Source organism: Protobothrops mucrosquamatus, unplaced genomic scaffold (genome assembly GCF_001527695.2).
Source record: "Protobothrops mucrosquamatus isolate PMUCROS unplaced genomic scaffold, P.Mucros_1.0 scaffold3305, whole genome shotgun sequence".
Taxonomy (NCBI): Eukaryota; Metazoa; Chordata; class Lepidosauria; order Squamata; family Viperidae; genus Protobothrops; species Protobothrops mucrosquamatus.
Genome location: NW_015389295.1, coordinates 41499 through 109756, shown reverse-complemented (window position 1 = coordinate 109756; position 68258 = coordinate 41499). Strand labels below are relative to the sequence as shown.

General features: G+C 55.2%; 4 protein-coding genes across 4 annotated transcripts; 2 read left to right on the top strand and 2 right to left on the bottom strand.

Moving 5' to 3' along the window:
• The first annotated feature begins 22620 nt into the window (after positions 1-22620).
• On the top strand, positions 22621-25898 carry MSX1 (msh homeobox 1). Its single transcript, XM_015826796.2, has 2 exons — positions 22621-23029; positions 25465-25898. The coding sequence occupies exons 1-2, from the start codon at positions 22621-22623 to the stop codon at positions 25896-25898; spliced, it is 843 nt and encodes a 280-aa protein (XP_015682282.2).
• Positions 25899-45820: 19922 nt separating this feature from the next.
• On the bottom strand, positions 45821-51217 carry NECAP1 (NECAP endocytosis associated 1). Its single transcript, XM_015826795.1, has 8 exons — positions 51105-51217; positions 50586-50605; positions 49648-49752; positions 48631-48712; positions 47531-47639; positions 47254-47443; positions 46233-46347; positions 45821-45869 (listed from the first exon to the last, which is right to left on the bottom strand). The coding sequence occupies exons 1-8, from the start codon at positions 51215-51217 to the stop codon at positions 45821-45823; spliced, it is 783 nt and encodes a 260-aa protein (XP_015682281.1).
• A 2071-nt stretch (positions 51218-53288) lies between these two features.
• Positions 53289-54647, top strand: C3AR1 (complement C3a receptor 1). The gene has a single exon (XM_015826794.1). The coding sequence runs from the start codon at positions 53289-53291 to the stop codon at positions 54645-54647; it is 1359 nt and encodes a 452-aa protein (XP_015682280.1).
• A 3562-nt stretch (positions 54648-58209) lies between these two features.
• FOXJ2 (forkhead box J2) lies at positions 58210-63878 on the bottom strand. The gene is made up of 10 exons (XM_015826799.1): positions 63546-63878; positions 61901-61975; positions 61438-61506; positions 60806-60946; positions 60467-60662; positions 59913-60194; positions 59545-59646; positions 59195-59398; positions 58551-58652; positions 58210-58289 (listed from the first exon to the last, which is right to left on the bottom strand). The coding sequence occupies exons 1-10, from the start codon at positions 63876-63878 to the stop codon at positions 58210-58212; spliced, it is 1584 nt and encodes a 527-aa protein (XP_015682285.1).
• Positions 63879-68258: the final 4380 nt, after the last annotated feature.

The window sequence follows — 68258 nt, the reverse complement described above, 5'->3', positions numbered from 1 at the left end:
CATACTAACATTAAAGCTGATTGAATAAGATGAGTGCCCACCAAGGGGGAGGGGGGAGTGCTTCTTCAATGCCATACCTAGGAAATAGATGGGGGTGCAAATGGCTGCGGAACTCTGGGAGTTGAAGTCCACACATCTTAAAGTTGGTGAAATTGAGAAGGACTGCTGTAAGGATTAAAGAAGTCTCCTTTCCCACTTATTTTTTTTCCTTATCCAGTTCTCTTCTCTTCTCTTCTTTTCTCCTCTCCTCTCCTCTCCTCTCCTCTCCTCTCCTCTCCTCTCCTCTTCTCTTCTCTTCTCTTCTCTTCTCTCTCCTCCCCTCCTCTCCTCTCCTCTCCCCTCCCATTGCATAATGCAACGTCATAACAATTCCATTTCTGAAGGACACAGCATAGTTCACAGGACTAGCCGGCAGCAGAGATCCGGTCACTGGGAAGAAAGCCGGGAGGCTGTGACGGGAGTGCCAAGGATGCCAGGCAATTCCCACAGAGCATACTGAAGGAAAACCGCCTATGGACCCAGAGGGATGGCCAGTGAAAGGAAGGGGTTAATTCTTACAAAGGCACCTATGGAGATAGCCGAGGAAGAGCTGAGATGGAAGCTCACTGGGATGCTGAGGCTGGCACAGCTGGAGGAGAAAGAGGAGCAGCTGGGCCAGAAGAGTCAGGAGAGCAGCCTGGTCCCTGGTGCAGAAGGTTCCTGCCCGCGAAAGGCCAGGGAAGGCCCCTCACATGGTGGGGAGAGCATTCTGGACCTTGGAGACCAAAGGAGGCTTCTGGTCCTGTGACGCAAGGCGGGCAGCCCCTCTTCTTCCGTCGCTCCTCATCCAGGCCTAGTTTTCTGGGTCCCACCAGTCTCACCTCTGGGAACTACGAGCTCCTTCTCAGAAGCAACGGCCGCCCTTCTCTGCGCCGTCTGTTCAGAGCCCCTGGGCCGATGGGGGCCAGACAGCTGGGCCCTCCTGGCAGAGATGGACCGTGGCACCGGGCCAGCTGCACCCGCCGTGCCACCCAGCAAGACCCAGAGAAAGAGTTAAGTGTCCGTTGCCCCTTTTCCTCCGAGAGCGGAGACAACAATGCCGCCTTAATAGCCCCAGAGAGAGGGAAGGTAACCGAATCCCCTCTGAAATGAAAGAATTCTCCCTTTCCCTTCGCCAAACAAATTATGGATCTTTCAGCAGAGGGACTTTCAAAGACCACTTAAAATAGGCATTCGAATTACTATCAAAGCTACAAGCATCACAGACGTCCCATTTCTGAAATACTGATACGACTAACATTACATTTTTAGAGGAACATTTTTAAGGAATGAGATGCCAGTCTAGACAAAAAGCGATGTGGTTTTCAGAAAAATGATGGGACTTATTCAGCTATAAATTTTGAAAAGTGACACAACTTGGAGAGAATTTTGGGATTAAGAAGTCTTAATCACTAGAAAGGGATCCAAAGTTTGATAGTCACCAATACATAAATATGCTGAAAACGTTAGTGTATTTTTTCTGGAAAGCATTTGATTGGATGGTGTAAATGGAAAAAAGGGAAATACCCATAATAAGAAAAGAATGTTATTTTTCTTTCTTTCTTTTTTTAAAAAAAAATTCAACAAGATGCCCTCAAAGGAAGATCTCAGCTGGGGCACTTATTGGGGGAGGGGGGGAGTTTTCAAAAAAAAAAATCAAGATTGTGATGCCAACACAATCAGACCTCCCCCTCATCCAGGAACAAGCAGCCCAGAGAACAAACCAGAAATCTGGGTGTTCTTTGAAAATTCTAGTTTCTGCCAGGAACCTAGAAATGGGGGGCTCCTGGGGGCTCCCCTGAGCCTGCTGGTTCCCTTGCAGACGTTTCATGACCCAAACTAGATGACACCAACAGGTCTAGCTATGTTACCTAGGCATGTTACACTCGCCCTGATGAGGATGTCACCTAGTTTGGGTCATGAAACATCTGCAAGGGAACCAGCAGGCTCAGGGGAGCCCCCAGGAGCCCCTCATGTCAACCCTGAGCTACAGATATTCCCCTGTATTGTACCCTAAAAATCATCCACGTAGTAAATCCTGAGTTGTAACATGTGCCCCGAAAAGGTTCATGGTTTGTTTTGGTCATTCCACAGTTGATATTGGCAAATTATTTCATTCTTGTAAAAATTTCTTTAATATATTTGCCTCATACGCCAATAACTGTTGGGACAATTTTGCAGTATATTTTCATTTTATCGACTAGCAATTGATTTTCTCTTCCTCATGAATTTCACAACTTATCTTTTTTTTCTTCAGGCAGATACAAGGAAACATGTAACGCAAAATGACATTTGCTAGTTTACCAAGTACTTGGTATTTTCAACACTATTAGCAAGCTAGTAATTGTTTCCAATCGCAATTATACTTTTGTATCTGCCTTTTATTATTAAGGATATTCTACTAGTCACCATTTATCCTTCAGTTTTTTCAGTTTAATATTTCTTTGCATTAAGTCACCAATTCTTGGATTTCACTTTTTCATGATTATTTCAGTTCTTTCTTTTTTACCTTTTTTTCAAGTAACATCAGATAATTACAGTAACATAAATTCAGGAAACATAAAGAAAGAAAAAACATAAAAAATACAAATTACATCTACAACAATGTGAACAGATAGGTACTACACATGTAAAAAATTGCTATATATAAGGAATAAATCAAACTATAATCTGTTAATATAAAAGTAAACAATAAACTTCAGCAAACTTAGATAAAATTGTGGTTCCTGCCTCTGAAGTCTCATTATTTTAACTGTGAATTTTTCTAATGTGGAAATGAAGGGGCTGGCCCAAAACTCAATTGTTATGTTGTCTAGAATTGTCCAATGTTGCACAACTGGCTGCTAAAATTAAATAGATATCCAGCCCTTGCCCACTGCTTTCTTTTTGCCGAAAGCATAATCCATTCCGATTCTTAACTTTTTTTGACTTTTAAAAAAAATCATGTCTGATGTTATGACCAGATCATCTGTTTTGACTGAGCCATTTTGCATCTTTATTTTCTTTTGTTTGGTTTTTGAATTACTGTATCTCAGATGTCAGTTCAAAATTTTAATGTTTTATCTTTATCAAGGCAAGTTTTGTGTTGTTCTTGCAGGCATTTTTTGTATTTCCCAACAATGCTTTTATAAAACAAATTCTGATTTGTTCAAAACTGCTAATTTTATTGAAACTTATTTATTCCACTTTCATATTATTCAATTTTACTTGAAATAGCCATGACTTTGTTCATTTAATTCAGTTGTTTTAGTGTGAAGAAAATATCTCTCCTGTGAACTTTCTTTGATGTAACTATATTTCAATTTTCTTTCCTTCAAATTCTTCAGATTGCTGATATCAGCTTATAATTTATTGATCATTCTTTCCAATCAAATTTTCCATTTTGGTGATTGATTTCGTTGCTTGCGTTTTTACAGTCTTGTGTCCCAAGTCTGATGCTATCACTGCTGCTGTGCTATAAATTAGAGGAGGGGCTTCAAAAAAGGATTCAGTGTTTCCTAGTGCCCGATTTCTGCCTTTCAGAACTTTTGATAGTTCTTTTCCATTTGTCTTTTTCAACGGCAAATGTCTTTCCTGCCATTCAAATTCATAGTTTTCCTTTTCAGTTCTCTCAGAGAGCTGATCTTCAGCTCTGCTTTGCTCAATTTCCATGCCTTTCAGCGATTATGTCTGTCTTGGAAGTTAATAAAGTTTGAGGCTGCTGTTCAAAAATTTTAATCATTTGATGATTTTCAGGGTTTTTTTCCCTACAGTTCTGGTTAATATTATTCACATATTTCAGCAATTTTTTCTAATTCTTGAAATTTAATATCTGTAAAAGCTTTTGTTCTAAAAATAAATGATATTGATCCAGTCATCATCTCTGTTCCGGAGTCTGGATATTAGTGTTTCCAAATATTAAACATTCTTTTCTGAAATCCCCTCGTTTTAGGGGTTGATTCCCAATATCAGTTTGTGACTGCTGAATTTTCCCCGTCTCTTTCCCTTTGCCGGGTGGGGTCCCAGGGGCTCTGCTGGGGGTGGGCCGGGGTGCTGTCCTCGCAGGCTGGGCCGAGCCTTGCAGTTCATGAGCCACCCCCTTGCTGACCACTCCAAGGTGGAGTTTTATCTTCCACGTATTCGGCATTGGAAATGGGACTGGGTCAGGCTGGGCTTGGGCCTTCTGCTAGGGGACTGCTCACTAGGAGAACTGCTGCCCGTGAGTCTTGCCATGCGTCGGTACAGTTTATCTACTTGAACTAGTCCCGGAGAAGATGCCACCGTCTGTTCTCTGGCAGGATCCTTACAGGAACGTTTGCCTCTTGCCTCCACAAACTGTGGGCAGACTTATGTCCCACCGAGAATCAATCTGCTCATTTCCGTTGCAAGTCTCGTCTCTTTGGGGCGCGGAGTGGATTCCAATAAAGATGGTGCAAGGAATCAGTGTTGCCTCCTACCAGGGTTCCAGCCTCTGCAAACAGGTCCCAGGCACTGGGATGAGCAATAATTTGGAACATAGCAAGCATAATAACACAACGTCACTTACATTAATAACCCATTGCAATGAGGACCACGTGGCATAGCAGATTCCAAAGGACAGCTGTAGGCCAATGGCAAATCAGTCAGGTCCAGTCCCAACCCTTTATACCCTTTCTCGTTCTAAGACTGTAGTCAGATGGTCCGCTGACTTTTGCTGACCTCCTGCTGACCTTCTGCCGAACATAACTTTCCACATATACCCATGTACATTGGAACCCACATCCATCAGCTACTTTTAGTTCTCTATTTCTTACTGTTACAATACTCATGTTCCAAATATACACAGAACTACCTACTTTGCAATTTCATATTGCACAAAGCTCAGCAGATTACAAATAATACGTCCGTATTGTGAAACAGTATAGAGTTCGTTTTAAATCACTCCTGTGGGGCCTATCTCAGAGGTTTGCTCCAGCCTCGTTATATGAGGAGGGGGCTATATTTTCATCTCCCACAGTTCTTACAGAGTTAAGGTAGAAGAGAGAACTTTTCTCTGAGTGTGGACAGATCAGACTTTCTCAGACGACCGAGGGAAGTAGAATCCTGGAAAACTGGAAAATGCTGGAAAACTGCAATCCTGGACAGCAATTCTCAGAGCAAAACTATATGGAGAAAGTGTTGCGCCATGAACCAACAAAACGTAGAAGACATTCATGAAGGGCAAATTTCTTGCCCAAGTGATTTTTATTAGGCAAAAATAATCAAACACGCAGAAACATTCCATTTGCATTTGTTAAAGAGAACCAGCCAAGGACGGGAGAGAGCAAAATGGACAAAACTCCATTTGGAGGAAGGCGAGGTCTAAGCCATGTTTTGTACTCTTGGGCTTTTGGGAAATCCGTCCAACGTGAGAAGCTCTGGAGCAGCAGCCTCAGAGGCCTTTCAGCTGGATCCTTCCGGGATTCTCTGCCATGAAGCCGAAGTCTCTGAAGTTAGTTGAGATGGGCAGTGACACGTGTAAAGCAGTGAACTCCGGTGCCCACCCCATTATCTGAGAATTCGCTTGTTTTGACTCCCAGGGAAAAAGACGTAATGCCCTTAAATTAGAAAAGGGTAGATTGGGGGAAAGTGAAGAGGAATAGTAAATATAACCCCAGTAATTGCACTGCAGGCTAGGATTTATCATTACTAAATGTGTGATAACTGCTTCCTAAATGCCCCTGCTCTTTAAACAACCTAATTTATAATTTAAGAAGCTGACAATCCTTAAAGTGTTTTATTTTATCTTGTCTGGAATAATGGAAGAGTAAGTTATTGAAAACCTTTATTTTTCATTAGCCTTAAATTCTGTGACAATTAATGTGCCCAATTTGATTATAAACTGCACAAATTAAACAATAAAGACCTGTCTAATGAGAAATTAATTATGAGGAACAGAAGAGGAGCCCGGCTGGATAAAAGTCATAAGTTATGGCCGATGGCAGATGTGTCAGCTTTTAAAAGAGACAAAGGGCTCTTTCCTCAATGTGCACTGGTGCTGATATGCCTCATCACAGATCAGTAGATCCAGAAGCCGTAACAGCACTGTAATTGAAACTGCCAAAATCAATAGCACTGACAACCTTAATTAAATTAAATATGTCTCTGATGAGCTGCAACAGCATAGCAGTAGCGGACCACTTGACCCGGCCTCCCAACCGGCTTGATGGGATTCCGTGCTCCACCGCATGATGGATTCCACCCAGGAGGAGGAGGAGGAGGAGGAGGAGGAGGAGGAGACGAGAAGGAGCATCCAGCCACTCTTGAAAGGGCTCCAGGAGCAATGACCTACAGCAGGCCAGGCAAGGGAGAGCCAAGGGCCTGAGAGTGGGAGGGAAGCCCTGTGGCAGTGGGGGTCCTTCTCCTCGCTTAACTTCTGGACCCTGTGAAACCCTCCTTCTCTCTCCTGGTGGAGGCATTCAGCTGGATTTGGGCAGGGAGACACCATGGTGCCCAGCCATGGGGGGGGGACCCTCTGGGCTACGCCTTCCCTGGCAATCCCCTCTGCTTAACAGTCTGTGGGGCTCAGGCTGGAAGAGAGGGGGCTTAAAACAATGTGGAATTAAATATGCAATTCAATCACCTTGCCTATACAGCTTGATCTGGGACGAGCCTTGGAGACTATCCCAAAGGGTCCCTATCAGGAGGACAAGGGAAAACATCTCCATCCCATCCCCCGTTTCTTACATTGGATTCTGTGCTGCAGGAAACTAAGACAATTAATAGCATGTTTAATTAATTTAAGGTAATTAAATTTATTGGATTTTTAAGACTGCCTGACTTTCAGAAAGAGTTTTAATCTGGCAACTTAATGAAGATAGGAATGGACGCCCATTAGGGGAGATCTCCCCCTAATCTCATAGGTGAGATTAAACAAAAGGATCCACTCCCATAGCCCATTTTTTAAGGCACTCTCTTTTGTGCACAAGAGGTGGACAATCTCTGTTCAAAGCAGCTTGGAACATTCCGGTCCCTGCCAAAGTGAAAAGTGAAAATTATATCCCAAACGATGTCTCTGAATCATTTCCCACATCCGTCATTTTGGCACAGTTGACTGCACTGCTAATTTAAATTTAATTCTACGTCGGCCCCACTCTTTTGCAGCAATCTCTTTATAAGCTTACAAATTTCATTCGGCACCTAAATAACAGTTAGGTGGGGATTATACCTTAAGAAATTCAGATTCTGAGACAAATTGTTTATCTCCTTTTGTTTTTAGGAATATAGAATAAAATTCCGGATGTTTTGCTTCTTTGTGCCCATTTCTCAGCTGTTCTTCTCTCTATCCTATTCATCTCTATCCTGGCATGCGGCTTCCTGTGACCTCGGCCCAATCTTTGAGTACATTTTCCCCTTGATTGTTCATACTTACAATTTCTGTCTGTGGGTAGAGTTGGGAGGTAAATTCAGTCAGTTTTCCTTTAAAAGCTGCATTTTGTAACCCCAATCTCCAACTTAAAACATTTATACCACATATAAAAGATGTACAGATTATCCGTGCACAAAAATTCTGAATGTTAAGAAGATTGCTTGGGGAAAAAATGAGTAATAGGCAGCAGTGCATACAGCAAGATCTACGCTGAGACCAAAGTCACTGGGAAAGCGATGACAACTGGAGGGGCCAGATTTGTTGACCCTCTGAGAAACGCCTCTGGTCAAGGGGAGGCCCCGTGCTCAGCAGAGGGAGAGTTCGGTCACCCCTTCGGTCCTTCCCTGCTCCCTTCTCGTCTGGAAACCTGCTTTTCTCCTGCGCAGAGGCCTCTTGACTTGGCCAAAGGCTTCCCTACTCTCTGGACCTTCCACCTGTGGGCCACTCCTGGAGCAGTGGGGCACGTGGGGTCCCTCCTGGCGCTGAGACGCTGAGCCCGCTGGCCTCCAGCTCCTTTGCTGCATCTCCAGCCACCCACTCAGCGCCCTGCCCATTTCCTGCTGCCAGCTATGGGGAACCAAAGTCCCCTGGCTCTCCCGCTGCCACTTCTCCAGCCCCACAGAGCAACCTCTCTCTACACCCCCCCCCAAAGGCTCTTAGCAAGTTAGGCAGGCAAAACAGGGGAGAGGAAATGAAAAGGGCCTTCCCAGCAGCCTCTGGGGTAAGGGGGGGGGCAGAGGAGGTCAAGATTTGTGCGTGGTGGGCATGGCAGCAGGAGGAAAGCCCCATCCCGTTGGCCGGTGTCCATAGGGGCAGAGGGTGTCAGATCTTCCCTCCCTTTGGCACGGCTCTTCAGCTGACACCCCCCTCAGTTAAACTTGCCACCCCCTCCCCAATAAAGTGCTTCTGGGCCCAATCTGCAGCAGTGGGGGTGGGGAGGATGCTGACCACTGCCCTGTCGAAGATTGCCGGACGTGTGGAAAGCATGACTGAAGCGGTGTCCATAAGCACCGGGTGGGCTTCAACTGAGCTCTCGCAGCTGCCATTTTGACTTTTTCGACCGTACCTGCAGGTGCCCCCGGCCACCCATTTGATCCAGAGAGACTACTTTTTAAGGACATTTGTTCACTGTGAAATTTCAGTTTCCACAGGTACTCCAGAGTCAGGGATGAGCTATTCCCAGTCGACAGGCAGGCTGGCTGGCTGCCCTCCAGGGGAGGCTCTGTGCAGGCCCCTCTGGCTGCTGGAGGGCACCCCCTCCCCCCCTCCCCCAAGATGCTCCTTTCCAAGCCAGGGGACGATTACAGCCTGGCTGAGATGCTGGCGTAACAGAAACCACTGCGGGCTCTTAAACCGAGGGTGGATAAGCAGGAGCAGCTCTTCCCGCTTCTGAGAAATGGGTCGGAAGCACCTGAGGCCTCTGGAGACCCGGTTAGAGAAGGACCTGAATGTCTGCTTTGGAAGAGAAGCACCATGTCCATCCAGATTGGGGCGTTCACGGCTACATCCTCCCGCGAAGAGCTTCCCTCCAACGGAGCAACATCTAATCCAGGTGTCTGGTAAGTCTGCAAAGGCTCTGAGCATCCCTTCCAGCCGTGAAGCGCCAGGAGTCAGATGAGGAAGGGGGAAGGGGCACGAGCCCCCCCCCCAGGAGAGGCGATGGTGCAAAGGGAGCCTCTCTTCCCAGGGCAGACAGAATCCCAACCCCCACCCCCCCCCCCCGCTTGCCCTGAGCCTAAGCTCAAGAAGAGGCCAGCCCAGTGTCCGAGGAGGCCTCTGGCTTTCCTGCCTGCACACCTCTGGCAGGTGCTCAGCCTCTGGGTGCCACGATCACCGTTGGCCTCCCCCCCTCCTCTGAGCTCTTCCCTCTGCTCCCTCCGTCCACCGGTTCATCAGTAGTTCACGGCATCCTTTGATTTGGGGGCAACAGAGAAATATTCTGAAACCAGCCAGCCGCCATCCAGGCTCTGATCAGAGCCAACGCAGCCTCAACTGGTTAGTCACACGGCTGCGTCTCTCCCTGCCCCCCCCTCCGGGACCGATCCTGGCCAGGAACGCCGTGCCCCCATTGTGGGCAGGAGGAGAGGCTGGCAGAGGGCGACGGGCCAGGTTCCCTCCCTCTCCGGGCCAGAACTGCTTTGCCTCAGAAACCTCCTGGCTGCTGGGGCAGAATCAGAAGCAGCTGCCTGAAACCAGCCTCCCTTTTTTCCTCCTGCCCGCGGCCATCTTCAGGCCAGGCGGGGGAGAAGCCGGAGAGGCCGGGGCCTAGTCTGTCCTACAGGCCTCCCACTCTTTGCGCTTCCTTCTCCGTTTTAGTTCTGAACCGCTTTTTGGGGAGGAAGACCTACGGAGCTCCAGCACAGAGCCTGCGGGCAGCCTTGGTGGTCAGCTTTGCAACTGGGAGGAGAGCAGCGGTGGGATTTGAATCGGGGAATCACTGGTTCTCTGCGTGGATGCCGCCTCCGGAAGTCCATTCTGGGCCTGGGCAACAAAAAATTAGCTATTTGGTTCTGCCGAAGTGGTGGGAACCGGCTGAATCCCACCCCTGGACGGGCGCCATGACCCGGAGTGGGGGGGGGAGGAACAGTCCTTTGGATCTCCCTCCTCATTCAGCGGCCACAGAGTTCTTGCTCTTAATGCTGCTTAATGTTGGTTTCACGAAGGCTCCGCCGGGTCGTTTTTTGCTAACAGTAAAAGGTTAATTCTCCTGGGGCTTCTTCCTCCTTCCCAGACAGCCATGGGATTAGGTGGTGGTCACTCATCCAAGGACTAACACAATTGACCCTGCTTAGCTTTTTGAGATTGGTCAATATTAATTGCAATTAGTTATAGAAAGCGGGGAGGGGGGGAAATCCACCCTTCCATCAAATTTAAAATTATAACACACGGACAAATTTTGGGAAGGGTCAAGACTTTGTGGACACAGACCAGATGAGGCTTCAGAGAGTCCACCTCTGCTCTCTGATCCAACAGGTGGATCCGATGCCTTTTGGTCCTTGTGGCTGTTATGCCACAGAGGCACAACGTCACCATGGAGGACAGAGATAAGGGGAGGACTGCTAGTGTGTGGGTCTTGTGGAGGGCGGGGTGGGAATGTGAAGTCTGAAAAGCCTCTCCCACGTCCAGAGACCAGTCAGTGTGGGGAGGGAGAATGAGACCTACCCCCCCAGGCTGAGAAAAATCCCACTTCCATCTGCTGTGGCCCTACAGAAGCCTCTTCCTAGTTTTCTCCACTCGGGTGCAAGTTGGTCAACTAGGAGCAACCATCTTTGGCCAGGTGGTGACAAGGCCACGCTGCCATTCGGGGGTAAGGCTGTGAATTTATTTGTTGGGACTAAGGTGACATTTGACCCGGAAGAGAAGGTCTTTATATCCAGGTACATGACACTTTCCCTTCTTTGCTGTCCCAAGCACGTTTCCAAGTCTCCGTGGCTGGTCCACGCCCAAGAGTTTCTTCCAAAATGTCCCAGCAACTTTTCCCAAGAGAGCACAATAACCTGGTTACAGAATGGCCTGTCCCAGACTGGATCCAAAAAGCTGGCCAGGTAGTCCCTCCCTCTCTCAACTATTATTGAATTTTCTTGGCACGTAAAATATCTGCGATGGGTTGATGAAGTGCCACGAAGCCATTTTTGACTCCTACTAACCACATACTGTAGGTAGATTTTCTCCATCTTTTTAATCTATCTGTGATGTGTACAAAACGATGTCTGGAATTAAATGTATTTTTCAACCATTTGGATTTAGAGACTCTTTTTTTTTTCTTCTGCAGCTTCACTCAGCATGGTACAAAAATGGTCCATTCTGATGGAATCAACAAGATCTGCCCATCAGTCTGTCTCCTGTGGGAGCCGCCCAGCTGATCCCATCTGGCAGGATCAGTGTACTCCGATTCCTGCCATTAAACAATGTCGTTTTTTCAGGACTCCCGAAGAAAGGAATGGGGTCCCCTGCATACAAGTCTGAAGAGCCCCCACCTGCTGGTCCTTCAAAGGGTCTTAAAGGCTTGGCTGCTGGCCCAGGTCCTCCTCGGGGAGTGGGCTGGAGCCCCCCTTTCCCCCCTCCTCTCTCTTCCCATTCAGGTTCATCCTTGCTGCCATGTTTGACTTCTGTGTGTGTGTGTTGCATTGTCTTCTTGCTTTAATTATTTTTCTTAACAATTTGTAAATAAATAGTTCTTTCTTGGAGAAAGTCTTCCACACATGGTTAATTCTGACCTAGCGAGCGTGTTGGGTCCCTGCCAGAACCACAGTCAGGAGATGTAACTGAGTTAGTGGCACCATATTCTGGGAAGGCGGCCACAATCCCAGGCTAGCCCCATCAGGGGCTGATGGGGTGGAAACACAAACTTGATGCTCGTTTTAGTAAATGTGCTCCATCCTGTTCTCTGTTTCCTCATTTTCAATAAGAGTCGTATAGAAATTGGCAGAGTATCAAGTTGGCAACGTGCTTGTCGTGGATGCTGTTTTTGTTTTCTCCAAGAATTCACAAAACGCCAGAATTTTCAGACGTGACTCCCCCTCCCCAGCTTGTTTTGTTGAACTAAATTCCAAGGGGTTTATTTCTGAGCAAACAAAATCTGTTGTTCTTAATTTGTATTATTCAGATTGTCAACAAATGGCATAACAGTTTGCTGTACATAAAACAATTACAAGAACTGGTAGCATTAAGTTCAGCGCTAACATCTTAGCAAGAAAAGAAAATATGCTTGGATTAAGTTCCAGTAATGTTGACAATAAGTTTACAAATGTATTAATTGTCTTTTAAATAACGAGAGACAAGAAGAGCTGAATGTAAGCAACATTCATCCTCACTCCAGCCCCCCCCGCCCCCCCCACCGGTTGCCTTTCATCTATTTCCAAGCCCTGGAAATGCCTTTGGTGGTTTTTTTTACTGTGACCAGTGGCTGAAAGTGCCAGGCTGAAAAGTGACTTCACGAGGCGGCTCCATTTAGAGCCACTTCAATATCTGCAATTCTTAAAAAGGAAGAGGAGGTTTTCAAAAGCTCAGCTCAAGGTACCTGCAGAAGATTTTCAGGAGGGCCCAGCTGCAGGACCGATGTGGCTGGACGTCTTCCCAAGGGAGGCTCTCCGCAAGGGTTGGGGGGCTTCCCGAGGCTTGGGCAGAGAAGGCTTGTCGTGTGGCTGAGTTAGCGTCCAGTGGCCAGTCAGTGGCCGGCAAGAAACCCACCCCGATGGCTGAAGCCTCTCTGGCCTCAGGACCCAGGGGGCAGCCACGTAGGCCTTACAGCTTTGAGGGGATCCCAGGGACTTTCTACTTGGGGGTTGTTTTGAAGGACAGCTTTAGCCATCTGTCCAGCTGCCCCACCCAAAACATCCTAGGCAGGGAGGGCCATCCGATGCTCCTCCCTGCTCAGCTGAGGGCCCTCCCCTCACTGCGAAGGCAGCCAAATCTTTGCATTTTCCTTTTTCCTTCCGGAGTCAGAATTGGTGCGTTTCCGTACAACAAGAATGGAACAATATTGCCTACTGTTGAACAAGAGCCTAAACTACAAGTTTTCCAGCAATTCTTCCACGATAAAAAAAACCCCCGCTTACTTTATTGCTCTTAGTGGTACATGCAGGCCAAGCTTTAGGCAAATTAATCTGAATTCTTTCATCATACAGAAATATTATCACTCTTCTGAAATGGAAAAGATCGTCTGCAGTCATAGTTGCCATCAAAACAAACTCCTCCTACTGACAGAGCTCTTTTAACTGTGCAGTTTGAGGAGGGCTGAAAGAAATAGGAGAAACCTCTGCTCCCATGTTTGGGAGGCTCCTGCATGGGAGGCTCCTGCATGGCTTCTGAGCCGTCCTCGAATCCTCTTTTCTGTGATTCTAAGTGATGGTGAAGGATTTACTTTAAGTGTGTCTGAGGCTTCAAAGAGGATAGCAATAACTGATCAAAACAAACTACTAAACTGACTGATGCAGTCTGAATGGAGTTGGGACAAGAGGCAGATGGGTCCCAGGAAGGGAGCAAGCCCAGGTTTTAATGCTCCCCCCTCCCATTTCTTAGGCCCTCCGAGGTAGCCTGGAGAATATCCCTTAGACCAGATGCCAAGACATGCAGGCGATCCCTGGAGGATCTATTGCTTTCTCTGCCATATTGACCTAAAGCAGGGGTCTTCAAACTTGGCCCTTTCATGACTTGTGGACTTCAACTCCAAGAATTCCTCAGCCACATGCCTGGCTGAGGAATTCTTGGAGTTGAAGTCCACAAGTCATCAAAGGGCCAAGTTTGAAGACCCCTGACCTAAAGCAACATTCAGTTGGTAAATGCTGAAACAAGGGCCAGGTGAATTTTTATCCAATAACTTACAGGAGGTTGTTAATCAGGCTCCCTTAATATTACACAATAGTTATAGACTTTCCTTCCATGACTTAAGGCACTAATGGGGGATCCCATTGGAATTCATTGCTCTGTCTCGGGGAGGGGGAGGGGGGGAGAAACTGGCCTTGTGCCTGGACCCCAATCTTTCTCCTAGCCCAGCCCTCCACATTGTTGCCTTAGGAATCCAGGAAAGCACAGTTGGGTTTGAAATCAACAACTGACCAAGTTGTCTAGATATTTAAAGTCACCAGAATTATTAAATAGTTATATGCAGCCCTCATCTATATGAGATTATTTTCTTGATTTAATTAGCGGCAAGCCTTGGTTTTGAATATGTCGGTACATTGTAGGAATTGTAATGATGATAAAAAAAGTAGAAAGGCATTGTCCTGAGATAGTCCTGCACTTTTAAATTAACATCTGGAAGAGACAAGCTGCTTAGACAAGCTTAACTTCCTATTTACTCTTACGAGCTGCAGGATAACAAATTTTCTGCTCTAACTGCAATTAGATCATCATCATTCCGCTCCTTTTTCTTAGCCAAGCACACAAAACCCAGCAGACAGTTAATCCTAATAGGTAAACTTCTCTTACTCCGGAGTAGAGGGAGAGAGAAGCTGAAGAGCTATAGAAGGTTCCCAACAAAAAGCAGCCCCAGCAGAAGAAAATGTTGCAGCTCAGGGCTGATCCGTGGGACGCTTGGTGCTCTCTGAGCTGGGTGGTTTTCTTGCAGGCCTTTTATGGCCCAACTAGGTATCCTCTTCATCCCTAGAAGCAGCCCCTTTGTGAGTCAGATTCTCAGACCATCCTCACCAGTTGGGCTTCCCATGGTGCTGTGAGTATATCCAGGGACAATGTTTTACTCAGCTTTCTTAAAAGTTCGTTGCCAGCCTAATAGTTCTTGTTCTGTATCCATCCTGCAAATTCTGAAGTAAATTTCGATGCACAAATTAGCAGCAGCCAGCATGCTGAGGAGTTGTGTAAAATGTGTATGAAGATGCTCCTATATCCTGCCTGCTGAAAAGCAGGAACATTGTGCAAAAATGCTCTGCCTCTTTACATCTGTCATTTATCTCATTAGCACAGAACACCTGGTGGGAGGGGCTAGCTTCTTAGTCATCTTGAATGCCAAAATTGCTTTTTCAACTTTCCAAAGTTGCTTCAATTTTAGACTGTTATAATTTTATAATTGTAATACCGGTTATCTGCATCTGCTTTGAATTCTCCAAGAGAAAAGATGAATGGATCTCCAAAACCCACTGCTACATGCCTCCCTCAGACATGCGTGCCAATACATTCCCTTTGGACCCCTACACAGAGGAAGGTCTGGTCTTCTGGAAAGCTTTAATGTGCAACTATTCCTTCAATGAAAGGAAAAATAATGTATATTTGGAAAGTTCAGTAAGAATAGTGCATACAAGCAGTGGGATTACGCAAGAGGACGATGATGGCGCCTCCCATTCTGTGGATTGCTGACCCTGTGCCTGTGGTTAAAAGACACACTGTTACTTCACCATACAATAAAAGCAGTTGGGTTAACCACAAGCACCCCACCAAGTGTCCAATTAGGTTGAACACATTTGTCTGGAATTGTGTGCTGTAGCAGGAAACCAGGCTGACATTAAGGGGTTTTTTTTCCCTTTTTCTGACTGGGCTCTTTCCAGATTCGATTCAGGGGAGGCTTACACTCTTTTGGGGGGGGGGGAAATCCTCCCATGGGCAATAACAGCAGGCACTTCCTGACTTGTCACAGCTAAGCCCCCCCCACACACACAGCCAAGTTAGTTCTAGCCCTCCCCCCTAGAATGCTCTGCTCAGAATCACAGCCCCAGAAACTCAGAAACGTCCTGAACTGGATCCTCCATGGAAGGAAAGGAGAACCACTAAAACCAGGGTAGAAAAGCCTTAAGCTGATCAGATTTTAGCCAAGCTGTATTTCCCAGGGAAAGGGGGAGGGAATGGGAGGCAGGTTCTTCACAGCAAGCTATAGGAACTGAGCGAACCCAATCCACATTCCCCACTGTGTCTTCTGAATGGTGGAAGGGGAGGCGGGGAGATCGCCCGAAGGAGAAGGGGGTGCAGCAGGTCTGCCTCGTATTATATACTCACTGCTGTTGCAATCGTATTTCGCCCAGCCAGTTGTCTCAGGAATGGATCGTAGGTACTGGTAAAATTTACCGCAAATGACCAAATCCTTCCTTCCTTCCTTCCTTCCTTCCTTCCTTCCTTCCTTCCTTCCTTCCTTCCTTCCTCCCTTTTCCATCTTCTGTCCCTTTTGTTGGCTGACCAACTCTCAGTTGATCCTCCCTTTTCTGATCTTCCTGGACAGTGGGCCTCTTCTCGATCTGCCTGGCTTTCCATCATCCTTCCTAAATATTATGACGAAATCATCTTAATGGGTTTTTTATTTACTTTTTTTGCTCTTACTTAGTGGGCCCCTTGGGCGGCCTTCTATCTGGAGAGCCACAGAGCTCAGGAGCTTCTCCATCGAGCCTCCCCCCCCCCATTTTGCCAAACTGCAGGCCAGGGAAATGCTCTTGCAGGGCCAGCCCCCCCCCAAGAACCAGGCTGACCCAAAAGAAGGCCGGGCGGTCAAGGGCCCCAGACGCTGAAGGGAGGGAGGGGCTGTCATGTTTTTCGTGAGATGGGCAAACATGCAAACATGATACATAAATAATGAAACAAGTAAATCCCTCAACTTCAGAAAAGAAAAGATGAGCGGTGCGAGTCTTTTGCTCTAATTCACCCTTTCAGTTGCACAACCTTAAATTTTAATTTGCATTTAATGAGATGTGGTGTAACTGCACTAATTGGACGGCCCGTTGTCTGAAATGGCCTAGAGCTGCCTGCTTGAGCAGGGGGTTGGACTAGAAGACCTCCAGGGTCCCTTCCAACTATGTTACTAAAGGAAGGAGGAGGACGGATGAAGGGGAATCTCCACATCTGGCTCCCCAGCTGCTGACTTTCATTCCAACTCACCCAGTGGGTCCAGCTCCCCAGTGGCGTCTGAAACTCCTTTCCAGCTGAGACAAAATTAGATGCTACCTGCAGGGTCACCTGTCCTTTCCTGAAAACAAACCATGCCGAATTCAGACGGGGAGGCGTAGGTGTGCATGTGTCTGTGTGAGCGCAAAGGAAATTTTTGCAGATTTGCAGGAAAAGAAAAAAAAAGCACCTGTTGTACCTGTTTTTAGGTAGAAAAGGCTGAGAAAAGCCACCAGCCCTGAAGAGCAGGGTGCCTGCCAACAGGTGGGTCCGGGCAGCCGGGTGAAAGGCTCACCTGGGGGAAGCAGGTCACCTGGGAAGGCCAAGAACCAGGCCAACCGCCCACCGGCCAGGCTCTCTCATCTGGCATCTCCAGGAGGGGCCACTGGGCAGACGTTTCAGCCCGGCCCAGGCGGGCCCAGAGGCTCCACCTCCCGGGAAAGACTTCTGAAGAGAGAACGAACAAGTGGCTTGACTGCAACTTTACCTTTGAGACGCTGCATGATTTTTTAGAAAATACATTCAGAAGGAAAGTGCTGCCCGAGGGAAACAGGTGCTGTGGCCTCTCGCCTTCCTTCGTCCCCCTGGGGCCCAGGACGCTCTTGGCTTTTGCACCTCAGGCCCAGCACAAGGCTCTGTCCCACCACCAGGCCAGCACAAAAGCCGGCAGCACGACCGACTCTGCCAGGGAGGCTCGCCCAGGCGCCGACGACTTCAGCCGAGACGCAGCAGTCTCGGCAGGCCGCGTCCTCCTCCCGCGGCGTCTCCCGCTGGCCGCCCCGATCCGCTCCACCCCCACCCCCCCGCCCCGAAGAGCGGAGAGGCCGACGTCTCCGGCCTTGGGACGGTCGCGGGGCCCGCCTGAGCTTCGGCCTTTGAGAAGACGCCCGACGGCCTGGCCCGGCTCACCCCAAAGGCGGCCCGGCCGAGCCCCACAGGGCCAGGCGCTTCCCTGACCCAAGCGCGGGACTCGGCCTCTCGAAGCCGGGCCCGCCCGCCGCCAGCCGGACCCCCGTTCCTCTAGAGCGGGGCTCAGGGCCGCGGAGCAGAGGCCGGCTGGCAGGAGCCTCGGAGCGCCGCCCGGCCTCGACGGTCGGGGCTGCGCTTCCCCGCAGGGAGGCTCGGGGCTGGGCGGCCGCAACAAGCCAGGCACCCTGGCAGCGGTCTCGGGGCCAACCGGGCCTCGACTCGTGCGGCTCTGCCCCTGGCTGCTCGGACCCGCCCATCAGGCGCTGGCACCGGTCGGACTTGCCTGCAGCCCCCCGAATTGGCCCGGGCGTCTCCACAGCAGCGTCCTCCGCCGTCGGCGCTAGTCCAGGCGCTTCAGTCCGAAGGCAGAGGGCGCGAGGTCCGAGGGCGTCCGAACTGCAAACCAAGAAGTCTCCAATGCCTCCCCCTCCTCTCCCCCCTCTCCCCGCCCCCGCCCCCGCAATCGGACAGCCCTGTTTTCAAAGGGCCCAGAAGGGGCGCAAAGCGGAGACTGGATCCCATTCAATCGAAGCAGAATTCCGAGCCCACGAATGACGGCGACCCAACCCGGGAGGGAACATCCCGGTGAAACGGAGAAGACGCCGACGAAAGAGCCGCGGGAAAGGAGGGGCTGGCTTCGCGGGGGGAGCGGCCCAAAGGCCGCGGGAGGAGGGCGCCGCGCCAGATCCAAGGGGGCCGCCCGATCCCCCTGGCGCTTGGCGGAGCGGCCTGGCTTCCTCGGCCGAGGGCGCCGCTGTCCGGGCCCACCTCCGTCTGGCAGGGCTTAAGGGCAGAGGCGTCCGGCCGGGCAGAGGGAGAGCCTGAAGGGCCCCAGCTTCGGCGCCTCCAATCGTCCCCCGGCGAGGACAGCGGGCGAAGCTGTTCTTAACTTTTCCCCACCGTCCTCTGCAGCGGCGCTGGCCCGATTTCTCCAGGCCCGAAATCGAGACTCCATCGGCGGAGGGCCAGCTGGAGTGGAAGAGGCCTGCTGGGAGGGCGGGGCGGGCAACGTAGGAGCCCCCGGGGCCTGCCGACGAACCGGAGAGGCCCGGGGCAGCTCCAGGACCGGCCCCTTCGCCCCACCCCTCTTGAAGGCAGAGCCGGCGCGTGGCCGAAGTTCCGCCCAGCTCCGGGGGCCGGTGGGGCGTCAAGGAATCTCCTCGGGGTCCAAAGGGACAAAGTCCCTCCCCGCTGCCCCTCTGGCTACTCTGCAGGAGCCCACCCACCCCCGGGGAAGGGGGTCCAGGGCCGTGGGAGAACTTTCCCATTACTAAGTGGGGTGCAGGCGAGCCCTGCCAAGCCGAGGCCTCGGGCGCTCCCAAGTGAGCAGAGGCGCTGGTGGAATCCAGCCAAAGTTTCTCCCCGCGGGAGGCCCGAGGCTGGGCCGGAGAGGGCAAAGCCTGCGGGGGGGGGCGAGGGGTCTCCCCAGGGCTGAAGGCCTCCCGGCAGGCTGCAGATTTAGAGAGCTACTGGCTCACAGGGCGGGGGGGGCGATTTTGGCTTGATAAACGGGGAACGGGCAGGGCAAAAGGATCAACTGTGGTAGAGTAATAATAATAATATTCTTAATAAGAATAAAAATAAATAATTTAGGCCGGACTTTTTCCCAGGTTCTCCCTATAAATAACGTGGGGAAACGGCCGCAGGCAGCGCGGGCGAGGAAGAAGTCCCCCCCGCCCCGCTCATCCTTGAGCCGCCCAGTCCAACCGGCTGCTACCAGAGCCCCCACCTCAGCCCGGGGCGGCGGGACCCTCTTCGCTCCAGGCAGGGGAGCCGGAGCCTCCCCGGAGAGCCTCTCGGTTCGGGAGGCCCCTGCTTGCCCGGGCCGGGCCTCCCGCCGCTCCCAGGCCGACAGAAACGGGCGCGCGGAAAGAGACGCCCCGGCAGCGGCCTTCTTGCCTCGAAGGGCTTCCCGGGGGAGCCCGTTGTTCGAGGGAAAAGCTGAGCTGGCCTGGGGCAGAGGTCTCTGGGGATCTGTGCTCTCCCTTCAAGGAAGCCAGTGGGATCCGATGCCAGAGTTCTCCGTGTCTGAAAGAGCCGGAACTGTCCAGCGTGACACACACGCGCGCGCACACACCCCCCCCCCCCGCAAAGCCGCCTGCAACCAACGGTCCCTGGAGCTTCTGCCCCGATCCCGTGTGAGGGTTGCCGGTTCCCCGCTCTGTCCAAATTCCAGGCGTCTCAGAGGGGAAGCAGGAAAGGCGGGCGCTGCGCAGAGGTGGTCGAACAGCGAGCGAGGGTCGGACCCCGAGGTTTAGGATCCCCCCCGCCCCTCTGAGAGCCTCCCGGACATCCTCGGCCAGGAGGGGGATCGTGGCCCCCACGACGGCCGGGGTCGCTGAAGGCGCTCCACGAGCCCCGAGTAGAGAGGGAGCCTTCTGCTGCGCCGGAGCCGCGCCCGCTTCGCCTCCGGCGTTTTCTCTTCCCGCCGCTCCAAGTCTGAGGAGTCGCCCGTGGGAGGCCGCTTTTCTGCTCCTCCGGGTGGCCAGCAGCCCCGGCCCCGCACAGGGAAGCGGCCCGGAAGAGAGGCCCGGCCAGGAGGCGCCGCAGGTGGGAACCCACGGGTGGGTGAGCGGGCGGGCGGAGGCACGGAAGCCTCCCGGGACCTCCGAGGACGCCTGGCTCGGAAGGGGAGGCCTCCTGCTACAGAAGACCCCGGGGCGGCAGGTGAGATGGCGGCGATGGCCCAGCCCCTCCGCGTTGCCTCTAGGGCCGCTCTCTTCGCTCACAAGGCTGAGCCGGCCTGGGGGGGGGGAGAAGGGTCGTTAGCCTCTGACCCACCAGCGACCGTCCCTCTCCCGTCCCGGAGAGCCCGAGGAGCGCTTGGTGACCTGGAGCCTTCGAGGTAGAGGCTCCTGGATTCGGAACGACGCCGATTCTGTCATCTGAAAAGTCCAGGCGCTTCATTCGGCAGCGGAGAGTTCCAGAGTCCCCAGAGGCGCCCCTTTGCCGGGAGGTCGTCGAGGCGCGGGCTGCTGCAAGCCCACACGGGGCTACTGTAGCAAGGCCAAATGTGCAGAGTCACACACACACCCCTTCACCGATCTGGGGGCGAAGACCTGGTCGTTGGAAACACGGCGGGGGGGGGCGCGGGTTGTCTTCTGACTCTCCTTCGAAGTCTTTGGCTAGTTGCGATGCTGGCGGATCCGGAGGCTGGGAGGGCTGCGTAGGCGTCCCGGCCCCACCTCGCGCAAAGAGCCCCCCTCCGCAGAGGGGCAGCGGGCCTGATCCTCCGAGGAGAGGCGGAGATCTCGCGGGCGGCCAAGTTGGGTCCGCACCGCCCGGGAGGGCGACCGAGCGCCGGGGTCGAACCCAGGGCGGCATTCCAAATTCCTCCGTGGGAAACGGGCGGGGAGCGCCGTCCCTCGCAGCCAGCCCAGGTCGGCCTTGCCTTGGGCCGCTCCCCGGAAAGGACTGGCGGCGTTCGCCGGCGTTGCTCCTCGGAGGAAAGGCGGCCCAGCGAGCGGCCACGGGGGACACGGCGGCCGAGTCCTCTCGCGCTGCGCTCTCGGAGGCCGGACGGCGGCTCGAGCAGGCGCTTGCCCGGGCCGGCGGGGAGGGGCGGGGAGGGCAGGCCGGCGGGGGCGGGTGTTTCTCAAGGCGCACCTTCTGGCCCTGGCGCGGCCCCGCCCCTCCTCGCCCCCTTTTCCAGGGGAGTCTGCCGCCAAAACCTGTTTTCAAAATCCCTTTTTGGACCCTCGACATCAAAGAACAGCAAAATGGCTGCACGGATCGCGCTTTCTCTGCCCGACGTAATGCAGATGCGGTCGCCCCCCGACGGCTACTAAACTCCCGAGGACGCTGGAGGTGGTTGCTGGCCAAGGTGCCAGAAATGCCTCAACAAATCTTGGGACAAAGTTCACGGCCAGACCTTCGGTTTCCGAAAGGGAGCGCGGATAAGCCTCGCCTCTCCTCCCTTCCCGAGAAGGACGGGGGGGAGGTCCTCACATACTCGAGGGCTGGAGGGGCAGAGCCGGACTCAGGCGGCCAGGCAGCTAGAAGGCTTCGGCTGGGGGCCTTCCGGGGACCCCGCCTGGAGGCGCCGGGGAGAGCGGGTGGGGTGGGGTGGGGCCCCGCGAGGACCAGTTCCCTTCCCCGAGCAGCCGCCTGCAAGACGGCGGGCCCGCCCGCCGGGGTAAGGGGCCGAACAAGCTCGGCTCCAGTAGTTCCGTGGTCCCGCCGGCTCCCTCGAGATGTAGGCGCTTTTGAACCGGCTTCCCGGCAGGGCGCCTTGGGAGAGGGCCGGGGTTGCCCGGCCCAAAGGAGGGTCGCTGGGCGGGGAGGAGGGCTGGCCCCGGAGGCGTTCCGCTGCTGCCGCAAGCCGGGGTGGCGTCCCGGGCCGCCGACGGACTCCACCGCTCAGGGCGGACCGGCGGCATTTGGCAACTCAGCGAGCGGACTTGCCTGGGAGGGGACCCCGGACCCCGGGACCCCGCCGCGGGGCCTTTGCTCGGGAAACGCTTGGAAGGATCGGGACTTTATTCGGGGCGACGATGCGCGCAGCTCCTCCCCATTCACCTCCGCTGGAATCCAAGCGAAGCGGCCGCCGCCGCCGCCGCTTCCCTCCGGGGCAGCAACAGCCACCGGGGGCGGCAGGTCCCGTCCGGCGAGGCGGCAACCACCCTTCGGGGCAGCGGCAGGCGGGGAACGTCCCGCAAGGGCTCCTCCGAAGCGCCGCGCCCGCCCCAGCCGACCTCTCGGCCCCGGCGCCTCTTCCCGGCCGAAGGCCCGCCGCCCGCCCGCCCCGCCCGGGACCCTCGCCGCGCGCCGCGTCCAATGGGAAGGCAGAAGCCCACCCCTCGGCGCGCGGATTGGCCGGCGGGACAGGCGCCTCGCTTTATTAGCCGCGCCGCGGAAAGTGTCCCGGAGTGCAGCCGCGCGCGGTCCCGGCCCCGCCGTCGCCCTGGCNGCGCCCCCCGCGCCGCCGCCGCCGCCGCCGCTGCTGCATGGCCCCCGGGCCCGCCATGACTTCGGTGCAGTGCGCAGCCCGAGCCGAGGAGCCGCCGGCCCAGCCCCGCAGCAAGGCGGCCCCCGCGGGCGCCATGCGGGCCGAGGAGGAGGAGGAGGAGGAGGAGGAAGAGGAGGGCGAGAAGCCCCGCCCGGCTCTGCTGCCCTTCAGCGTGGAGGCGCTCATGGCCGAGCCCCGCAAGCCTGGGAGCGGGACCCGCGAGGGAGGGCACGCGGCTCGCCCGCCGGCAGCCCCCAGTCCCCGGCCGAGGAGGGCTTCCGCCTCGCCGCCGGCCCTGCCCGGCCCGTTCGGCGCCGGAGCCTTCGTGAAAGTTCCCGAGGAAGCGCCGGTCAAGGCCGAAAGCCCGCCCTGGAGGCCCGCCCGCCGCTTCTCCCCGTCGCCGCCAAGTAAGTGGCCCCGCCGCCGCCGCCGCCGCCCCTGCCCGCCCCTCGCCCCGCCGCCGCCGCCGCCGCCGCCGGGAAGAGGCCGAAGGCCGAAGCCGCTGGGCAGAAGCCCCCGGACGCCGCGGCTACGGAGGGGACTCCTTTAGCGGGCTCCCCGCTCTTCCAGCTCGGCTGAAGGGTGCTCTCCGCGCGCCCGGGGAGACTCGGCGCGGACCTTTCCCGGCGCGGTTCCCAGTCGGGTTCCAGGTGCCTCGGCTCGTCGTTTCGCCTGCCGAGGAAGAGCCGCCCAAGCGGGCTGCCCTGGGAGCTCCCCTGCGGGAAGGCCCGGGGTCCTGGCCATCGGCTGCAAGGCCGGCCCTCCCAGGCCTCGCTCCCCAGAACCGGTGACTGACCCAAGGCCCGACCTCCTCTCGGGCTTCGAGGACCCTCCGGCTTCCCGAAGCTTGGCTCGACCTTTGCCGCCTGCCTGCCTGCCTCTTCCCAGCCCGGAATTCCTCCCAAGCGCCCTTCGGCAAGGTGCTTGCTTTGACCCCCCAGACCCACCCCGAAGACTCTTCCCAGATTGCGGCCGGCCCGTGATAGGTTCTGCTGGAGAGAATGCCCCCCCCTGCCTCAGAGCTGTGCAGCCCCACGGGAATCGGCCCAGCCCCTTCCCATTTGGATGCCAGCCCAGCAGCGCTTCTAGCCCCCCCCCCCGCCGTGAGCTGGAGCTGCTTTTCCCCAGGGAAAGTGGGTCCTTGAGACCCCCAGTCAGGGGTGCTGCCGGGGGAAGCCCAGCCACCACCTCTTGCCTCCTCCTGGGTCTGGCTGCTGATATGGTGTGTGTGAACCCCTGCCTGTGTTGCGTCTACACACCCTGAATCCCCAGCCAGCCGGTGCCTTGGAGTTAGCGTGAAAACTGCGGTGTCCAAATGATCTGCCCTGAAGGGTCCTGGGAACCATTCCATGCAGCCTTCCAGGTGTTTTCTGCTCCTGAGTCAGGTGTGAGTTTCTGCCCTGCTCTGGATAGAATGAAAGGGCGGGGAAGGAAGCCTGGCATACATCAGTGGAGAACAAGCAGTTGGAAAACACAAGCAGTAGAATAGAAACAAGAGTATTATCAGTATTATCCTTGTGGCCCAAAATAGGGAGGGGGGGCGTCAAAACAAAACAGAATAGGGGGCATTAAGCAGAATCGGCTCCTCCTGGAAGGACAGGGCTGCCTTACCCAGAAGGAGCTTGACAGCCCCCTTTCCAGCCAAGGTTTTATGAAAAACATCGTTGGGGCTTTTTTTGAAAAAAATGCTTTTCTGCTCCCTTAGGCTCAGATGGCTCACTTTCACAGGGAGTGTGCAAAGGGCACAAGGGCATGCCAGCCCTCTTCTCCCTCTCCATGTCAGCGGAGTGGGCCTCTCCCTGGCTCAGTGGGAAGATCCAGAATGAATCTGATTCATTTGTCCCTTATTCACAGCATTCCTTGGAATCAGAAGGAAGATGGTTAAGAAAGATCCCATCTGCCTTCAAGGCACAGTTTCTGGAGGGGAAATCTCCAAGACCCCCTCCTGGGCACCCCCCCCAAAGTGTTTGAGCAGGAGGGAGGGAGGGGCACCACCAGCCCTTCATCTCTGCAATGGGGGGGGGCAAGCTGCATTTCCTTCCCCCCCCCAGGAGATGTGGGGAAGGCGGGAGAGGGGCTCTCTTTCCAGGTCTCCTCCCACCTCCCACCTTCCTCCCCACACGAGAGCACCAGGGCTTTAGATGCTGAGGCCGGGCACTTTCAGCCCCAACACTCTTGGGGTACCCCCCCCCCCTTCTCTGACCGATGGCGGAGAGGAAAGCAAACCCTGCCCTGTTTAGCCTGGACTTCCTTTCCAAGAGTCTGGGGCCTGGGGGGGTGGGGGGGTCCTGTGACTTTCTTCATCTAGGAATGAGGCAAAAAGCCCTCCTACTGCTGGGGGGGGGAGAGAGCTGAAGCAGGCCCCTTCCTCTATCTTTTTCTCTCTGGGAATTTCCGGAGGGGAAAAAGGAGCCCTCCCTCCTTTTAACGAACGCCCCAGACCTCAGACCCTCACCTACTGGCCCAGAAGCTCCCGGCCTCCATCCCGGGATAGAAGACTCTGGCCTCCCATCTCTGGGCAATTTCACTTGGATCCTGAGCCAGGCCAAAGGCTGCAGAAGGAGGGATGGAAGCTGCAAGCGGAGGTCCCGGGACATTCGGCGGCCCTCGGAGCCTTTCCGACCCAGGCGCACTTTGCAGATGAACCAAAACGGACCCGAGCCTGGCGGGCGGGGGAGGGGAGGGCTGTCCGCTGGTCCGAGCGGTAGAGACGGGCTGGGGCGCGGGAGGGGGGAGCGGAGGAGGCAATGGGCCTTGGGACGGGACGGGACGGGACAGACTCCCTTCTAAAGGACCGCTCTTTCTCTCCCCTTTTCTCCCTCCCTCCCTCCCTCCCTCGCAGGGCGCTCCAGCCCGCCGGCCTGCACGCTCCGCAAGCACAAGACCAACCGCAAGCCCCGCACGCCCTTCACCACGGCGCAACTCCTGGCGCTGGAGCGCAAGTTCCGCCAGAAGCAGTACCTCTCCATCGCCGAGCGCGCCGAGTTCTCCAGCTCGCTCAGCCTCACCGAGACGCAGGTGAAGATCTGGTTCCAGAACCGGCGCGCCAAGGCCAAGCGGCTGCAGGAGGCCGAGCTGGAGAAGCTGAAGATGGCCGCCAAGCCGCTCCTGCCGCCCGCCGCCTTCGGCCTCTCCTTCCCGCTGGGCAGCCCGGCCGTGGCCGGCGCCTCCCTCTACGCCTCCGGAGGCCCCTTCCAGCGCGCCGCCATGCCCGTGACGCCCGTCGGGCTCTACGCGGCGGCGCACGTCGGCTACAGCATGTACCACCTGGCCTAGGCCGAGCGCGGGAGCGGCCCGGACCCTCCGCTGCCCCGGCGGGGCCGCCCTGGACGGACTGCCCGTCGGAGGCGCCGCGGCTCTCGGCGGCCTCCCCGCGAGGGAGGAGCGCGGCGCCCCGTGTACCATACTGTACAGTCGAAAAAGTTATTATCGTTTATATTAATAGCTATATTTGATAAATAAATTAATTTTAAACGACCGCGGGGTGAGCGGGTTGGGTTGGGCGCCGCCTTCCTCCCCGCCGGCCCGCGAGATCGGCGCGTCCCTCTCTGCTCCGCGGCGGCTCGGCTGCCGGCCTGCCTTGCGCTCTGGGCGAAGACCCGGCCCGCTTCCCCCGGCCGCTTCAGCCGCCCGGCCCGGGGCTGCGTCACCCCCGCCGAGAGGGACCTTTCGTTCACGCGCGAGCGGATCCACACGCGCCGAATTTCCTCTGCGGGACGCCTCCGAGCCTTTCTGTGCGGGGGGGGGGGGGAAGGATTCGCAGCTCCGTCGGAAAGCGGCTTCCGCAGCGTCCTTCTCCCTTCCTCCGCTTTCCCTCGGATCTGGCGGCGTTGATCAAAACCAGGCGGCCCTTTGCGAATTAGAGGTGCACGAAGCCCCGCTCTGCCTTGCAGAATGTATACTGTACCCCCAATTAAGCAAAAATTCATCGTTTCGGGTGCCAGTTTACTTGGAAGCAAATTCAAAAAGGCCCCCTCCTCCCAGGTGAATGTTTCACTTCCAGGGGAGCCTCCGCTAAAGGCAACGGACGGGGCTTCCATTTTGAGCGAGGTGTCGAGGGAACGAACCCCTCAGTGGGCCTAAAAGGAACGGTCTCCCGGCTATTGTCGCCCGGCGACCGGCGGGGCTTCTGGCTGCCGAGCGGCCCACCTGGCCCAGGTAGAGCCGCTTTGGCCCCTGCGGGGGAAAGGCTGTAAGCGGGGAGGGGAGAAAAGCCGGGATGGGAAGACCCGGGAAGGCCAGCGCAGGGCTGCCGGCTCTTTCCGCCTCCTTCTCTCGCGCCCAACCGGCCTCTGCGGCGCTCCGGCTCGGCCGAGGCGTGCAGCCCTTCGAGCGCGCGACTGGCGGAGAGGAGGGCGACGGGCGACTCTGGCCCCGCCTGGAGAAGGAAGAGTCGGCCGCAGCCTCGGGCTCGGCTTCTCCGGGGGCGCCGCCGCCGCGATTCCTCCGGGGGCAGGGGGCGAAGGCTCGGCGGGGCGGATGGGTGCCGTTGTAGCGCCCGGGGAAGCGTCGCCTGCTTGACCCACGGCCGGCGTGGGAGACCGGTGCCGGGATTCGCCGGGGAGCCTCCGCCGTGGGGAGGCGCTGCCCCTCCCTTTCTCTCCCCGCCGGCCCGTCCACGGCTGCGGAGGCTTCCCGGGAGCGACGTCGAGAGCCGGAAAGCAGGAGCGGCCGCCGGACAGACAGGTCGCGGTGGAGGGCCGACTTTGCGGTCGACGCCGCCACTAGTTGTTCCTTCGGCTGCGCCGTGGAAGCGCCTCCCGAGAGTCTTTCCGGTGGCGGATCCGGGCCCGCCACCGGCGCTGAGCTTGAAGAGAGGCCGGGCCTCCTGCTGCGTCAACCGAGAAGTGGAGCTGCCGGTCCTCGGCCTTTCTGGAAGCAGCGGGTGCAGATCTGCCGCTGAAATGTTCAAAATCCAACTTTTCTGCTTTTTGAAACGCTACAACTTTGGTATATAGATATACTGTATAGATATACCGGCCGCTCCGTCCAGAAGGCCAGATTTGGAGCTTAAATCCTTGCAGTCCGGAGCAAGAGAGAGAGCCGCGACCTCCTCCTGCGGGAGATTCTCTGCCGGCTCCGAAGAGCTCGACCACCGATCAGTCACCTGGTCCTCGCCCTCTTCGGAGACCCTCTTTCAGTCCCGGGTCCTCCTCGTTGTTACCCGCGCTCTCCGGGTCCTCCTTCAAGGGCAGAGCCGAGACTCGGCCTTGGCGCTCAGGTTGGGGTCGGAAGGAAGCAGGATAACGCGGAGCGATTTGGGAAGGGCGCTTCTGTTCATGCCGCCGGCGCTCAGGCCTCTCCCGCTGTTGTCAAGCCGGCTCCGAGGGAGCCACCGCGCTTCCAAAGCGTTTCTGCACGAGCCCAGCCCCTCCCTGCTCAACCCTTCGGGCGAGGCATCGCCCACCCGGCACCCAGCCTGGGACCCGGTCTGGTCGGTTCCTGCCTGCACCTCCCTCTGGAGGACGGTTGTTGGAGACCTCTGAATAATCCTGCTGTGGACACACACACACAAGGCCCTTGACTAGACACACACACACACACCCGCCCTGGCGCTACCCAGGTCCCAGGAGATAGAAGCACCAAGGGACCCACCCAGTTTGTCCATGAGAAAAGTCAAGGTGGCAATTTCATTTTATTCACTTTAGGGCTGAGCTTGAATCCTGTGGCCCTGGCTGCCATCTTGACATTTTTTTTGATGTGCCCACCCACAGACACTCTGCTGTTTAATCCAAGCTCAGTTATTTCCACTGTAGTTTGTTTCATTGATTAATGTCAGGGAGAAAAGACCAGGTCCACATTAAGAGCCAATTAAACTGATTTATTGCTAAAAAGCTTTTGCACAGGAATCTTGTCAGCTAATGGTTAGCACCAGCTAGGAGTTAGATAAGGGTCCACGGAATTCAAGGTGCAAGGGGGGGGGGGTTGGACTTAACTTGTGACTACATAGGGATTCAAGGCTGATCCCTCTTTTAACTCCAACCCAGGTTCTGCCACTCCTTTTCCTACAATCCTTATTTGCCAAGATTTTATGCCTCAAAAGAGAATCCCAAAGGTGCTTTTTTTCACAAGGCAAGTGGATTTTCTTGGTTTTTCTTTGAAGACCGTTTTCCTTCTCATCCAAGATGGTTGGATATATACTCCTGGCAGTCAGCTGGTCTTTTGCATTCTTTTAGTGAGTTGTTGAAGGCCCTGGAGGCAAATGACCAGCTGTCTGCAAGGAGTATAAATCCTTCCATTTCCCACCATCCAGTCAGAGCTGAAGAAGCTTCTGGGATGAGAAGCGAAAAGTCTTCAAAGGAAAAACTCTAAGAAAGTCCAGTTGCCTCGTGAAAAAGCACCTGGAAAAAAATGACCTGGATGGCTGAGAATCTCCACAGACACTTAGAAGACCATATACTTCAGCTGGAAACCACCAAGCCCCTCCTCTCCACATGTTAGGCAGCCTGGAGAGGTATCAGTAGGTAGAGAAAAACGGCATTGCAGCCCTCTGAATGCCTGCTAGAATCACCAGCCCTCTCAGAAACGAGGCCCCGGGCCCTGTGGCCTGTGCAGTGTGGCTGCCAGACCTGGCCTCACTTGGTTCCCAGGTTTCAGTCTGGCCTTTGCACAGACCTTTGTGCATTTTTATGTTCAGGGGTGTCACAATTTCACTTGTTCTTTATGATGGTGCATCCAACCAGTTTCCCTGATGTGGACATTAAATTGCTGCTCTGACGTTTTAATTCTCCCTGAAGAGATTTAATATGTGTTGAGAACATCTGCAGCTCTGAGACTATCTGAGATTCTCAAGGCTCCCTTCCTTCCTTCCTTCCTTCCTTCCTTCCTTCCTTCCTTCCTTCCTTCCTTCCTTCCTTCCTTCCCTCCCAATCTTTTTGCTCTCTATTTGGGGAACAGTCACTTTGAGAGTCAGGTGGGTGTGGTCATGGATTATCTATTTGACAAATGTGACAGATGAACACGTTGTATTTTAACCCCTAGTCGGCTGCCGCCCTCAGCACAAGACCTCCTCGGTCCCTCTGCGGGGCTGCCCGGCTGTTCTCCCGGCGGTGAGCAGGCGGGTGCGGAGGCGCCGCAGTCCCTTCCGGACCGTCTCCCTTCACTCCCCTTGGGTTCAAGGGAAAGCGGCCTCTCACCGCCCCCGTTGCCCCTGCAGGAACCGCCGCCTCTGCTGCAGCAGCGGAATCGCCTTGGCCTGGAAGCCGGGGCGGAAGGAGGGAGCGAGGGGGGCTTCCAGAGAGGGCTCGGCAGGACCGGCTCCGGGGGCTCGGAGGAGGAGGAGGAGGAGGAGGAGGAGGAGGAAGAGGGTCAGCTGAGCTTCCCTCCAGCACCACCGGGGGCCGCGTGGGAGGCTCTGACGGGACGAGGCTGCATTTCAAGGGGAAGCGGACTGGCCTCGGGCCGCCGAGCGAGAGAGATTAAATTAAACTGGGACGCGGTTTCATTTAAATCGTAGGCAGAGATGAGCGAAGAGCGAGGGAAGAGGGGAAGGCCGCAGTTCTCCGGGTCTGAGCTGCCGAAGAGACCAGCCGAGAGAGGGAAACTGAAAGAGAGAGACTGCGGAAGGGAAGGCGGAAGAAGGAAAGGGAAGGGGGAAGGGAAGAGGGAAGAGGGAAAATGGGGCAATCGGGCAAAAACAGGATCGGGAAGCCAGCTTCCCAGAGAGCCCCTGAGAGGAAAAAAGAAACTTCAGCTTGGAGTCCCCAACTGGGGCTGGGGGTGGGGGTGGGGGTGTTCTTCTTTTAAAATGCAGGCATGCACATCCCACCCCCTTGAAGGTTCTGGGGCAGGGATTTTCCCTCTGCTGCTCCCTCTTCCTGTCCTGATCTTCGTAAATTGGCTACCTGGGGGACATCAAGGAGGCCAGATCCAAGCTCTCCCCCCCTTTTTGGGGGTTGCTGCATGCAAATGAAGAACAGAGGCTCCTTTGGACGGCGGGTTTCGCTTCCTCCTTGGGGAGAGAAAAGTCGAGGAGACCCAGGAAGGCGAGAGTCCTCTCCCCCCCCCCTGGCCTTATCGGGGGGGGGGGGGGTGCCAGGAGGCCTCAAGCCTGGGCTTTGCTTGGTGATTTATACCTAGGGCTCTTTCCACACCATTGGGCAATCTTCTTCCAGCTGCTTTTCTGAGGAAATAAATGGCTTTTCTGCTTCCTTTGAAACGAGGCCCTTGTGGTCTCCTGGCTGGCTGGCGGGCTGGCTGGCTGGGTCTTCCGCATCTTTCTCAAGCTACGCTGCACCCCGTGAACCCGTGCAGGAGGCCTGCGTGGTTTCCGTGGCCACGGCGGGGGGGGGGACACCCACAAGGGCTGCCAAGACGGACACCCAAATATCTCAGGGTCCTCAGCTGCCCCTATAGCTCGGCTCTCCCTTCCCCTTCGGGGCCGGCTCTGCCTCTCTGCGAACGGAGCTCCTTCCGTGGCTGGATTCAGAGAAGGGCAACGACTCGGTCTCGGAGCTGGCTTAGATTCCAAAAGAGCCGCTCAGCAAGGCGGACACGGCGGGGGGAGGGGGGAGGGAGGGGTGTCCGCTTTTGGAGGAGACCCCCGATGGGCTGATCAGCGCCCCCTCCGCCTGTCCAGGAAAGGGGGGGATCCCGGGTGGCAAAGGGCGCGGGCGCTGGGCCGCTACCCCAGAGCGGGCTGAGGGGCCGGGTGTTTCTCGGCCATGGCTGACCCAGTTTGGATCCTGCCTTTTCCCCCAAAATGGTGATCTGCATTCCGTCTAGCTGCCAGAGAGCTTCTCTGTAATCCAAAGTCAGCCAAACTTAATTTGTTTATCTTCCTTTACTCTGTGCCTAGTCTCAGGAACTGGTTAAGGACTTCAGAAGCTTTCCTGAATTTTAGGTGGAAATGTCCCACCCGGAACCTAGAGTTACCCCTGAAAAAGGAGGAGAAACGGGGCGTGGGTTTGAAAGGTTGCCTGGCTCCGAAATACCCCAAACAGTCCCAGCCTTGAGAGCGGAGAGACCGAGCCGAGCCCGGGCTGTCTGAGAAGAGATCAAATGATCTGCTCTGCTTCAAGTGGTTCAGTTGCCAGAATGACTCAACATGTCATTCCAGTTTATATTTTTATAATATTTAGAATTAGAAATTGAATTTGTATAAAATGTTACATCTGTTCTATTTCCCTGCATTAGAGCTTTCAGGCTCTGGACGTGGATTATTTTTTTCCAGTGAGTGAAGACGGGGAACTCTCCTCACTTGTTCTTGGCCTTATTAGTGCAATAGTAGCAGGGGACCTTAGAAGGAAAAAAAACCCCCACAAGGTTCAAAGTCTTCATATAAAAAGAGTCTGGCTTTTAATAATGGATTTACAAATAATTCTCTGGGCCTCTCTGTGTGTGCATTGTGTGTAAATGTGCACACCGGTGTCTTCTGTGCGTTTTTTTCTTTTCTTTTGCTTCAAAAGCTCCTGGTCTGCACCCAGTCTGCACCCAGTGGAAGAATCCTTAAAGAGGCTCAACCCCCAGAGTCCTCCAACTAGACCAGTGAAGAGGGAGGTGGGTCAGAGGAGGGGTCTGCTGGAATCATTTGTTACCAGAGATCCACAACCGCTGGTCACAAAAGAGCGGTCCACACCTCCCTGTCCCGGCCTCTTTTTTCCCTGGCAAGTTAGCCAGCCTTTAACAAATAGCTGGAGCAATTGCCCTTTAGGTGAGGAGGTGACTCAGGTTAGTGAAATTCAAACAACACTCAGTGGAAACAAACTGAGCTGGTCCAGCATCCTCCATCTCATAGGAAAATGTGATTCGTCCCTGGTTCTTGAGCCTTCCTGTAGCTTACAAATCCATATCTAGAAGAGACCTTAAAAACATGGAAAATGTGGGAGCAACAGCTGACCGATTCTCCTATCTTCTAGGGAACCCAGAGAGCTGAGAGGCTTAAAGTTTTGCTGTGCCCAGCGAGGGGCAGGCCCGGCACATGCAGCTGTAGCCAGTCCCTGCTCATGAGAATTAAGGATGCTGGACATATGTGTAGTCTGCACCATGTATTATTACACGGTTCTTCGTACGCAATGTAAAAAAGAAATCCCTTTCACCAGAACAGAATTTACAGGAAATTGAAATTGCTATTAAAAAGTGCACCAAACTGAAACAAATGTCAAGCAAGAGACTTCCAAACCATGTTCCTTCAAATTCTGAATTTATAAAGCAAAAAAAAAAATGTCCACAAACTACTTCTGAGAGAAAACATAGTGAAGTCTGTGTTGGGGGCATTTGGCAGGGATTTCTGTAACAAATTGCAAGCAGAAGGGCCCTCTCAGCAAGGGAGGCGGGTGGCAAGGAATAATGGCGCCCCTTCATAGTGGGACTGGGGTGGACTGCCAGGGGGGAGGACGGGGAGGGGAGCCAAAGAGATTAACTCCTTCCTTCCCGCCTTGAAGAAAACACGGCCCAAAAGCCAACCAGACACCCTGGCCCTGAGCCTGGAAGGTGAGAACAGGGCTACCGAGCGAGGGACTCCCTCTCTCCAGTTGCCCCACTGTCCCCTCCAAGACCATGATCATTTCCACCTCTCAGTGGGTCCCAAGCCCCCCAATAGCAGCATTCCCTCCATCTCTCTCCCGTCAAAGGCAGCCGACAAAATAGCCAGTGTACTCACCCCCCAGGCCTGAATATGACAAAGGAAAAGCGATTGTCCACTCATCCAGCAAGAGAAGTTTGGACACTGGTCAGCTGGTCTGGTCTTTCGGAAAGCTGCCGCAGTTTAGGTGTTCTCGTGAGGGCCCTACGCAGGGCTAACTTGGGTGTCCACCACCCAAGCCCTACCCTCTGCCCTGGAATCCAAAGGGCCCCTCCAGGCCTCCTGGTCAACAGCCCAAACCAGCTAGAAGTGCCATAGGCCACTTCCCTGTCCCACTCCATCTGAGGAAGCATCTGCCTGAACTGGTCACCCACAAACTAAAAAAAAGAGCTTTCCAGTACATCAGCAACGCTTTGGGTACCTGGTTGGGCTACATCCAGAAGATGCACCTGTGAGTTACGGCGATCTGTGACTGATTATCGTTCTTCTTTCCTTACTGAGAATTCTTTCTTTGCCATTATGGTAGAAATAATGTGCAAAGCCCAGCAGAATTTCACAGATTAGAGGAATAGCGGAATAAGTGATTCAGCAACTGGAACATCGTCTAGCATAAATATGTCTCCTTCGGCACAATTAGAAAAGGAACCCATTTTTCAGAAGCAGGGAAAGCAGAATGGAAAAAATATATATGGTTGCATAACCGTTGCGGATCCGAGGATTAAGCTATTTGGGGGACTGAAAGTTGATAGCCGGCTAGCAAAATTGAGAAGAGCTAAATAGTGGGAAAGATCTCCTGATTTGATTTTGCTGAATGCTCTGATAAGTTATGGATCTACTTGCTGAAATAGAATTTAAATGTTTGGCTTTATTAGCTGGTTAATTATGAAGACCAACATAAGGCATATAATCCTACCTGAAACCTCTCATTATCAGGAAAAGCACACAAAAAAATGGCAACTAATAGATGTATTAATGAAAAGTAGATGTTTACAAAATGTTGCAATTACACATTTTTATGGTTTATTTTTACATTCTGGATTTGGATACTGTTTGTAAAACTGTAATATGAGAGGGATGCTGTCTGAGGATATCCAACCACTAGGTAATACCACTCAAATTGCATTCTACTGAAATAACAGCAGCCAAAAGTATTATCCGGCGTAATTCTAATATCTGTTTATTGCCTTCTTTAGAACTGAGAGAGCATCCAGATAAGACGGCATGTTATGTTTTCAAAAATAGATCAACCACGACACCACATTTGTTAGGCTGAAGCAGATCCCTTGGGATCTAGGAGAGCCTCACCCACCTGACCTTTCCTCCAGGATGGAGACTTTGTGTGACATCAAAGTAAATCATGGTTCCTTCTCTTTTCCCTTACCGGCTTTTGGATGGGTAGACTGGGGAGCCTTCCCAGAATACCCCTGTGCTCTGACCAAGTCAGGGCTGGGCCAGGGACCCCCTTTCTGGCCCAGGTGGGCCTCCTCTTTTCTTGTGCTGGCCCTCCCTGCGATCCCCAGGTGGAGGCGCTCAGCGCTTGTCAGGATGAGGGACCAAGCCCGGCGGCGACTGCCTCTCCCCAGTGGCAGAGCAGGCCTTGGGCGGCCGCTGCGAAGGAGAGGGCCTCTCTTTCAAGGCAGGAGAGAGCCTGCCAAACCCCTCTCCGTCCCCTCCCAACAAAGCCATCCCTCCTTCCTCCTCTCCTGCTCTTCTTTGAACATACAACTTGAGGAGGAATGCATAATTTACCGATAAAACCTTCATTATGTGGCAATCTTTCCAACAAATGCAGCAGTATTGCATATTTTCATACATTAATGCCAGGCCCATCAGCATAATCCATAAATAGCTTCCACATGTTTTTGAAGAAATCTCTCCCGTTCTGTATTTTATTAATCACTCTCCCAAGAGGTGAAATTTGAGTAAATTTCCTGCCTCTGCTGAGGGTGCCCGGTCTTCCCGGGCTCTGAAAATGCCCCTTTCGTCCCTCCGCCAGATCTGCCTCTCAGCTGCCTCCCTTGAAGAGCGGACCCACCCTCACAGCAGAGCCTGAAGTCGGCACTCCTGGGCCGCCATTTCAGAGCCAGGCAGGCCCAACTGCGCCCGGCTCCCCACCCTGCGTGGGCTGCTTCCAGGCCCGACCCATGAATTTTTACACAGAACTCAACAGGGGCTGTGTAAAACATGAAAACCTGCATTAAGAGGAAACTGGAACGTTTCTCATGGACTCTCAAGGTAATTCCCTCCTCCCGGTTTGCAATTCCCCTGTGGCTGTGAAGTGTGAAAGGCACTAGTATGGACATTCATAAAAAGAACTTTATTTAGGCAAGGTGTGTGTTTGATTTTTCCCACCAGCAACAGGAAAAGAGAAACTCAGAATCCAGCACCAGGGATAGACAGCTCAGGTGTTTCCATCTTGACATCATAGAGGATCGATGGCTGATCTGGGAGAGCTGCCTCTTCCTCCTCCTGGATCCCGGGGATCCCCCTGGGAAGCAGCAGCAGCAGGCAATTTAAGTGGGGAGGGGGGAGCCCAGCCCCTCTCTCCTTGAGGGTCTCAGCCTTACTCTGGCTGGGGGAGGGGGCCTGGCACAGCTGCTTTCATGTAGAGGGGGCCCTCCATCGTGGATCCCACCTCTCTGATGGGAGAGGGAGAGAAGAGTGCAGTGTGGACCGAGAAGACCATCCTTGTTTAGAGTAGGACAGAACAGAACAGAATAAAAAATAGAACAGAACAAACTTTACTTGGCCAAGCGTGATTGGACACGAGGAATTTGTCTCCAGTGCATAAGCTCTCAGTGTACATGCAAGCAACAAGGTGATAGGTCACAGACCATCCATCATAGCTGCAACCATTAATCATAAGATACAACAAGTGATCAATCGTAGATACCAATAGGAGAAGGTAGTAGGAAAGATGAGGAAGATGAGAAGGATAACACCAACGCAGCCCTACTAGAGGGGAAACGCCTGCAGGGCTCAGGGAGGGCTGAGGGAAACAGGTGTTCGGCAGAGAGACGGCACAGGTGGGGTAAAAAACCTGTGTTTGTGCGTCATTGTTTTGAGCACAAACCGTCTGATGGGGAGGGCCTTTCTCTAGCTGGTGGCAAATGTTTGGCCCCTCTGCTCTGAGCAGGATCTGGTCTGAAGCGGATGCTGAAACTTTCTAAAGATCTCTGAATGTGTGGATATGTTCAAGCCCAGCAAAGCCCAGCAGCATCTCGGGGCCGTTTGAGAAGTTTCCTTGGGAAGCCCTCAAACAAATCTGGATGGACCGGATGCCGCTTGCAGGCCCTCTGCCCCCTCCCGAGCCCTGGGCCTCCAATGGGGGCGGGGCGCGGCTGCTGCTACTGGGGCCGGTTCCACCCAGAGCCCCTGGCTCAGAGTTATGGGTCAAAGAGGGAGCTGAGCCACGATGACGGCTCCCCCCCCCAGCAGCCGTTTGGCAGCCACCCTGTGGCACAGCCGTGGCCATGGAGCTGGCGGTGTCGGTGAGACCTGCGGGCACTGGAAAAGTGGGTGGTTTTTCGTGACCCTTAAAATGAATACATTACCTAAGACACGCACACAAACACACAGACACAACACAAACCCAGACATCAAAAAGTGCCAATTTCAATCCCAGAATTAAAATCGCAAGACTGACAAAGAATAGGTAATGCATTTATTTGGAAAAGGAAAAAAAAAACCTGAAAGTAAAAAATAAATAAATTAAAAATGACACAATTCAAAAGATAGAGGTAGATTTGCTTTTCCAAAATGTGAATTATTTCACCATGCAAATTGTTCATTTGGAATGAAGATAAAATTCCTGAACAACAGAGTGCCAGCATTAGAAGAGGTCAGCCTGGCTAATGGACTTCACAGATATTAATGCAGATAGAAAAGAAGCCAAAACTTAAAAGGATGTATTATGAGGCAGAGGTGGACAAAAACAGGGACTACCATAAAAAAAAACCCAACCTGTAATAAGTGCAGCAATTTCCTTTAGTGGGGCTGCTTTTGAGATTGCCCTGAAATGCTTTTTGTCATAGAAAAAAATTATTGCAAGAAAAGTGTAATTCTGTGTATTATGTGGACCTGGAGCACCCAGGCACCAGAAAGCGATTGAAGGGGCAAAGAGATTGATCTGGTGAAGGCCCAAATCCACCATGGCTGATGGATTAAGCAAACTGAAGAAAGGAAGAGTGTTTTTAAGATAAAACGGGGCCTGGGAACACTTCCACTGGACCAAAATAATTCAGTAAGACGTATTTATCAACACAGAGTTACAACAAGGAAACATATCACGATAAAGTGGATGTAACATTTTAAAGAAATAATTACAATGTAACACTGGGGAGAACATAGGAAAAAAATCAGTAAAATTTCCCCATGCTACAATTTAAGAAAAAAAATCATGTAACAAGAAATACTAGAAATGTTGCAACACCGAAGGAAGATTTAATCATAGGGGCTGGTCTTGTAAAAATTACTTGTAAGTACTGAAGGAGAAGGCACAATTTATTTAAAAAGTTGGAAAAAAAATAACTTTGAATTGAAATCTTGGGGGTTTCCCTCTACTAGGAAATGTTCCAGAACAATTCCACTAGGCAGAAATGAACCAATGCAAATTTCCATAATAAGATCCATGCCGAGAGCTGCAGGAGAAAAATTTGCCTCCCTGTGGGAAGAGGGACCTTCACAGGCTGAAACGTCCATAGATCCACCAGGCAGGATCTTTGATTTATAATTCCCAGGATTGCACTGGAAAACCCAATCGCAGCCGTGACAAAGCCTGAGCAGAGATTCCGAGCAGAGGCTTGGCCCAAATTTGAGCGGGAGTGTCCTCCCTCCCTCCTTCCCTCCCCCCCCCATGCATTTCATGTGTCGTAAAACAAAAAAACGAGGGAAACTCCGGAATAGGATTTTTAAGAGGGAAATAACCGAGGTGAAGAAAGTAATTAGAAACCGTTTCAAGGTTTATCAGCGTGTCAGTGTAATCATCAGTTGGGCACAATGGGAGGGGATTTAAAACTAGGCAGTTTCCTAATATTATTCTTCCTCTTGTTCACTTCATCCTTTTTCCTCGGGGGGGGGGGGGGGCTGGCAGCAGCTCCCTGGGGATGGGCCAGAAAGAGGCTCCTCCCATGGGGGGGGGAGACTTCCGCTTCATGACCCCCGGCCAGCAGGGGGCATCAGAGAGCTGCTGCAGCTGCTGGGCCCATCCAGCCCCCCCCCAGGCTGGGGGGAAAGAGTGTCCCCAAAGAGGGCAAAGACTTTCCCCTCTCTGCCCCTGCCACGCCTTGGCAGCGGGGTGGCAGCCCTTCCTGGGGACAGAGGCTTCTTTCAAAAACATGGCCTTGCTGCCCCCCCCACCCCGGGACTGTCTGTTCCTTTTGCAGGAAGAGACCAAGGGCTTTTCTTTGGGGGGGGGCTGGTGGAGGGAACTGCCAGGTGTTGCACTGCAAGCAAATTGGGCTTCTCTCCTCCCCCGCCCAACTTTGAAGTGGCCCCCACGGTGCGTGGGAGGGATGGGGGGGGGAGGGATGCCACGGCCCCTTTGACCCCCCATCTCTAGCAATTCCTTTGAACTGCTATGCAAATCAGGAGGAAACAGCATACCAAGAGGGGAACTCTCTCTGTGGGTGAGACAAGAGTTTAAAAAAAGTGTAAAAACACCCTGCCAGACTGGAATACTGAGCTGGTAGTGTAGATGTTAAAATAAAACCATCCCCGAGTAAGAATCGTAATTGCTCCCCTTGAATGATACAGTGAAAAGTGGAAATATAAATGTTTGTTCAATAAATTAGTAAGATTCTACCTTAACACACCTGCTGCAGCCATCTCTCATCATTGTCCTCTCATGTGGGGAGGGGGAGAGAGAAAGAGATGGAAAGAGAGAAAAGAGGGAAAGAGGCAAAGAGACAGAGGGAGGGAGGGAGGGAGGGAGGCATCCTTGTGTAAGACCATCCTTGTGTAAGAGGAGTTGGGAGAAATCTGCAGACCAAAAAAGTACTTAGCAGGCACAAAAATTCCCCTGAGCTGGAAATGCTGGCCTGATCCTGATTGCTCTCTTTTAAAATCTTTTCATTGCTCCTCAGCTGCAGTTTTCACAACTGCAGCAGCCACTGACATTGTAATTCGGAGCAGCAGCATTTTCAGCTTCAAAAACACCTGGATTATTATAATGCATCATTAAATTTTATGAGAGGAAAAAGCCCACGATCCTATCTGTTATCAATAAATCAATTTAATAGGCAAATTTTAAAGAATGAATGGAATAATAAGAAGTTGAGGGTTCCTCTTTTGTCTAAACAACGGGAAACTGTTTTGCCTCAGTGTCAAAAATGTCAGTAGATCTTAGATTAGGATTTATTCAACCAAAAATAATATTTCAAACTCATTGAACTCATTGTGTTTGAATAGAAAATAAATGGGTGACTCACCATTTTTTTTGAAGATGCAATTAAAACACCATTTTGTTGGAGATTCATTAAAACATATCATAAAGTTATTATGCTCTGGGGAAAGGTAATTAAATGTATTAATCTAACTCTAAGGTATGATTTAATATTTTTGGACGTCCATATTCTTTTGAACCACATACCGATTTCGTGGAAATTGATGGCTGGACAACAGAAGGGATCCTCTGTGCCCCCCGCCTTGCAAAAGGGGAGTCCCTGAATGGGGGAAAGATAAATGTGTGGCTCCAGTTGCTCAGTGGGTGGAAGCCTGGATGCCAGTTGCTCACAGACGTAGGTTACACATGGAGGATCCCAAGGAAATACGCTCCTCTTTCCTCGAGACTGTTGCATGAAACTTCCTAGGTCCATGCATGTCTATGAGAAGTCTTCTGCTCCCTTTTCCTCTTGTTTTATTTTTTTCCTCTGTGTTCTGTTTTATTAAGTAAACAAAGCAAAAAATTAGAAAGCACGGGGTTCGTCTTTTTACAGACTGGTTTGACTCTTCATAGCTTAAAGTCAGGTGGGAGCGTTCTGCTCTCTGTTCCGGCATCACCCATCGCTCTCCCTGCAGGCCTCCCTCCCTCCCTGGGTGGCTAAGCCCTCTCCTGGGGGGGGAGGCTTAAGAATGGTGGGGGGAGCCTGAGAAATCCTTGGGACCCACTGCAGACCAGATAACAGGGAGCGGGAACAACATAAATGCATAAAATAAGGGGAAGTGATTTTGATTTATTTAACCAAGTTAAAATGGATACTTTTTAATATTTAAAATAAACATGCTTGGTTGAATGAAGAGGGTAAAATATGATTATTTGCAATATCTGGGGTTGGATAATGATGGCAAGAATAGATGGAGACATTTCCGCCCTCTGATGCTTCCTTGCCTTTCAGAGCCCCCTCCGCAGCTTCAAAAGCTCTTCTTAGAACAGGTAGAGGGGTGATATCCCCCCACCCCGGTAGGAATGTGAGAGCCCCCGTTTAGGCCCCAGAGCACGTGGAGACCCTCCAAGCATTTTCCAAATGCTTTGGCTGAGCCCTCTGCAGCTTCTGGACACGGTGGGCTTCCAGTCCGGGTGCAGGTGTGACCCAGACCTGGGAGGGGGCCGCCTTGGGGTGGGGGCTGCATCTGTAGGAGATTAGAGCAGGAGAAGGAGGACCTGTGAGGGCTAATGAAAGGTCTGTTTCCAAGAAGCCAAAAGCAGCCCTGGATGGACCAGGACACCGCAGGGAGCAGGCAATCTGGTTTTGTTTAAAGCCGGTTCTAAGCCGGGGCGGCTGGGAGACAATGCAAGCCATGGTCTGGCATGGTCTGCCCTCAGTTGCCCCTAAGAAGCAGCTAACTACCCATCTCTCCCGCCCCCTCACCCGCCTGTCCCCCGAGGGGCATCACTAAGCAGCACTGCACACACGGAGGCCTGGGCCCTAGAACCTTGTGGGTGTGTAATATGGGAAACTGTACCACAATTAAGTAGACATCCTCTTTCTGTTTTCTTTCGTAACAGAACTTCAAATGAAAGAGAGGAGGCGTCAGGGAAGGCGAGGCAGGAACAACTGGAACTTGAGCCAGTGTGGGAAGAAAGTGGGACCGCTGAAGAAACGAGTTCAAAGCCAGCCAAAATCTGAAGAGCGGAAATCCTTCCAAATCCTGGTGGGCTGGAGAACAGAACCAAAGGGGATGAAGGACCCCCCCCATTCCATCCCTCAAGAGCCTTCCGGAAGGAGCATTTCATCAATCAGAATAGAACTTGTAGGGACCTTGGAGGTCTTCTAGTCCAGCCCTCTGCTCAAGTAGGAGTTCTTACACCATTCCAGACAAATGGCCGTCCCGTCTCTTCTTAAAAACCTCCAGTGATGGAGCATCCAAAACTTCTGAAGGCAACTTCTGTTCCACTGGTTGATTGTTCTCCCTGTCAGGAAGTTTCCCCTTAATTCCAGGTTGCTTCTCTCCTTGATTAGTGTCCATCCGTTGCTTCTTGTCCTGCCTTCAGGGGCTTTGGAGAAGAGGTTGATCCCCCCCTCTTCTTTATGGCAGCCCCTCAAATACTGGAAGGCTGCTATCCTGTCCTCCCTCGTCCTTCTTTTCTCTAGACTGGCCATTCCCAATTCCTGCAGCCGTTCTTTGTACGTTTCAGTCTCCAGGCCTTTAATCATCTTAGTTGCTCTTCTCTGCACTTTCCTCCAAAGTCTCAGCATCTTTTTTGTAATGGGGTGACCAAAACTGGATGCGGCCTATTCCAGGTGTGGCCTTACTCAGGCTTTTTATAAAGCAGTCCTAAGACTTCAGGTGATTTTTATTTCACGCCTCCGTTTATGCAGCCCAGGATTGCGTTGGCCCTTTTGCCTCCGTGCGAAGCAGCCCTTGCAAAGATGGGCCTCGCCCGACGCCCCCCTTCCAGGTCTCTGCAGATCTTCAAGCGCCCTCCCGGCTGAGGAGTAGGCTGACTCGGCCGGGGAGTAACAACTCTCGCCACCCAGCAACAGCGTCTCTTTTTCCCCGGACAAAGCCTCCGTTTCCCCCTGCAGCAGATGCGCCCACCGGGCCTTCCTCGGTTTCCTGAGGATCGCCGCACCGAAGCGCCCGAAAACCCAGGTCCGTCTCCCCCCCCTTTCCCCCCCCTCCCAACCTTTCCCGCGCTTGCTTCCTAAGGCCTGCTGCTGAACTGTCCGTCCACCAGGGGGCGCCGGAGGCCCTTTTCCAAAGTGCAGCCGTTCATTTTCCTGATTCCAGGCAAAGAGCCCTGAGACCCATTTCTTCCTTTTTTTCTCTCTCTCTCTCTCTCTCTCCCGCCCCCCCCCCCCCGCTCTCGAAAGCTTCAGGCGCGGGACTCCCCACGCGGCCCAACGCGCTCCGGGCCCTTTTCAGGTCTCGGCAGGGCCCGCTGGGCCGGCTACCCAAAGCGCCGGGTTAGAGGGGGGGGGGTTGCAAGGGCAGTTCACCCCTCCAGAGCCCCGGTGCGCCTTCTGCGCGGGCAAACGAGGAGGGGGCGCATCACAAGACGCGGAAGGATGAAGAAGAAGCGGAAGAATGAAGTCTCCGGCTCCGGCGGGCCCCGAAGGAAGGAAGGAAGGACGGCCCCTCCCTCCCTGCCCGACGGGGGTCGGAGGCGGTCGGTGCAACCGGCCCCGAGCAATTGCAGAACAGCCGCCGCGGGGACCCCCGGAGGTTCTGCCCCGGACAGAGGGCGGCCTTGGGGCGGCGCTCCCTGCTTCCCGGCCGCCGCATCGCCCGCTGGCCCCGCGCTTGGAAGGCGTCCTGGCAGGGCAGGGCGGGGCTCCTTCCCGGGTCAGGCGGGGCCTCCGGCTTCCTTCCCAGCCCGGTCCCTCCTCCGGGCTCTTGAGCGGGCAGCCGCCGCCCGGGCTCAGGGGCTGCCGGCCCCGCGTCCTGGGGTGGCCGAAGGGCGGGCGCAGAGCGGGGCTCCGGAGAAGGTCAGGGCGCAGCCGGGCACCGGGCGACGTTGGGCCCCCGCGCAAGGACGGCTTTTGGGCGGAAGAGCCGCGCCCTCCGTCCCTCGGCTCCAAGGCCGCGGCTCCTGGGCTTTCTGGCCGGCCAGGAGAAGCGGGGCTCGCCGCTCTCCCGCCCAGCCCCCGGCTCCCCGTCCCCCGGCTCCTCCGCCCGGCGCAGCTCTTCCCGAGGGCAGCCAAGGCCGCCTTCCCGGCCCCAAAGCAGGCCGAAACGGGTCGACAAGAAGCCGCCTCTCTCTCTCTCTCTCTCTCTGCCGCCAGGAGGGCCCTGGGAGCCCCCGCCAGCCCCGGAGCCTGGCCACGCGCCACGGACTCTGGACGGAAGCCCCTGCTGCAATTCCTGGGTGGTGGCGAGTCACCAAACCCATGACGCTCTTCCTTGTGGCTCCATAGAGCACAGCCGCCCCCCCCCCTCTGCCCCGGAGAGGACCTTGCCTTGCCCCGCCCCAGCCCACCTGCAAGGGCCACAAAACTGCCGGGTTTTGCAGAACTGTCTGGGCTCTGCTCTCCTTCCCCTCCTCGCTCCTTCCTTCCTCTTTCTTTCTTCGGAAAGTTGCTTCGGTTCCGTTTCTTCTTCCAGCCCGCCCGCCTTCTCTCTTCGAAGGGAAGCCTCTCTCCTCCCAGATTGACTTACGCGCAGCCCCTGAACGCCGCCTCTGAAAAAGTGTCCAAGGCTGGAGCTTCAGGGGCGGCCAAGACAAGCAACGCAACCGCCGGAGCGCTTCAATCGCAGCTCCTCCTCTTCGGACACGCGTGGATTTTGCCCGGGTTCAGAGGCTCCATTCGTGACGGTCCCCCTGCAGAGGCCAGCGTGCTGCATGTCCAGTTTCTGGCCAGCCCGGAGCAGCGGGGGGGGGCACCTTTAAAGACCTGAGCTGCCCTTTAATGAACAGCTTCTCCCAGGTTTAATTCTCATTTTATTTGCTATTATTGAACCAGCAGTACATCTTATACTTTATATACATACAGATGAATATTACTTCTGTTTGTGACAATACATAATATATTATTTAGGTAATACTAGCCGTAAGAAAACACGCACACAGAGGGACAGCCTCCCCATTAGTCAACTTAGGAAGCCACGTAATTGTGTTGAGGTATGGCCGTGAGGCTGTGGAAATGGCGAGGGGCCTCTCCCTGCCAGGGAAGGAGAGGAGCCAGCTGGACCCAGAACCTCCAGGAAGGGCATTGCAGGGCGAGAGGGAGGGGTGGGACCGGCCAAGCCCAACCGGGCACCTTCCGGCTGTGCTGGGCTACGGCTCCCACTTTCCACAGGAAGTGGGTCCTTCCGGGAGCTGCAGCCCAGCAGAGAGAAAGAGAGAGAAAACTTCAGGAGTTAAGTGGGGAGGGGGCTCTTTACGGGTAGCCTCGCTAAGGAGGCACCCATTTTTATTTTCAGAAAGTGCATTTCATTCCTTGCGGTCTTTGTCGTGATACTAGCGGAGCAGGTCCCCTGCGAAGGAGATCCAGAGGTGGCCGGGAGTGGAGAGGAGACAGAACAGGGAGAGGCTACCTGGAGGTGCCTTGCTCACTTAAAACTACCCACAGGAGAAGCACCAAACCACGGGGGTCACCCAGGACATGCACAGGCGAGAGCCAAGGTTACAGCAGCGTAATTGTCATCGCCCAGGGGGGTCACGAGCCTGCCGGGAAAAACGGCTATCTAGAGCGCAACAAGAAAACGGCCTCCGGACGCGAGGGCCAAGCGAAGCAGGCGTTCCAGAGCCATTCTAGGTCGCCAACGGCAAGAGGAGGGAAGGGGAGGCCTGCGCAGATCCCGAAAAGACGCGGGGCGGGCAGGCGGAGGGAAGAGACGCTGCCAGAAACTCCTTCATGATTAGGTAATTTTTTTTGCCAGCAAAGGCTATCCAACTACAAAGCACACTGGCCAGAAAGCTGCCTCCAGGAAGCCCAACCCTCCCTGGCAGGGGCAGACTCACACGCCACCCTGCTCCTCCTCGGATTAAGGAGAGGGCCGCGCTCCGTCAGGCGGGGACAAGCCCCCTGCCACGTGCATGCCAGGCAGCCCGTCTCAAGGGCACAACAAACTGGGCTCAGAAGGGAGCCCTCTGGTGGGAGCAGGAGGGTCTCTTGGGTGTTACCACTGCACCCAGCTTTGGAAGGGATCTCCTTACCAGAACTGAGCGGGGAGAAGGGAGCCGGGGAAATTGCAGCCCCCCCCCCCCCAAATACAAAGCAGAAAAAGGATCCAGTGGGCCCCGACTACGATGTGAGGAGGAGGAGTGGGGGGACTGCCACAGAGGTATCCAACCGGTTCCTCCCCCTCCCCCCCCCAGCAGAGATCTACAGCAGCAGCTCTGGCCTTCCGCCCGCAGGTGAGCCTCAGGCACAGCGCTGGCATGGAGGCCGGCCGTGGCTGCTCGCTGAGGCCCACAGGGAGAAAGGAGACAAAGCCTGGGTGGAGATCCCAAACAAAGAGCCGCGTCTGGTCAGCCTCCGGGGCCTCAGGGGACTGACCAGAAGCAGGAACCGGGGTTTCAGCCATCCTTCCTCGCTCTCCCCGAGCTCCGGGTGGGGCAAATTCTGAAGCAGCCCCCGGGAGGCTTTTGCGATTCTGCTGGAGGAGGGCAAATGCAAAGGGCGTCAATGGAACGGGGACATCGAGAAAAACAGGGGAGGATTGTCTGGAAATTAGGATTCGACTGAAGAGCCAAAGAGGTCAGGAAACTCCCGTCCCAGGTGGGTCCGTCTGCCTCGGTCGGCCGTTGGTCCGTCTCCGTTTCCTCCGTTCTGCTGCTGCTGCTGCTGCTTCAGAACTGAACCCAGCTGGATGGCTGAGCGGGCTGGCTGGGAACTGCGCTGGGGGGGGGAATGGGGGAGGAAAAGGATCAGGAGAGAGAGGGAAGTGGCCGGGGCCCCCCAAGGACTGGCCCACCCCAGAGGAGCCCTTCCCATCTTTCCAGCAAGATCTTCAGGCAGAGGTCCCAGGGGTGAAACCGGCCGTTCCGGGGCTGTGGGGAGGGCTGAGCAGAGGCCGGACAGACAGAGAACGGAAGGACAGCCCCTCTGCCTGGACACAGGAGAGAGGTAACTCAAGAGGCAGGCAGACCGAGATGGAAGAGCCAGGACTCTGGTCACCCCCCCCCTTTTGACCTATTCACACATTACCTGTCCGTATGTTGCCCTAGTAGAATCTCTGAGGTCTAAGAACCGGCGCTTTACCTGGGCGCAGTGTTGAAGTCTCCCCACAGGTCTGCAGCAGGTGGGACGGCAGCAGGCGCCACTGCGGGAGCCTTGGAGGTGGGGGGTGCCAAATCATCCAGGTCTAGGAGGACATCTGTGAGGGGGGGAGGGGTCAAAGGAGGCGGTTTTGGGTTAGGAGGACCGAGGGCGGTTCTCCTCCGGCGCTCGCTCAGGACACCAGGCGGGAGCTGCGCCCGGCTTGGCTTTCTCGGCACCCGGAGTGCCAGGAGCGGGTCGACTGCGCCTGGCGGAGGCTCTGCTCCCGGCCCCCCTTTCCTTCTCGCCAGGAGAGGCAGGGATGGGCCCTCTGGGCTGCCCGGCCCCACCAAACCTTGCCGGGAGCCCGAGAACCTCCCAAATGTGCCAGCACAGTGCAGACAGGCAGTCCTCAGCTTACGACCACAACTGAGCCCAAAGTGAGACATTCGTTCAGTGAGTTTTGCCCCACTTTATGACCTTTCCTGCCACAGTTGTTAAGTGAATCCCTGCAGTGAAGTTAGTAACACGGTCATAAAGCGAGTGGGGCTTCCCCCACTGGCTTTGCTTGCCAGGAGGTCGCAAAACTGGATCATGTGACCCCAGGACACGGCGATTGTCATAAAACTGACCCAGTTGCCAAGCCTTTGGATTTTGATCACGTGACCACGGGGGAAGGCCGCAAGCCATTCTTTTCTGCGCCGTTGTAACTTTGAACGGTTACTAAGTGAACTGTCGTAAGTTGAGGACTATCTGTACTTTGCTTGGGTTGTTGCCTCCAGCACGAAAGGGAAGTCACGGGGGGGGGCAGGGGGAACTGCCCCCCTCCCTGGCCCACCTGAAGCCCCAGCCTTTCCTCGGTCCTGCTGCCCGGCAAGACGGGAGGAGGACGGGGGCTGCCTCCCTCCCTCTCCTCTGGCCGGCCTGGGATTCCTGCCCAGCGACCGTCAGGGTCCCTGCTGCCCCCCCTTCTCAGCCCCTGGCAAGCTGGGTCACCCCACGGACACCCCAGAACGACCGTTACCTGCGTGGCCAGCACCGCTGGACTTCAGCACGGGGGGCGGAGTTACGTGGTTGGAAATGGCCGTTGAAGAAAGAGGGGGGACGGGGGGAGGAGGGGCCACTTTGCCCCCCGGGGGTGGGGGGAGGAGGCTGAGTCCCGCTGAGCCAGCCGGCCGGGGCTTCGCTGACCCACTTTTCTTGGTGGGCATGTTCTGCAAAGAGAGAAGGACGGCATTAAGAGGGGGTCTCTCAGAATCACCCCCCCTTCCCCCCCTGAAAGATGTGCAGGGGAGCCTCACCCCGATGTTCAGTTTGATGGTCTGGCCTTCCTTGAAGCCCAGGTCGAGCTTGGGCCGGCTGTCCAGCTCCTGGGACTCCCTGGAGATGTCCGTCTCCTGTTTCACCCACCTGCGGGCGAGAGGCAGCGGAGAAGGCGGTGGGAGGTGGCGACAGGGAAGGGCGGCAACCAGGCAGGAGAGAGGCAAGAACTGGGACCGGAATGCCTGTCACTAAGCAACACGGTCATAAAGCGTGAGGGCGCCGCTTAGTGGCGGCAATCCCGGCTGCTGCTGTTCACTGAACCCCGGATTTGTTGTTGGGGAGGCAACTGCCTGCGGCTTCCCACAACTGAAGTCGGAAGGAAAGCCGGCAGGAAGTTGCAAGTCCCAGGCCCGGAGGGGGAGGGGGAGTGAGAGTGCGCAAGCGGTTGGCGCTGAGCAAGTGCAAGGGTGCTGGGGGGGGGAGTAAGCTTACCTGAGTGAATTGCGGGTTTTCCTGTCAGCTTCCCCACTGACTTTCTGGGGAAGCCTGCAGGAAATGTTGCCAATGGCAATCATGCGATCCTGGGGCCCTGAAGCTGGTCATAAGTCCAAGCTGGTTGCTAAGCACCCAGATCGTGATCGGGTGACCGTGAGGATGCTGCAACTCTGAGGATCTGTCCTAGCCACCATCAGTTCAGCACTGCCGTTAAGTCTGAATGGTTGAAGGTCAAGGTCTGCCTGTGCCGCCTATTCTCTGGCCGGTGAGCTTGCCCAAGGGAACGGCTCAAAAGCCTCCTCCCTCCCTCCCTGGGCTCTGGAGGGGAGACTCACCAGGAGACGCTGGAACACCTTTCAATGCAACCAGGCCCACCCTTTGGCCTTGGCCTTTAAGAAGGCCTGATGCCTTGAGACTGGAACAATGACACACACACACACACATGCACACAGTCTGAACTGAGCTGAACCGAACACCCATTTCAGACAAAGGCAGCTCCATTTCTGCAGAGCTGGGAAGGAAGGTTCCTCCCCCCCCACCACCCCCTCAGGCCGGCCCTGGGTGCAGCCCCTCCCCCCAGCAGACTCCTTTCGCCCAACCCCCTCCCCACCCATCAAGAGCCAGAGCAGCAAGGCAGACTCACTTGAAATGGTCCTGCAGGGCCACGTTGAAGTCAAAGGCGTCGCCTCGGTCGCCAAAGCCGATGCCGATGAAGGCGCTGCGTCCTGACCAAGAAAAGCCAGCAGTGGTTAGAGCAGCCGCCGGCCGGTGGAGACCCCCCCTTGAGAGCTCCTGGAAACGCTCTGCGGCTTTTCGCCAACGCAGGGCAGTGCCTGGTGGGGTGTGGGGCCTTCAGGGAAGAGTCTCTGGCTCCCCATCTGGCGGAGGGGCCGACTCCGCTGCCTTCGGCCTCCTGATCCTCCCAAAGGAAGGCCAGCCTCTGCCTCAGCCGCTGCCCCGAAGGAAAGCCCCTCCCTTAGGCCCCGGAGGCCTGGCGGTCACAGCCCAGCTGGCAACCCAGGAGTCGCGCCACACCTGTGCGACAGCCCCAAGCACGTCCTTCGCGCCACTCCTGCTCCTTTTCATTGCCTCCAGCCCGTCTGGCGCCCGGCCCAGCAGGAGACCCAACTGGGGATCTCCTCTCGCTCCCCAAACTCAGCGTGTCTCTCTCTCTCTCACGTTTGGCCCCGAATTCTCCTCGCCAGGCATTTGGGCTCTTGCTCAGGGCCAGGCGCGCTCCGAAACACTCCGCTTAACCTGCCCCCGAGGGGCGTTTATTGGCTCTCTGAGGATGGCTGAAGACAGTCTCCTGGGGCCAGACCCAAGGGAGAGGGGTGCTGTCTCTGACAATTTGCCACGGCCAACTTGCCACGGGACAACTCGTTGCTGGACAAAAGTTACATTAATACCAAAGAAATGGTGGAACAGAATCATGAAAGAAAGGATGCAAAAGAATGAAATGTGACTGACAAAAATTAAAGTATTTTTTTTTATTTATTTTAAATAATTACACAGAATGGTTAAATTGTTCCGCAGAGAGTTAGAGTGGACCGTGGCGAGTGGGCAGTGGCGAGTTTCCTGTGAGGGCAGCTGCAGGTGGGCTCTGTGGGACCCCCCATCACGCACGTCAGCCAAGAGGAAGCCGCCCCCTTTTTCTTACCGTTTCCGTCCTGAATCCGGATGACAAAATACCGGCTCGAATCATTTACCGTCTCCACTGCGATGCCAGGGTACAGGTCAATCGGGGCCTGGGCGAAAAGCTCCCCTAGGCGGAAACAAGAAGGAGAAGAGAGCCACGTTCGAGGCCCAGCAAGGAAAATGGAAACCGGACTCTTTTCAGAACGCCTTTGGGGGGCTCTGGCCAAACGGCTGGCACAGAGAGCTGCCCGCTCAGAAAATGGCCACTGGAGGGAAGGCAGCCGACTAGCCTCCGTCCAGCTGGCCAAGAGATGGGTGGGTCCAAGCCATCCTGCCCTCTCAAGAGGCCATCCTGCTGCAACCCTGGTTGACCCCTGGAACCAGGCCCCTCACCAGGGCAACGCTTTGCAACAGGACTGGATCGATAAATAGGAAAACAGCAACCGCCCTTTGACTGATATGCCTCTTCACAGTGCTTTAAAACAGCCCCTCTCTAAGCGGTTCACAAATGCCAGCCTATTTGCCCCCAACAATCTGGGTCCTCATTTGACCGACCTCGGAAGGACGGAAGTCTGAGTCACCTTTGAGTCAGTCAAAGGCACTGGACAGAGTTTGCCTGCAATAGTGCATTCTAACCACTGCGGCAAAATATCAAATCAATTTATATAATTTATAAAATAATCAAATAAAAAAAATCAAATTAACCAAATAAAAAATTGATAAATAAGATGCCTTTTTTCAAAGCTGCAATTAGAGAACCTTTGTGTTTCCTGGAAGGATGTTTGAGCATCTGCTGTGATTTGAAAGTCAATCAGTCTGTTTTGAATGAGGAGGGGCAGGTAAATGGGTAAGAATGAGATGGGAAGTTGGGGGGGGGGGGAAGAGCCCAGTTTGGAACACAAAGAAAGAATCAGCCTGGACTCTGGCATAAAAACTAAAAAAGACTAAAACAAAACAAACCTTCTTCAAGCTGGGGCCTACTGCAAAAATCAGCCATGCCACAAGTGAGGTTAGGAATCCAAGTCAATTTGCACAAATCCTGATTTGGAGGCATCCAAGAACCAGGCCAGAAAGCATTCCGTATTGCCAAAAACGCATGGAAGATAAGGCTCACCATAAAACTAGCGGTTATTCCACACCACCCAACCCCTCATTCCTCAGAGATGATTACGGACCGGTTTGAATCGCTTTACCACCTTTAAAGCGCTCCATGGCATCGGACCTGGCTACCTCCGAGACCGCCTTCTGCCACAGATTCCCTCCCATAGACCGGTACGCTCCCACAGAGCGGGCCTCCTCAGGGTGCCGTCGGCCAAGCAATGTAGGCTGGCGACCCCCAGGGGGAGGGCCTACTCTGTGGGTGCCCCCACCCTCTGGAATGAACTACCNCCGCCCGGGGGCCCAGCGGGGACGCGGCCGACCTTCGCTCGGGGCGGGAAGGCCGCGGGGGACGCGGCGCCGCAAGGCTCGGCCTCCTACCGGTAGCCGCGGTTGGAGGCCCGCGGCGGGATGCGGTAGACGCTGACCTCGGGCTTCACGCAGAGCACCGACTCGTACTCCGCCTCGGCCGCCGCCGCCGCCGCCGCCGCCATCGCCCCCGCCAGCTGACCGCGAGCCGGAAGGGAAACGACCCGCAGCCGCCGTTCGCCCGCCGCTTCCGCCCAGCGTCCTAGCGCGCAGGCGCCGCTCCGCTCCGCTCCTGCCTCCCGGCCTCTATGGCTGACCGCGGGGGCGGCGCCGGGCCGTAGAGCCGCGCGGGGCAGAGGGGCCGGGCTGGGAGGGCGGAGCCCGCGGTCGGCCACGCCCCTGCGCCGGGGGGGGGCGTTCCCGGGGGCTCCGCACGTGCGTGGGCAGGACGGGAGGGAGGGGGCTGCGGGGCTGCTCCCGGGGGGGCTGGAGGGGGAGACCGGAGCGGGAGGGGTCCCCGCAGTTCCTCCCCACCGACGGCAGCCCAAGATTGCGCCCCCTCCCCTCCGGGGGCAGCGGGGCGCTCTCTGTGCCCGGCCGAGGCGGGCTCCAGCCCCTCCCCGCAAGTGGCCGGGAATTGCCCCGGCTCAGCCTCGCCCGGGGAAAGGGGAACTGGCCGAGCGGCCGCCCCCTCCCCGAAACGCTGATGGGGCGCTTTTCCTCGCTCTCCTCCGTCTGGCCTGCGCGGAGGAGGAGGAGGAGCAGCAGCGAGGGAGCCCGGCGGGAGCCTCGTCCAGGTAGGGGCGGGGGGGGGAGCGAGGGGCTGCTTGGGGGGCAGGAGGGGGGCGGGGGCCGCGACCCTCCCCCGGCGGCGGGCCAGAGCCCCGGGCTTTCCCTGGACCGGCTGCATCCCCCCCTCCCTCCCCGCTCAACTCTGCCTTGGCTTTCAAGCGGCGACTCGCTTTGTGTGTGGGGGGGGGCGTTGTCCTGCAGCCTGAGGAGAGCCAGAATGAAGCGCCCCCTGCCCGCCCCCCCCCCAGTCGACCCCCTGGCGCTGCCTTCCACCTTCTCTCAATCCCGGGCAGGCCGGCAGAGGAGGGCTCTGTGGAGCCTTGGAGGGAGGAGGAGCAGCCGCTTGGGCAGAAAGACGGCTTTAACGGAAATAACAGAGCAGAAGGGACCTTAGAGGTCTTCTAGTCCAACCCCCTGCTCAGGCAGGAGACCCTATACCTAAACTCCGCTGAAGATGTTACCTAGCCTGGTAACGAAAAGTTCAGAAACTGACTGAGAAGGAACCTCCGCCCTCACCCATTCCAGATAAAGTGGCTGTCCAGTCTTAAAAAAACGTCCAGTGTTGGAGCCTTCACAACTTCTGGAGGCAACTTCCGTTCCACTGATGGATCCTTCCAGGCCCTCTGCTTAAAATGGTTTTAACTGTCACCCTTCCAGCCCTAAGATGCCGCTCTAATGCATGGCCAAGAGAGGCTTTTGTCTTCAGGTTCTGCTTCAGATGGTCAGCCAGGACACGGTGGGCTTCCTCTCCCCCCCCACGGCTGCCACCCTCCCATTTTCTCAAGGGGGCAGGTAGCTGTTTCAGGCACGCTTGTCAGAGCAGTGTAACCAAATGATCCCTGGATTTTCATATGGCCAGATCCTGTAAAAGTGTGCAGAGATTTTCCATGGTCTAATCTTTGGGCTGCAAAGGTTCAGGAGCCATCGGGAGCCGAGAGCCTGGTGGGGGGACAAATTTCTGGGGCGTTTTTTACAGGTGGAAACATTAGGAATCTTCCGCAGTTCCAGACTCTCCCAACGGGCTCTCCTCTGCCATCTTGAAATAGTTCTCAAAGCCATAGGTTTTTACAGTTAAAAGCAAATGAATTTTCTAGTTTTAACCAGGACTGACACATCCTTTCTGGATTAATTAAAACAATCTCCCTTACAGGTTTATAAAACCTGTCTTAACACTTCTGCTACGTACAAATGGAGCCACCCAGCTAATGACATGGATCTTGTGGTTGGAAAGCAAAGCAAAAAACCCCTGACTGGCCAGCACTTTTCGGCTGATAAAAGAACAGCGACAGCCTTGTGGGAACCTGCCCCACAACCGTCTTCCCCACAACGTTGGCTGAGGAGATCAGCTGTAGCTCTGGATATAGGGCCCTTTGGGGAAGGCGGCGTCTGCAAAACCCCACATCCGCCTGCCACCCGAGGTAACGATTCAAAACCTTTTTTTCAGGCTTCCTTTTGTGAAGGAAAATGGCTCCATTGCCAGAGAACGGCAGCTGGGACGAAAACGGCGAGCCTCTCCCGTTGCCTTCCACCTCGGTCGCCTCTCTGGCCATTTTCTCCATCACTTTCCTCTTGGGCTTTCCTGGAAACGGCCTGGTCATCTGGGCCATAGTCCTGAAGATGAAGCGAACGGTGAACACGGTTTGGTTCCTCCACCTGGCGATCGCCGACCTGGTCTGCTGCCTCTCCCTGCCGTTCTCCATCGCCCAGCTGGCCCTCCACGAGCGCTGGCCTTTTGGCTGGCTCCTCTGCAAGGTTCTCCCCTCCGCGGTCATCTTCAACATGTTTGCCAGCATCTTCCTCCTCACCGCCATCAGCATTGACCGGTGCCTCCTGGTGATGAAACCCGTCTGGTGTCAGAATCACCGGACAGTCAGGCTGGCGTCCGTGGTCTGCGGTGTCATCTGGATCCTCGCCTTCCTTTTGTGCTGCCCTTCCTTCTTCTACCGGGAGGCCCTGGAGGATGAATTTGGCAATATCAAGTGCCTCAACAACTGGGAAATGGGGAGACATGACGATTACGAGTGGCTGAAAATGGGGAGACATGACGATTACGAGTGGCTGAATGATCTGGGGGCCCTAGAGGAGACGACCCCCATTCAAGACCCTGCTCTTTTGGTCACCGGGAGCACCTACGGCCGTGCCTTCCCAGGTGGGAATCTGGATCCACACCCTTCCTACCCCACTGTGAACACCACGGTGCCCTTGTCTGCATCACACCGTGATAGAGTCAAGACAGAGGCAGATTTATTGATGAGGGAGGTTACTGCTGCTCCTTCCAGGCCAAAGGGGTTTCCCAGGGTCCATCCGAGTTTAGCTACAGCCAGCATCTCCCCATTCCCTGAAACCCAACCGCCTGGCGTCTTCGTGTCCACCACCATCACCAGAGCCACGTTTGGCTTCCTCCTGCCTTTTGCGATCATGGCCACCTGCTACGCTCTGATTGCCTGGAAGATGCTCAGGAAGCCCTTCGTGGGACCTCGCAGGAAGGCCCTGCAGGTGATCCTGCTCGTGGTGGCCTCTTTCTTCCTCTGCTGGGCTCCCTACCACGTCACCGGGCTGCTCTTCCTCCTGGCTGCCCCCCAAACGCCACTTCACCAGGCCCTGCTGTGGTGGGACAGTGTGTCCGTCGCACTCGCTTACGCCAACAGCTGCATCAATCCTCTTCTCTACGTCTTCGTGGGGCAGAACTTCAGGAAGAAGGTCTGCCAGACAGTGCAGAAGATGTTTGAGGGGGCCTTTGTGGAGCCCTCCTCGCCAGCCTTTTCCCAGGAGAAAAGCAAGACAACCACAGTGGACAACGAGGTGGATGTTTCGGTCCTCTAATGCGCCTCTTCCGGGCAGCCAAAGGTTCAGGGAAGTCTCTAGTCAAGTGGGGGGGGGGAGGATGCTGGCTTAGGCTATAATCGGCACTCCTTCTACCGACCTTTTGCATTCATTTTATCTGGGCTATTTTGAATGGCTTGTATCTGTAGCACGTCAGCAATGAGTATTTTTCAAATATTTTTTTAAGATGTTTAAAAAGAAGATGCGTTTCTTCAGTTGCCACTCCTTGGACAAGAGTCCCGCCAGCCGCCTTAGAATCCAGCTCTTATGTTTCAGCCAAGAAGACGGGCAGCCGGTCGCCAGTGTGCTTCGTTCAGCTGGGTCAGCAACCCAGGGTGGGGAGGGGTCTGGAGCCTGGGCTCCTGCGGGATGCCCCCCTCCTCCCCCCAGGGCTTGGTTCCCAAGCGGAGCCCCTTCAGAGGCCGAGGATTAAGGATGAGGATTGGGGGGGGAGGGGAGAGGGGATACTTTTCATACATTCATTAGGGATGGTTTCTCTTATTGGGCTGCATGAAAAATAAACCTGGAACTCTCCACGGCCTCCGTCCGTTTCCTTGCAACGTTCAATCTGGGCTGAAGCACAGCTCCTCTTCCGGCTGTGTGTGTGTGTGTGTGAGAGAGAGAGAGAGAGGACTTTCCGCAATGATCCTCTGGGCGGGACAGCTAGCAAAGGCTGCCTGCCTTCCTTCCTGGAGGCCCCCCCTGCCCCCCAGAGCTTTCTGAGCTGGCATCCATGGGCCGGGTGAGCCTGTCAGCACAGCAAGGAAAAGGGGAGTGGGCCGGGGGGGGGAGGAGCGGGGGGAAGGCCCAGGCCACTCGGAGTGTGGGGGGAGGCTACTGGCCAACGGGTGGGGGCTAGCGATGGAGACCTTCTGGCCCAGTGTGTGTGTGTGTGTTTGTGAGTTGCAGCACTCCCTGTCATAAGGGCAGGCCCTTGCCCATTGCCCAACTTTTGATCACATGTCCGTGGAGGGTTGGGGGCTGCAGTGGTTGGAACTTTGGGCAGGCATCGTCTGTGCCCCTTCGGTCAGCCCTCCTCTAATTTCAAAAGGTCACTGAATGAACGGCCGTGATCCGAGGAGCCCCCCTGTGCAGGTGCAGCTGCCTGGGAGAGCAGCAGGGACGGAGCCAGGGAAGCCACAGGGAAAAGCAGGAAGTGCCTCCGACTATCCAGGGGGGGGGTGGGGGGGGGGAAGTGAGGTGGAGGCTTTGTCAGAAAAGAAGCCCGCCAAAGGCAGCTCGGCCCTTCGCAGCCCCCCCCCACCAGCCAGCCAGGCCGAAAGCCTCCCTTTGAGCAGAGAGGCTGGCCCAGAGCGGGCCCCGGGTTCAAGGGGAAGGCTTTTGTGTTCAACAAGGACTAAGAGGGCCTTAAAGACGTCAGTCCTGCAGGCTGCCACAAATTAAAACAGGGGCACCAAAACGGTTAAACCATAAACATTCACTTTTTTAATTAAGAAAGCATGCACAAAAATAATTTTTGTGAGGCCACCCCCTCCCCTCTCCTTGGCATCAAGCAATGTGGACCCCACAGAGCAATGGGCAAGCGGGGGGGGGTCCCCCTCCGTGGCGGGGCACTGCCTTGGATCCAATCCTCCCCCCAGGATGACCCCGTTTCTTTACTCAGAAGGAAAGGGAGAACAAGACAGATTTGGACACTGACTGGCATATATTTACATATGCAAAAAGGAGCAGCTGTGTGGACGAAGAGCCTGATGGATGATCTCTTGCCTCCCCAGTGACCCTTTTGGGGGGGGGGCTCCTCAGAAGCCGCCCTGCCCGAAACCTGGAGGAGAAGTCATCCCTGCATCCTGCCCTGGGCAGCATTCTCATGAGGAGAGGCTTCCTGCACCTCCGGCTCAGGGTCTCCCGAGACCACCGGATGATGCGCCCCCTGTCCAAACTCCCCGCCCTCCCACCCTCCCTCGCAGCAACGAGCAGGATGCTGCAGGAACCGGCCCCTCCCCCCACGAGATGGTTCCGCTTCCAAGTCGGCTCTCCCCCCACCCCACCCCTACGAAGCAGGCTTGCAGCTGGAAGGGCATGCAGGGGAAGGAGAGGTCCAGCCAAGAGAGACACACTGGGGGGGGGGGGAGGAGGGGAGACCAAGCAATGCATTGGGGTGCCAGGGCCAGTCCAAAACGGAACCCCAGGCGGGCACCTTTTGTGGCGCCCGTGCTCGGAAGGGCCCGCCTAGGCAATCCACCAACCCTCTGCCATTCCCGGTTCTCCCTGGAGCGGAAGGGGGCGTCCAGCTTCCCTTTCCCAATCGTGCACTTTCGCGTCTCCTTCAGAGACGGGCACTTCGCTGCAGCAGGAGAGAGAGGTTCAAGTCTGCACCCTCCAAGTTCTGCCCGGCACGGCCTTCCTCTTTTTGCCTCCCTCTGTCCACCACACAGGAAGCATCACTTGCTTAGCTATACAAGGCGGAGGGGTTAAAAAAAAAAACCCTCTTCCATTTTTGCATCACAAGTCACAACACATTCCAGCAAAATGAGGGGAGGGGGGGGGAAGTAAAATCCAGAAGTTAAAAAAAGGGAAAAAAAAACCCTTGAAGGGGAGAAGAGTACAATTCTTCTTGATTTGTCTGTCTCATCTGCGTATCCAAAACGGGAGCCCTGTCGCCTTCGAGGAGGGACGGAGGAGAGAAGGGGGGTGGGGGTGCGAGCTCTGAGGGGTCTGGTCCAGTGGTCCTTGCTGTCCAGTCCACCTGATGCAGAGCAGACCCCTCCGGCGCCTCTGATCTGCCAAAAGGGACGGCCACCCCCACCCTTCTCTCTCAGCAGCAGCCGCAACACCCCCTGCCGCCTTCGCCTGCGAGTGGAACCGGCGTCGTCCTTGCTTCCTGTTCCAGCCTCTCTCGGTCTCTCCAAGCCCCGTCCTCCCATCTCGCCACTGGCCCTGGCCTCCCTTCGCTCGCGGGTGCCAGAAAGCGGGCAGCTTTCTCCTTCAGACCAGTCCGACTCCCCCCCCCAACACACACACACACACATACGTTACAACATTTAGGAAGAACATAATTTTCTTACAGACTCTCAAGACCCACGGGCGCGCTCACTTCAGCAGCCATCAAGAGAGTCCCTGGCCACCTCGAGGGGAAAGGGGGATTGTTCAATGCAAGGGTGACAAAGATGAAGATGATGATGATGATGATGGCGGTGATGATGATGATGACGCCCTCCGTTCTTTGGAAGTCTCTTCCGGCACCAGGGCCGTCTTCTGACTTGCATCCAGACAAGGTGCTCAATAAACGTGTAAAATCCGAAGCTGGCAGATAGAGCAAAAAGGGTAGCTGGGTACAGCGATGATGATGATGATGGTAATAATAATAATAATAATATAATAATAATAAGGAAGAAGAAGAAAAGAAGGTAAAAACAAGGAGCGCAAGGAAGATTATCTTCGGCAGCATCTTGTGGCAGCTTCTCCGGCTGAAGTAGAGAATATATATCTATATACAGGCAAGGAAGGAGGCCCAGCGCTGGCCCGGGACGGCCGGCGTGCGCGGCTTCCTTCTCCCGCAGGGAGCCCTCCGGGAGGGACGGGCTGCCGAGTCTCTCGCTTGCTAGGTGATCAAATCCCAGTTGAAATCGTCGGGGATCTCCTCGGGGGCGCCGGGAGGGGGCCGCGAAACCAAATGATGACCTGAGTCAATTGCACAACGGGAAAGACAGAAAAGCAGGACGAAGTGGTTTAGTCAGTTGAATTCTTCTGAATTCCCCCTCCCCTTTCGATATGGCATTGGATGGAGCCCTAATTGAAGCAACCCATTCAATCTAAAGGATTAAAAAGGCCGAAAACGTTCGTGAGGCAGGCCGATGTCCAGAGGGCCTGCCAGGGAAACGGTGAGGAGCGTCTGCCAAGCAGCTCAAGCCGAAGCCGGCTGCCTCCCGGGCATCTCCTTACCTGGACGATTGTACCCTGGCGAATCCTGGGTGGGAATAGGGTACATCGGAGAGGGGCCCCCCGAGTACAGGTGGGGAGGCGCTGGCTGGCCATACGAGTTCACTGGGGAGAAGAGAGGCAGACAGGGAGGGTCAGCTCTGAAAATCCGTACCGTCTCTCCGAGACCCCCCTGGGCTTCGCAGCGGGGTGTGTGTGTGCGGTGTTTTATGGTGTCTGCTTGCTTCCCCCCCCCCCATGATGAATATCCGGTTTCTAACTGGAAAGGGTTAGGGTCCCCCAGTCGCTCGGAGCTCTTCCCCCTCTGCCCCCTCCCACCCTCCAGGACTGGGACAGAAGTTGGGGGCCTCATTTGGGCAGCTGGGGGCAGAGATGTCTAATGGGGCCTCCCCACCATCCACGGGGCTGGCCCCAACCTCAGAGACAGGGGTCACTTTTAAGAGAGGGAGGGGGAGAGGGGAGAGCCACGAGGCAAAGAGGGGGCTTGTGGCTGCTGCAGAAGGGCGGCCCTGCTCCCCAGACGGACACGATGGATGGAGGGTGGCTGAGAGGTCAAGGAAAGGTTCTTCCCGCTTCTTCCCCCCCCCAGGACACGGCCCTGCTTGCTGCTCTCGCCCCTCCCTCCCCCTCAGCGCCCTGCCCGGTACCTTGGCTCATGGGCTGCTCCTGCTTGTTGCTGTTCATGGCACAGGACTCGGAGATGCGGGGGGGCTGCGGAGGGGGCCCCCCCAGGTGAGGGAGCTGCCCGGTCTGGGTGAGGAAGTGATTCAGGGAGTCACAGAGGTTGGCAATGTGGTGCTGGTCTAAGGACCAGTTCTTCCGCTCGGCCTGGCGGAGGCTCTCCATTAACTCTGCAAGGGGAGGGGGGGGATCCGGCCATCACTGCTCCGCCCACACCAAGGGCCCCCACCCCCTTGCGGAGGAGGACGGGACCCCTTCTCCTCCTCCCTCCCTCCCTCCCTCCCCCACCCCCCCGGGGGGAGGGAGATGCACTCACCGGAGAACTGGGAGTGTTCGATGCTGGACCAGTTGAGTCGGTTGACTGCCTTGAAGCTTTCCTTCAGAGAGTCCATGTTGGAGCACCAGTCGGAGGGAAAAGCTGGTGGGGGGGGGAGAGACAAGGCCGGCAGAGAAGTGAGCTGCCCCTTCGCCCCCTCCCCCGAGGCCTCCCCTCTCGTGCCCCAGGCTCATGGGATGCGCCCCAAGGCACCCCGGGGCGGATCGCAGCCTCACCCAGGGCAGCCGCTCCGTCCACGGGCACCGGAGGGAGCCTGGCGTGGCCCCTCCCCCCTCAGGGAGAAATTTCGCTCTCTGTCCCGTTAAAATCCACCATCGGGCTAAACGTCTCCCCGGGCGGGAACTCACCGAAGCCGGCGTTGTTGAGGGAGGCCTGTGACTGCGGTGGGTGGGCGTGGGGATGATGGTGCTGGTGGTACCCTCCGTGCTGCATGGCGGAGGGGTGCAGAGACATCACGGGAGGGGGGCCGTAGCCGTCCCCCGCCTGCTGCTTGCCCTGGGACTGGCAGCTCTCCGAGGTCGGAGTGTGGAGGGGGGGCACGGCTCCGATGGAGGGGGGCCCCTGTGGCTGCTGGTACATGTAGTAGCTGTGGTTGGAGGGCTGCATCTCCCCCAGGAGGGAGGAGAAATCTGAAGGGAAGATCAGGAGGGAAACTTTCAGGGGGCACACGGGGGGGCCCGGGGGGGGGCAAATGGCCTTCCTGCTCTCCCTCGCTGGTCTTTCCCCGCAGAGTCCCAGGGCCGCTTCACGCCAGCCGCCCATCCCCACGAGAGGGTCCCCAGGCATCCAGCGGCCCCCAGGTGGCTCCGAGGAGCCGATGCCGGGTGCCGCTGGCCCGCCTCTTCTGCCCCCTTCCCAGACACACACACACACACACCCCGGCCCTGCCACCGCCGCTCACCGTGCTGGGAGGAGGAGGACTTCTCGAGCATGGATTTGTAGAGATTCCGGAAGGACCAGCTCAGGTCCTGGAAGTTGATTTCGGAGTAGGAGAACTTCAAGTCGCTGCTGGTGCTGTAGTGCGGAGGGGGCACCTCGGTCCCGTCACGGCCTTGTCCGCCCGCCACCGTGGTGGCCACCTCCACCGGCCCAGCACTCTGCTGCAGAGGACAAGCAGGTGGGGTGTGTGTGAAACAAGAGCGCCGGGGGGCACCTGTTCTGGGCCGCTGGATGGGGCCAAGGCTCACCGCCCCCCCGCCCCCACCCAGCCAGATGTCTTTTGCGCCCCCCCGCCACGCACCTGGCCGTAATTGCCCAGAGGGGGTGTGCTTTGCATCGAGAGCTGCTGGTTGGACTCGGGGGAGAGCGACGCCTCTGGGCCCAGAGAGATGGACCCCCGGGGGCTCTTGCTGGCCTCCTGATCCGGGGAATCCTGGGACAGCTGGAAAACCCAAGCAGGCACTTCAGCCCTGAGCAGGCGGAGAGGCAGCCGCCCCATCTGTGCCAGGGCCGGGTGCCGGAAGGACTGGCACAGTCTCCCGAGGAAGGGGCCTCCGGCAGGAGCCCTCCCTGCTCCTTCCCTGGGGGCCAAGGTCCCCTGTGCTCCCGGGGGGGGCTCTCTTACAGCCGCAGCCCTGAGGGAGCCTCCAGAGGCCGCTGGCCCAACATTTAATAATAATAATAATAATTTTAAGAAAACCGCCATCAAGGGATCAATTGAACAGGACGGCCAAGCAGTTGCTCAGTCAAAGGAGTCTCTTGTGTTTCTTTCAGCAGGAAGCTGGTTTTGGGGAAGCGCCACTGAGCTGTGGATGTACGTGGAAGGGGGGGGGGGGCTCCTCGACTATTTTAAAAGCGCTTTTTTCGGTGCCCCCTGGGGAAAAGGGACCTGCTCCCTCCCCCCTCCGTGGTCTGCTGGGGAGGCAAGCTCACATCGTCATCCGGCGGATGGCGCCTCTTCCGGGAAATATCGGGGCAGGTGTCAATCGTCCAGTAGGAGCCCTGAAAAGACAGGGGGGGGAGATGAAGCCTCCTTCCCCTCTCCGACAACAACCAGGCCCCCTGCGGCGTTTTCAGCCCCATCATTCCCAGCGAGTTTCAGTCTTCCTCTTGGGAGGAACAGGCTGGACTGGGAGGGCCGCTGCCATGGGGGAAAGAGCGTGACCCCCACGGAAAGGTAAGGGGGCCTGCCGGGCGCAGCTCCCGTCCACCGTCCTCCTGCCTCTGCCTCCCCCCTCCAAAGTCCCCCCCGCCCCCTCCCCCCTCTGCCCAAAGCTCGGTCTCTTCGGGACAGAGGAGCTTCTCTTCTCCTGCCCGTCGACCCCCTTTCGCCTCACGGGGGTCCAAAGAAGGTGAAGTGCTTGAAGAACCCCTTCGTGGAGGAAAGCCGGCTCACCTTTCCAGGGTCGTCCCGGGGCCGAGGCACTTTCCGGAAGCATTTGTTCAGCGAAAGGTTGTGCCGGATGGAGTTCTAGGAGGAGAACCAGAGGAACCGCTGCAGCAGTCAAGCAGCTGCTCAGCCCCGCCTTCCCACCCGTCCCTCCACACGCCTTGGCCACCGCTGGGGGAAAAGGGGTCAGCCCGGCAGCTTCCCCACCTCCTGTGCCTCAGCCCACCCCACCACACACACATCCCCGGCAATCCAAGTCCCCCCCAGCCCCGAGAGCCCCTCGGCCTCTCCATGAGGGCTCCTGGCCACCGAGGACTCTGCAACCCTCCCCAGCTCCTGCACAGGGAAGGCAGGTGCAGCCTGAGGCTCTGGAAACCTTTGGGGGGTCCCGGGGGTCCCCTCCTTCTCTGCACCACCAAGCAGCCGAGAAATTGTGGGCCAAATTTTGTTGGGAGCAGCGGCTGGCCTGGGTGAGACCTGGATGGGAGACCCTGATAAAAACATTGTTTCCAAAAGGACTCAGGGAAGTACAGTTGTGTTATTTATCTGTCTTATTCTGTACTGTAATCGTCTCAAATCAGCACAGAAACGCACGAACGAATGTCGCTTGTTGACAGATTCCCGCCCTGCTGGCTTCTTCAGCCCAGGCCAGGCAGTGCAGGAAGAGGGACCGAGAAGACCCCCAGTGGCCTCCAGGCAGCTCCCCTCTGAGAAGAAGCAGGACTTTCCCCACCATCTCCTGCCTGCCCAGTCAAGTTCCAGACCCCTTTTTTTAATGGGAGTTCCAGCTCTGACCCTCAGATTCTCCTATCTCCAGTCCCCGATCAACCCGTCCTCTGAAAATATTTCCGGATCCAGACTTGCTTAATCCTCAGCGTATGGCTGCTGCCTGCCAGAAAACCAGGCTCCAGTAGGTACTATTGCCCAGACAAGGTAGGTCAGCAGTGAATAAAGCTTTACTCGAGCAACAGCAAAGAAACACGATAAAGAAACACGAGGACACACAGAGACAAAGGAATTCCACAACTTCCTCTAGAAGTCAGGCTAGGAAACTTTGCTGGCCTTTTGCGGGACTAAAACAGCATGTGTGGCATTTTCCCCACATAAACAAGTACCCCCCCGCCTCTGGGGTGGGGGGAAACTCTGCCTCTGCTATGACCCATTTCATATTTTGGGTTCGGCCTCTGTGGCAAACCTACCCCAAAGCCTGGGCTCCCCCAGGACAGAAAACTTCGGCTCTCTGAGCAAAGACGTCAGCCTCCGGAGTCAGCCCTGAGCCTCTGGGGGCTTCCGAAGGGCGGCTGCGTCCCGCCTCTTTTACCCCGGGGTCCCCAACGGGAGAGGTAAGAGGACGTCGTACCTCCCATCGCCCCTCCGTTGTTTCAGCTGGTTTTAACACCGTGTGCTATTTTTCTTATAAGTTTGCTTGATCTTTTTTTTGCCCTGCAACCCAGAGTCCGTCACATTGCAGCCCCACAAATGTTCTAAATCAATAACTACGGGTATAAAAAAAAGGGCTTCCCATCCGCCTCATGCGCACAGCCTTCTGCCTTTGGCTCAATCGAGCCCTCCCTGCACTGGGGGCGGGCCACAGCAATGGGGACTAGCTTCTTAAAAGCAACGAGGGAGCCCCAGGCCCAGGGGTGCTCACCTTCCAGCCGATGCCCGCGTTCTTGTAGTAGGGGAAGTTGTCGCAGATCCAGCGGTAGATTTCGCTGAGGGTCATCTTCTTGGCGGGCGAGGAGTTGATGGCGTAGGTGATCAGGGTGGCGTAGCTGTAGCGGGGCTTCCCGTCCTGGTGGACGGCGGCCTCATCCTTGCTCAAGGTGGCGTTGGGGTCCGTCGGAGAGCCCGGCGGACACTTCCGGCCAGCTCCCGGGGCGCCTGACTGGGAAGCCCCCCCCAATTTCTCAATGGTGGCCCGAAGAGTGAGCTGTGGTAGCCAGTCGATGGAGGTGAGGCTGCTTTCCAGGTCGGAAGCCATGACCCCGGAGGGCGAGACCTGTGGCCGAGGCAGAAGCACAGACAGGAGAGGTGAGCGGGACGGGGCTCCCGCAGAGGCCCAAGGCCCAACTAGGTAACATCATCAGGGCTAGTGGTGGTGATGATGATGATCATCACGGATGATGTTGTTAGCTAGTTTGGGTAATGAAATGTCTGCAAGAAAACAAGCCAGCTCAGACAGCACCAAGGACCCCTCAATATAACTTATTTAGATCATGTATGAAATCTTTATTGGAATAATATATTGTAACAATACTGAGACCTACAAGAGCTAGATCATAAAATCTGTAGAGTTTTGGAACATTTGTAAAGGGACGGACCCAACTCTGTGGATCAGTGCAGGCCTCCCGGCTCTCGCAGCCCAAATAAAGGGGTCTCGCCTCCACTCTTGCACTTCCAGAGGGGACCCTCCACCGCCTCCCTGGACCTTTGGCTCCACCCTCCGATCGTCCTTACAGCTCTAACTTTCTACTGGATCCTGTCGTCTTGTAATGAGACTCCACTGTTATTATTCCATCTCTTGTACTCTGGACCAAGAAGCCACCTTCCTCCGAGTGACCTCTTTTGGGCCCCTGAGGGGCACCACCATGGCTGCTTCAGCCTCCTCTTCCCTTCTCCGTGTCTCTTCTCAGGGCTTCAATCTGTCTTTAAGTGGGATGACCACACAGGAGGCATCCGGCCAAAGCAGAGCGAGGTAGCAGACTCTCCCCGTGCCCTGGGCAAAGGAGAGCCATGGACCCAAGAGAGACAGCCTTTTTGTGGGAACAGGGCAGCCCCTGTGGAACCTGCCCAGGGAGCTACAAACAACCAGGGCCTTCTCCAGGCTCAGAGGGGGCCCCTTTCCCCCCCCCCCCCCAGGCATATTTTAACAAGCATTTGACAGGTTCTTCTGTGTTGCTTCTGTTCTGGGGACCTTCATGTACTATGGCCAGAGCTGATATTTAATGTTATTGTGCCATTTTCTACTACTGTCTTTTAAATACTGTTTTATTTTGAAAGCCATTCTTTCATAGATTTATACATTACCCACTCTTGGGTAGTCTAGAAGTACAATTATTAGGAGCACTATGGAGCGGTGAATATAAGACTTAAGTGCTATGGCTCTTGTTGTGCCACAGTGGGCAAAACACTCAGGGGCTGTGAGCACAACTGCAGCACTGAGAGCACGGACTCGTTCATTCACTCGCTCACTGGAGTTTCTGCATCCCCATAATCGTTCGGCGGAGAACAATCTAAGCATAAAAAGAGAACAAACCAGACCGTAGCAGGAGCACCCAGACGGAAGGCCTTGGGAATGGCCGCTGCCGGACCTCCCGTGGCTTGGGAGACACTTCGCACAATGCCACGCTCCCCTTGGGCGATGAAGCCGGCCAGCCCGCTTGCAAAGGGTGGGCAGGTGCCCAGCGGATCAAACCCACAGCTAAGGAGCTTCTTTTGGGGCAGGCGTGCCGCGTCTCTCGGCGGCTGCCCCTTCAAGAAGAAGCCCTCTCGCTTCCTGGGATGGCCCAACAGCTCCTTTCCCTGGGATTAGGGGGCGGCTGCCCACCCCTCCCAGGAGTTAAGGGGGCGTGGGCAGCACACCCACACCTGCCCCTAAGCATCAGGCTGCACCGTCAGCACCCCCTTAACTCAAAACAGGCCTTTTCCAGGTGTGGCAGAAGGACCAGAAAGCAGCTTCCCTCGCAGGGGGGCTGAGAGGTGCAGCCGAGGTGCCCCCCCCCCCCGGCCACCTGGAAACCCTTTTGCAGCTTTGGATCCGAACCGCTGCAATCCTACAGAGTGCTCTCAAAACCTGGAAGAGGGTGGCCAAATTTCCCTTGATTCAAAGAGGTGAGAAGGCCTAGAACTGAAATCCTGAACGGAGATCAGGACTCATAAAATCTGCCCTGCAGCAGGTGGGTCTGAAGAGGAGGGCATCTCACCCCCATCCAAGTAATGTTGTGGTTTGGTTCTTATTGGCTATCTAAAGGAATCCTTAAGGAAAAATCAGAAGAGCCCCAGGAGGAAGAATCTGCCCTCCCCCACCCCAGAGGTCAGCGCATTGCCTGCCCCAGGGCTACAATTATTTGCTGATCAGTTTTGCATCTTTGATACAAAGAAGCTTAATGAGCTTCTATCTGTGCAGCCCATTGACTCAAAAGGAGTCTAGAAATTAAGAGTTTTCCCTGCAAGGAACCAGCAGCAGCAAACATTCTCTGAGGTTTAGTGGGCATCTCCCAAACTTTCACTCTATGTTTTTTTAGAAATTTTATTAAGGGCAACATGTCACAATAATACTTTTATTCTTTTAACCACTGGCCATGCCATGCTTCGTTTCTCAGCCTTCTAGATAAGATCAAGGGTAAAAAAAAAAGGGGGTAATAAATTCAATTATTTGCCTTTTGCCCACTTGATCAGAAATTTGAGGACAAAAACGAGGTGGGAAAACAAAAGTAACCATATAAACTGCTACCGGAGACTGAATTGATTTTTCTAGAACAAGAACCACTCTTCAGTTTCATTCACACTCACAACCTCCGAATGCGCTTCACTCACAAATAGGTGGGGAAAGCACAACTTCCAGTGGGTATCTCCTTTCGGTCTGCTCGCTTAAGGGGCCTTGAATTATGCATTCTCTGGTATGGGTAAACTACTAACCCTGATAGATTTTTCAACACAGCCCTAATTCAAAGACAATTAGCCCCCCCACGAAAAGAATGAACTCAAGTCAATTATGACTAAGCTTAGAATATCCTTCAAACCGATTTGAACAAATGCAGTTCAGCGACAAGGAAACTGGAGTTCTGCACTTAAGATAGGAAGAACCTGATGGACAGAGAAGGAGACAGACCAGTGTTTCTCAACCTTAGCCACTTTAAGATGTGTGAACTTCAACTCCCAGAATTCCCCAGCCAGGCTGAGTTGAAGCCCACACTTCTTAAAGGTTGAGAAACACTGAGAGAGACAATGCAGGGGTCACACTCGTGAGGAAAATCTGGGCGCCGGAGCCAGCAACGTCCTGCAGCGACAGAAAGAGCAAACGCAATCCTGAGCTACATCAACGGAGAGGGATAACGTTCCACTCTACGTCACACCAATCAGAGCACCCCAGTTCTGGTCGTCCCAAAGCAAGGAGGACGCTAAACAACTGGAAAGAGCGAGGGAAGCATCACAAGGATTGTGAGGGGCTTCGTAGGCTGAATCCCACTTAGAATGGTTAGAAGAGCAATTATGTTTAGCTTAAGGAAGAGAAAGCGGAGAGGAGACGGGAAAACCTGCCAAGACCTGAAGGGATGTCACAGTGCAGAGGGTGGGACAAGAACCAAAGAACGGAAGCCTTGCAGAGGGAGAATCAAACTTAAAATAAGGAGGAAAATCCAGGCAGTTGGGTCAGCCTGTTGCCCGGAACTGCTGGGCTGCTTCCACCACTGGAGGTTTTCAATCAAAGGCGGACCCCTCGTTCGTTCGTCTCACATGGCCTGCAGGTTCCTTCCCTGGGCAGGGGTCTGGCCTGGGAGACCTCCACGGTCTCCTCCAACCTTCCAGTCCCACTAGCCTTTTTCTGGCCCTGGGCTCAGGCAGGCAGGGAGCTTTCCCTCCAGCTGTGGGAGGACCGTACATGCAGCCTTGTTGCTCGTCAGATGCTTTGGGACCTCCCTGAAGCAATGCCACCGTGTGAAGACCCATTCGGAGTCTGCTACAGGAGAGAGCAGCCCTGCTGCTATTATTATGAAACACGCTGCCCTGTCTATTCTTAGTGACTGAACTATTTACTTCAGTATTAGCTTTCCAGGTCTGAAGCACCAGGAGGTGACCAGGCCAACCCTTTCAAGATCAGTTATTCCATTTTCAGCACTCCTTGTGAACTGGACGCTTGCTAAGTCTACAAGACAAGGAGTAAACATAAGACAAAACCGGACTTCCAGTGCTTGAAAACAGAATGGATAAACTCTTGGGAGGAAAAGGGACAGAAAAAAGCCATGCCCATCAAAAAGTTAACAGAACCAGAAAGACAGTTCCTGCTCCGGGGGGGGGGGGGGGGAGGAGACACAAAGGACCTTTGGATAAAAACGAACTAAATGAAACTAAATAAATATAAAGGAAAATAAACATGAATATATCAGGAAAGGAAGCCCAAGAGATTAACATAAAGCATTTGATTCATGCTATAAGCAGGTAACAAGCCACTACATTCGGGTGGGAGGGGAATCTCCTGGCACCACGTTTGAGATACTAGAAGAGAAGTAGACTTCCTTGTTTGGAGAACCTTGAGGGCTGGAACGCACAACTCAATCTGGGGAAACCCACAAGGACACAATTGTCTGGGCCTACCACGAAGGACATATATTTTGAAAAATAATGGCTGTTCTGGTCAGATTTA

Bases quoted from the DNA above. Each gene is read 5' to 3' on its own strand.
- MSX1 (XM_015826796.2), top strand. From the start codon at position 22,621: ATGGCCCCCGGGCCCGCCATGACTTCGGTGCAGTGCGCAGCCCGAGCC. The intron at 23,030-25,464 runs GTAAGTGGCCCC...CCTCCCTCGCAG, and splicing joins CTTCTCCCCGTCGCCGCCAA to GGCGCTCCAGCCCGCCGGCC.
- NECAP1 (XM_015826795.1), bottom strand. From the start codon at position 51,217: ATGGCGGCGGCGGCGGCGGCGGCGGCCGAGGCGGAGTACGAGTCGGTG. The intron at 47,640-48,630 runs GTGAGTCTGCCT...TCTCGCCCGCAG, and splicing joins GCCCTGCAGGACCATTTCAA to GTGGGTGAAACAGGAGACGG. The intron at 45,870-46,232 runs GTAAAGCGCCGG...TCCCCCCCCCAG, and splicing joins GACTTCAACACTGCGCCCAG to CGCAGTTCCCAGCCAGCCCG.
- C3AR1 (XM_015826794.1), top strand. From the start codon at position 53,289: ATGGCTCCATTGCCAGAGAACGGCAGCTGGGACGAAAACGGCGAGCCT.
- FOXJ2 (XM_015826799.1), bottom strand. From the start codon at position 63,878: ATGGCTTCCGACCTGGAAAGCAGCCTCACCTCCATCGACTGGCTACCA. The intron at 60,195-60,466 runs GTGAGCGGCGGT...TCTTCCCTTCAG, and splicing joins GTCCTCCTCCTCCCAGCACG to ATTTCTCCTCCCTCCTGGGG. The intron at 58,653-59,194 runs GTACCGGGCAGG...TCTTCTCCCCAG, and splicing joins GGAGCAGCCCATGAGCCAAG to TGAACTCGTATGGCCAGCCA.